We start from the raw sequence: 70745 nt of genomic DNA, 5'->3' as shown, positions 1-70745 counted from the left end.
ATTAGAAAAAGAAATCAAAAGTTGCCTGACCAAGAAATGAATCTTGCTCCAGCAAAGACACACCAAACAAACATATGACAAATAACGCACACGACTTCTTTTTCTACACCCTTCTTCATTTGTTTAATTATATGTTATTATTTAATATATTTAATGTATGTACAACAAAACTAACATATTCCTGAAATGAAACTGTTATTAAGCAAAGCATATCCTATATTCCACATTTTTATTTTTGCAACAGATATGTTGTTTTGACGACAACGGTCTCTCTTTTCCAGTCGTCTAATTGTTAGAATTTAATTTGACAATCTCTCTAGGAACCTTGCCGCTGTTATTTCATATTGGGACATGTGGTTGTAGTGCTATATGGCGTTTTTATTGCGTCAAATGTCTCCCACTTTTTTCTTTTGTCCCGAGAAGGAAATAAACCTCGTTGACAATATACGGAAATCTATTTTCTTCTCTCGCAGTGACGTCATCTTTTTCCTCACACCACGTAAGTAATATAATCGTTTTCTTGTTCATCTCTATCTTCGGATTCAGACCCTCGCGGCTGCACTTGGTTTACAGGTATACCCTGGTCGGGGCTAAGCGTTTTTTTGAAGATTCTGGTCTCCGAAAATCACCTAAATCTTGCAGTGCAGGCCTCACGAGTTGACCTTGAGCATTGAAATACGGCTGGAAAATAAACAAGAAAAAGAAATTAACTAAGAGGTAAGATATCAATAAACAAATGGGGGAAGTGTAACATGTTAGGCACTAATTGCTGCATTATGCATAACACAAAACAAAACAAGGGGTAGCTGTATTGTTATATCGAAGTAATAAAATTCCCCACCTTTAAGATGTAAAAAAAAAGTATGTATATTTGGGTCATTCTGTTTTGTTTGAGTACGCCAATATTCACGCCTTGAGCACCCCTCTATTAGATAACTTTCACGGATTCTCTTTCTTGTAAGTCAAGAGCGCTTGTTTCGAGAGAATGTATCACCGGAGAACCTGCTGTTAGAGAGATTCGTGCAACTGAATATTGACACCTGTATAAAGTTCAAATACCGACTGATAACGGTCTTAACACTTTGAGGAGGGAAGAGACCTTGATAAGCCTAAACTTTAATTCAGTTTGTATCCTTAATATTTTTTCCAGCCTGTAGACGTCGGTGGATTCAGTATGGGGCCGTCGGAATCAGATCTTGAAACACTGCCGACCGCTCACTTAAAACTTGCAGGTTGCTCAGACAGGTCACAACTCTGTATTTTGAGAAGATTAAAAATGTACACACGAGTCGCATGAACGACGACAAATAACCAATATACAGGTACGATATTTTCTAAAGCCTTGCTCGCGCTTTCATTGACAATTTGAGACAAAGAGACTGTTTTAAAATGCAAAATCGGAGCACAAACTCACGTGAATCGTGTTTGTTTATGTTGGACATCGCCTCGTTTCTTGGAGGATTGTGTGTTTTGGCGACTGGGGACGTCGACGTGGTAGAGCCAAACACCCATGGCGACACCAAACGAGCCAGATACGGGACCGAAGAGTACCGAAAAAGGTACGATTAGGTATATTTACCCACACCCGAATTTGGCCACAAATCCGGGAACACGAAATCAGCGACTTTGCTGCTACAAAATAACAGAACAATAGACACGGCTTTTGATTGACTAATTGTGGATTTGGATTCGGTTATCGGGTTCAATTAAACATGACACTGTTATTTCTTTTATGTGTGGCTGTTTTTAGGTACTATAGACCCTATTCATAAATGACTGCCAATTTAAAATTATTTTGTATACATTTAAATTAGCCCAACTAACTTCGCTTGAGAGTAAAATTCTTTTGAATTATCAACTCAAAAAAACGAGGTTAGTTGGGCTTATTTTAATACTTATATAATAAGTTTTGATTGGCAGCCATTTATGTATAGGGTCTATACTAATAGCAAATTCAACAAAACTAAGTACGAGAACACGGCGTAATTTTAGATGTAGCTTTTAAGGAGCCATTTCTATTTATTAATGAAAATTTTAAGTTGTTGAAGACTGAAATGAGTTGTCAGGGGTGTCCTGTAGAGGCGCTCGGGTGCCACAGGCGACGAAAGTTTGCCTTAAGGCAAACGTTTGCCATTCCGCTAATTCTCCACTTTCAAATCATCAGCATATTTACTGAAAAGCAGCAACAATACTCAGTTTAAATGGCGTTCAAATTTTCGCTCTGATATACACTATGAATTGTGTTTCCAAACGATAAGACTTCGTTTTGCTTTTAAACACGAAAGTAAATTATTCCTAGAGCGCAGTTTCATGGTTTAAACTATTTAATCAACAGGATTTTTTTTTTTTAGGGTGGATAACTTACCTAACAGGGGGTGGGAACATATTCCTGATACCCATAATTCTCTGGTTCATTGTTATAACCACTGATCAAGCTTCCAATTTGTAAATAAATAATCGGACGAATGAATCATGGCGGAAGTTGTTGCAAATAATGTTTGGTTCCTGGCAGTTACTCTTATTTTTCTTCCTCTTACAGGTAAGAATGGTGTTACTGCCTCTGTTGAGTCTGGATTGTAATCTCAAGTCTCGACCAATCTGTAGATTTCCTGGAGATGGATTCCTTTAAAGTTTAAGGTGGTTCGATACAATTTTTTCTGGACCATACCTAGCACTTTCAATTGGCGTTTTACCAACCTTCCCCTTCTCTGATCGATATGGAAAGTACACCAGTTTTTGAAAAAAGATTGAAGTTTGGTTGAATGTGTTTTTTAAGGTAATCGATATTTCCATGGAAACGATAAACTAAAAATATGAAAATCGGTAAAGCATGAATTTTCTACGAACCAGATCTGTTATAGAAAATCTGATGCCAATTTCTGAAATTACGATGTATGACAAGGCTAATATGCAAGAATAAAAAAATTCTGTATGTTTGATTTCGAATAAATCGCGAAAACATTTCAAGCCATGCTTTCTGTTTAATGAAATTAAATCGACTGAAGGAAGGAGAATATTGCAATGAAATTGCTCCAAAAGACGCCAAAATGTGTCTTGAAGTTTTGTTTTCAAGCCATGAAAGTTTTGTTGGTTTGTGTTTTCTTGATCTTGAGAATAAGGCTTTTTCTCAACGTCACTTCCATAATAAATTTAGAACAATTTTCAATTTTAAGCGCTTTTTCGAACATCTTAAAACGGCTCGATAGATTATTTTAAAACGTTACCCATGTATGCCTGATAATGTTAACAATTTTATTCCAGTTTCATTAGCATTGATACACTGGAACACTTTTAAATTTGTCGATGAAGTAGGCGCTCGAACCCACGAAAAAGTTGCGTCACAAAATCCTGATATTAAAAACGTTATGCTAAAATATTCAGATCTATGTGTGTAACATTCCTTCGTGATCTACACATTTCGTTGATGCAGATTTTAAAATATAATAATTCGTTTTAACAGTGATTGAGTTAATGTATTGGCAATATTACTTGTGCGCAAGTTTTAGCCTTTTTTCTCCTGAAAAATTACTGTTTTCCTCAATACGTTACTGTTCTTTGCCACTCGAGGTGGTGCTTTGGAATTCTTTGGAAACAGTCATTTCGCTGGCATGGAAAGAAGGGCCAAAGGTCCCTTTGATCCGTTTTTAAAAAAAAAAACATCCCGCAAATTTGTATTCAGGTAGTGTAGCGAAATGTATTGATCAAGGGAGAATGTTACACACACGCATCTGAATATTTTAGCAATTTTTTTTCCAAAAACTGATGTAATTTCCACATCGATCAGAGTAAGGGAAGGTTGGTAAAACACCAATTGAAAATGATAGGTATGGTCGAGTGAAAACTGTATCGAACCACCTTAAACTTAAGGAATAGTAAATATTCTGGCGGTAGTTGAAATATAACCTGTCTTAGTTAACTCGCAATCAAGTTCATATTGTCAGATTATGTTTTCGTCACTCATTAGAGGACGGACATGGCTATTACTGTAGGTATCATTTCCTGCAGCGTTATTTCCCCAGGTCTGTTGGGAATGTGTGAAACGTGTTGAACTGTAGGAGACCAACTTATCATCGCCAGTTATTGGGGTCTTGGTAAGTGTTGTAATGCGACTCTATAACCTTTCAAACTATAGAGATCTATTTATCATCCCTTGTTAATGGAGTCCTGGTAAATGTTATAAATGTCGTAACATGATTCTTTAATGTTAATAAAGACTCCATTCTTTTGCCTGTTGTCCTGTTGTCTAACCGGCCTTCAACCACGAGTCGTTTTTTGGTGGCAGGATGGCACTGAGAAAGGGCTTCTCGCCCTTTCCTCGTGTTATCAGCGACAAGCTGAACTCTCTTGAGAGATATGTTATATCTTGGTATGTTCTAAGTTCCAGTCTTTGTGGCGCTAGCCCGAGCCAATATTTTCGAAAAAATGTGGTTGTTCAAAGTTTTCCCGAAGAATTTAAATGATCGAAAGAGCTACACTTCGGCAAGTCGACGGATCGATGTTTGGCGGCAACGTTGGGTCAGATTTTGTTGTTGTGGCGTCATCGTTTGGTTTTCTCGCTGTTTTATTCCGGCAACAAACTCAAAAGAGTTCATGGCTAAAGGATCCAAGGTTTGGTTTTCTCAAAACATTTCTAAACGACCTTGATTTTGGTGCGTTGTCTCTTCAACATGAAGAGATCTCACGTGGCACTCCGTTTCCAGATCCAGCAACGATACCCTCAAGAGGTCAACCCCGGCCTCGCGTAGCTCGTAAGCTCTCCTAGAATTCATCATCACTAAATGTAGAAAATGCGTCTCCGATGACACCAAAACAAAGTGGTCAAAAGTAGCAAGCAGTGTCTCCCCAAACATTCAGGACGTTTGCTAAAATTCAGAAATCGACACCTCGGAAAAGGAGCTGCTGATAAAAAAAAAAAACAAAAAAAACGGGGAAGCAGCTAAATCAGCCAAGTCTTGTGTGAATAAAAAGAGAGAGAGAGAGAGAGAGAGTTTATCAACTGTTTCGTTCTGTAAATTGTAAATAAAAACATTCCCTTCACTTCAGGTTCATGGTTGAAACAAAACTGTCTGAAATGATTCTTATAATCTTATAATCTATTCTTGCGAATAGATCTTATTAAATTTTAGAAAAAGGAAGAGTCTCTGCTTAAACTCAAAATCTAAATGCAGACTTCTAGATTCAAGCTGGCAGTGTCCTAATACAAAGTTTCTTGAGCCATAGCCTTGTTGTTTCATCTTAAAGGTAATTTTTGGCCTTTGCTAGTAGAATGCAAGAGTTATTGTGACAACAGCAAGCAGAAACTGACAAAAGATGAGTCATCTTGGCAGTCCTGCTGATAAAAGATGTGACATCTTAACAACAGGAATACTGATTTCCTGTTGTAACAATGCAAACAAAGTGTTATCTTGCATATACGCAATTTCTCTATTATTGATTATTTTCTTGTTCTTCCTTTCTTTCCAAACCTCACAACCCCAAGAAGGCTTAGGCTCAAATAATTCAGTATACCATTTTTGCCTACATTTACATCATGCTAGATCTCACAGTGATCACTAATGTAGTAGGAAACACAGTTCAAGGATTAATAAAAAAAATTACTTCTATGAAACGGACATCTCCATTCTACTGGCATTTCAGTTTTTGCCTTTTCTATAAAGTTTTGCCACAAGTATAGATGCTTAAATTTTGTTCCATATTCAAGAAATCAATCTTTCCTCTTTATTGGCTCAGAGTATTTGTACCGTCATTATCGACCTCAGCCCGACAAACATAGCAACAGGTTTCAAAAGTTAACATTCTTTTCTTCTTATTTGCAAATGTTATTAGTAGACACGATTGATATGCATGGTGTTGTAATCTATTTCACTGCCATATAATTGTCATAAGATCTGAAGAACACCAGATGAAGGGGGATTATCTGAGAAGAGAAATATAAAGGACCAACTGATACGCATCATCCAAAATATGTACTAGAGGTGTGCTTTTGTTTCATGCACAAACAATAGTTCCTTTATGCAGTGGGACCCCTTGCGTGGCAGATGATAATGATCAAATGAATAAATCCTCTGAACTCATTTAAAAGTACTACATCTATACACTAGATAGACGGTACCATAGATGCCGATAAGTCTTAAAACAGGTCGAAGCGGATCATTTGGTCATGTAGAAACACACCCAAAGAACTGTATCATGCACCAGCTCTGATGGGCAGAATATTAAGCTGCGTAATTATTTCTTTTGCGCTTCATCAAGCTGTATGAGCTTTGTTTACATGTGTACCATGGCACTAGTGTGAAGAAGGTGTGCAATGCTGCACTTATTCCTAAAGGTCGGCCCACACGAGGGGACTAGTCCCTGCAACTAGTCCCCTTAAGAGTTCAAACGAAGGGACTGGTCACAGGGAATTTAGAAAACAGAACAGATGGGTTCCGAAGGTAACCCACCAAGTTTCAGCTTTGTTTATTTTTAGATGTGCAAGCAAGTTATAATTAGTTTTACCTCCAGTTGGTCAAAAAATTGACCTTGAGACTTTGTAGCTTAGGTCAAAGACTAACAATGGAAAGCCAATGATAATAATTAGTTATTATTACAGAAAAATATACCATAAAATTTGACAGTGAGTTTCTGAAAACAGCTCATACTATTTAATATGAAGAGAGACACACAGAGGGTTGGCATGGTTGCCACAAACAGAACTTTCCAAAATTCCCTGACTCTCAAGGCACTGACCTACACTGACCTATCCACGATAAAAATAAAATTTCCTTGACCAAATAGACACAAAATGTCTAGCCTGCCCTTTCAGCCTTTGAGCAGCAGTTTTTGCCCTCTTCATTAAGACATTGTTGAGATCTGAAATATTTCTTCCAGCTCAGTAGTGTAAGGACTTCAATTTCACTGACTTTTCTCTGACCTTGAAATTTCTTTCCCTGGCCATTTTCTAGATCTGTGGTAGCCCTGGTAGGGCAAGATTCACACTACACAGGAAATTAAAACCGAAGGGAAAATGCTCAAAGTTCAATAACTGTCCTTTTCAGTCGAAAGTTTTGCCTGTCTGCCTGACAAACAAAGATGAATGAACTCCCGCTTATTCATTTCAGAATGTGGCAAATTCCCTGCCTTATTTTATGAAAATGATAGCAGTTTTTTTTCAATTTCATCATAAAAAGGAGACGAATTTCGAGGGCCGCACTCTCCCTTCCCCCTATGAGTTTATGTTGAAGTCACACTCCGGGACGTTGTGTACAATGCAAGATCATGCTAGTTATGTTTATGTTGAGCTTCCATTCGGTTATATCGTTTTTAAACTCGTGGATACGCGAAGCGTAGAAACGTGTTTGTTGCGGGGACTCCGATATGCAGATATGTCACTCACTCACTCACTCACTCACTCACTCACTCACTCACACACTCACTCACTCACTCACACACTCACACACTCACACACTCACACACTCTTACACTCACTCAGGTCTAGACACTGCTCGTAATTAGTCGGCCCGACGCCATGTTGGAATAGTAACCGCGCCCGACGCCATATTGGAATAGTAACCGAGCCCGACGCCATACTGGAATAGTAACCGTGCAGTCACTGTGAGCCTACTACTCAATGCGTGCATCGTGCCAGCCCGAATATTGATGATTTTGTAGCTTTTACACGACTATTAATAATAGGTGTTTCGCTAAATCGAAGTGGAGTTGACTTCGAATGTTCGAATTAGTACTATGGCCAACTTGAAGGCTGAATTTCAGGAGCATTTGAGTCGTCCAGGCGTTCAAAATGACCAGGAGATGTGCATTTGTTTGCTGGAAAGTGGCCTGAAAAGCTAATGTGGTAAGCTTTGATGAGAATGTGTCTTATTACTCGACCTTAATGAGCTTATATGAGCGAAACGAACAACTTTTAATGAACGAAGCAGCTATTGAATAGAAGAGGGGGGAGAGTACTCTATGATTTGCTGGGTGGAGTGTCCTCCGTGACCCAAGAACCCTTAGCCTTTACCAGTCCTTGTTTTGCACCAATATGTTTCATCTCTAGATTACCTAATACACGAGTTTGGCCATAGGTCTCCTTTGATTTGTAACCAACTGCTCATTTTCCGATACCTATTATATTCTATTTTGACGCTAACAGACTTATTTTGGTTTTGTCCAGGGTCTTTTTATTCTGTTCGGCTAATGCTTTCCATTTGCCATAGTAAATTCGCGCCAATTCCTTAGCGCGAGAATTTGCATCTCTTTTCTTTTAAATTCGCATTTCTCTGTTCTCCCTTTCCCTTGCTGTCCTTGTCAGTCGTTTGCGTTTCTTTCTTTGATGCCGCATCCTGCGTTTTTCTTCGATTGTATTTTCACGAATTTGACGTGCAATTGTTACTTTTTCAAGCGCGCGCTTTTTGTCGGCGATCGCCTTCGGTACTCGATTTCCCTATTGCTAAGTGTGTGTCCGCGTTTCAATAATGTTGTGGAAAATTCTAATGGACAGCGGCCTATCTGAACGCGATAAAACGATAAAAATTAACCGGGAAGCTTTTTTTTTTTTTTTTAAAATTTAAAATACATTTTCCACGCGTTCCAATATCATCCGACCTGCCGCAGGCTTCTAAGATCGGATTTATTTAATTATTCCCTTACCAGTGGTATAATAATAGTACATCCATTGAGCCGATTACGTAAGAGGAAGTCATGTTTATTGACAAAGTTTGACAAGCGATCGATGACGTGTCATTGATGCGTAACATTCCTTCATCTGATAGGTCTGTTGGTGTTCTGGTTCACTTTTAGTTCAACAACATTTCTGTCACAAAGCGGCGAGATTATGACGCCTTGCGGTAAGCATAATGGAGCAACCTGGAGGGCTACCAAATAGTTCCAGATAAAAGCCCATACAAAGCCTTAGGAAAGTTTCCTAAGGCTTTGTATGGGACAACGGTAGGTACTTACAGTGCACGCGTTTTCCGTCCTGTCATCGGCTCCGGCGCAGCATTCAGCAATCTTAGACTTTAAATTAAGATGAAGACGGCCACAATTTTATCGTTTAAGCTGCTACTGCTGTTATTTTAAAATTCATCATCAAAGCATCAGCGCAGGCTAGTGTCCAGCGGTATTGTGCTTATATTACTAAATGAAAAACCGCGTCTCCTTTAGCATTTAAAGAAACCGGAAGTGCGCCCGATATATATTGGAAGTTACTCTATCAGCGCCTCCGCAATTTACACTACCAGTGCACTTACGTAAGATCTAGCAAAGCCACATGGAGTTAGTTTTTCTCTTTCTATTGCTCTTGTTTTTCTGTCCTTCTCTTATTTTGTCTTTGCTTGTACTTTTTTTACTTTGCATTTTGTGAAAAACAAAGAAAAACATCTAAAATGTAAGTGAATTTGCAAGTTATTGAGTTTTTATTTTCCGCGGTCAGGCTGACGTAAGTGACCGGAATTAAAATTTCACCTCCTGAGCAACGCGCGCGAGGGCGCGCATAAATCGGTTAATGGGCCCTTCAGGTAACATTTTCAAAAAAAAACAAAAATTAGGATAAAATATTAAAACGAGCGCGATGTATTGAGAAAAAGAGATTATTAATAAAAGTTAATAAGCCGTCCAGGAGTCACTGATACCGAAAATCGATCGATTCGCGGACTTTCAGTCTTTTAAATTGAAGTTGGGTTAGAAGGTATGCACCAAACTAAATCGCTGCGTTGATCGACACCGCACTAAGCTGTCTTTTTGTGAACTTTCCGCGCATCCACAACGACAAAATAAAGCTAGAATTGTTACTGCACATGCAGGCGTCCCAAGCTTACGTCTCTAGAGAAGAGAAAAATTAATTCTCGGACACGTACGTATTTACTCATGAAGGACCATGAAAGCGTCGCGTGTTGTGTGAGTTCAAGACGGAAAGAGCCCTGGTAACCGAGTTTGAACTGACGCGAGTTAGGTTAGGCAAGGAACCGTAAGGGACACGGCCGGCCCAACGACCGTTTTCTCTCGAATGCTTTGAAACGCTGTTTTAGGCTATCTGGTGTACTTTCAAAGCTCTGTAGGTTAATTTTAGGTTGCGCAAAAAAAAAAAAAAAAAATTATCTGTTCGGTTATTCTAGAGGAGCTTGAGTATTCTCGTACTTATTAGGGCTTTTTTGTCCATTTCCCGAAAACGTTAGGACTTATCGCCTTTCCGAAAATGATAGCTGACTTTTTTTCGGTAACCCAAAATGACATTTTGTCTTTTTTTTGGTGATTTCTACCGTTCTGTGCTTTCATTGCCGTCACTGTTATCCCAGTCCCTTTGTAAGAGCATACCAGCCTTGTGAGTGCCCGATCTCCAACAAACAGGAATCAGCGGTCTTCATGTTAGGTACCAGGTCCTCTCGGTTCTCCCGCCATGTTTGGCAGTTCGTTGGAACTTGCATCGAACTCGAGCTCTGTTTTAACAGGCCAAAATCCACTCTACCTTCGCTTCGTCATCGTGCACGGTTTCAAGGCAAAGTTTTCCGTTACCCAGAAGCTGAAGATAGCGATTACAGGCAACAACAACAACAAGAGGTGAGCAAGTTTTGCATAAATTGAACGAGTAGAGTTAAGTAACGTCAAAATACGTATACATTTCGTTTTGCCTTTGGTTGTGAATGTGTCATTATCAAGGAGAAGTTACATTGCTTGTGGCATCGACTTTGTTGATGTTTACCAGCCGTGCATAAAGAGCTTTATGATCTGTTATTATCTGTTCTCGATAACCGAGTAAGAGCATGCGACATTTGTTATTGGCTTATACGCACCTTATGATTCCTTCTGATGCATTCTCTTGTAAGGTTATGTTGCCTTCTGATGTGAATGCTAGTAAGCTAAAATGTAATGTGCCATCTTCAGCAGAGAAATTTCTCTTATGCTAATGTAAGTATTCTGAAGTTACTCAAGTGTCTACAGTTGTACCTACATGCAAGTTACAATATGCTACTCAACTGTACGTGGACATTGCACCCACTGGTGCTAATAGTAAGTTAAATGTTGTGAAATTTTCTTTCACAAAAAAAACACTACGATACTTTATAAAGAGGTATACATGTACCTCAAACTGTCATGAAAACTACACAGGACTTGAAAAAAAAAAAAAAAAGGAAGAGTAACTTGCCCAGGCAGGAAAATGTACTTGTCTTGGACGACACAGTATAATCAATCGATTATTTCATAACAATCAATAGAAATTAGTCAATGATATCAGAAATCAATAAAAGGATTCGTCATGAGTAATCGATTGTGATCAAATTTTCAATAAGCATTATCAATTTTGCTGATACTAGCTTATCTTTTAAGCAACATTTAATAAGAAAGATATAAAGTGAAATATGAAATCATGAATACAATTGCATAAAAACATAACATTGTATCTTGTAAACAGAATATTTTGTTGGCATACATGTATCGGGAACTATGTTTTGGGGGTCTTTGGTAGTGCCTTTGAAATCTACATAAAAAAGTTACAATCAAACATTGTGTTGAGGGACACAATTTTTCTACAGTTTATGTGAACTAACAAAGAGAGGCCAACTTTCAATTGATTCTCTAATGACTGATAAATTTGGTAAAATCAAATCAATAACTTGAAACTTCTCTAGCATGTGAGTATGAATTTCTTTCAGTTGATTGATAGCACTGATAACACTTACATTAATTTCAATTTATTGATTTATATCAATTTATGGATCAATTTCAATCGATTGCCTCACCCTGGGATGACCAGACAGCACTTTAGAGCCCTGTCACAGCTGTACATTTTACTTGGACGAAAGTGGGCTTTTACCAAATACATGTAGGTTTCATGTGTCATGCATCTGTTCATTCATCTGTAGCAGGGCAGGAAAAAAAATTGTAAGTCACTTGCCCAGTGGGCCAGTCAATTTCAGTTTTCACTTGCCCCCATTTAAATATTAGTTGCCAGTGTGGTGGCCAGTGAGGAAATCAGAGGACAAATGCGAATGAAGTACGCTCGAATTCCTAACTATAAATTCTTGCTTTCAACCTAATAATTAACTAATCTTTAGGTCTTAAGTTTTGAAATGGAATGACTGGAAATTATCATTTCTCAAGCTGGCATTTTTAGTCAGACTCACAAGACAACTGAGGCTACATTGTAATTTCACTTGCCTACCGGGCCACTAAACTTCTATTTTCACTTGTCCAAGAGCAAAATTTACTTGGCTGAGGAAATCAGACCTGGGTTTTTCCTGCCCTGAGTAGATCACAGATAACACCAAAATGTGGTAAAAACAAAGAATATTCACATAAGCCATTACCAGAGTGTGTCACAGAATCTGTGAATTTTTCAGGCATGTGTCACTGATGTTCTTACCACATTTCGATGTCTTCTGTGATCTATTTCTGAACAGATGCGTGACAACATAGAATCTATCTGCTTCGTAATACATAACAGAAACAAAAACAAACATTTATGACATCAGCTGTACCTTTGTCCACCAATAGAGCATAAGTGCACATAAGAAACAATCAAATTGTGTCTGTAAATAACTTGACTTATTATTTAAACATTGTTTGATAGGAGTTTGATTTATTGTGCATGAATATTAGAATGTAGAAGATAGTGAACATTGAATATTTACTGCCACACATTTTGAGTTTAGTTCTTCTACATCCTCTGACATTCAGTGCCTTCCAATCAGAGATGCAAAGTTTTTGTCACACAGTAGCTACAGATGTAGATGTAAGATCTGTTTGATTGTTAAATATTCAGGGCTCAAAATAATGGCCGGTCAACGGGCAATGTCTGGCCAGAATGGTGACTTGACTGGCCAAAAACTTCACTCGCCGGTCATGTTGACCAGTCATGTCATGTTGAGACGGTCACGTTGTTCATTCTTGAATAAACAATCAAATCCCCAACTGTAAATCTGAGAGTTTTTAATCTCTTTTTTATTATGACCTCTAATGAAAACATACACCAATGCATACATGTATCTGTTCAAATGGCTAAAGACCATTCGCTTGCTGTTTGTCATGCATTCAAGATCGATAGGAATGCCATTCGAGTGACTGGGGTTAAATCTGTTTGGAAAAATATTAAGCCAATTTTTAAACGGTCTAGCAGTGACTGGAACAAACAAACTATATTTGTGGGTTTAATTTGGCTCACATTACATGTACTTGATTTTTGCGTAAATATCCTGACTGGTCAGAAACGAGACGTGACCGAGCTAAAATTACTTTGGCCAGTCAACATGACTGGCTACAGTCCGATTTCAAAGGACACAGTATATATTGGAATGATAAGAAACAAAATAATAACTCCAGTGTAAAATTCGCTGATTGATATCATACACAGAATTTGCAGATTCATACTCAGACATAACTTATCTTATTTAACGAAATGTTTTATGTTACTTTTAGGATGAAGTGAAATTGAGAGTGGTCAATACATGCATACTCCTTGGCATTGATGCTTGATCAGGAAAAAATCAGCCACTGAGAAGTCTACAGTACTTTTGACTCTATAAGGGGTCCAAGGCCCATTTCTTGAAGGCCCTGGAAACTTTTCGGGCCCACAAAGCCATCTTTAATTGAGCTGTGTCTAAAAACTAAGAGCTGTATATGCCTGAAACTTCTTGTGTGAAGGAAACCGCTGTTCCTATTGAGAATAAGCTATTAAAACAGCTCTGTAAGCATAAGATTTCAGATTTTGGTATGGCTTTCTGGGTGCGAAAACTTTTTGGGACCTTCGAGAAATGGGCCCCTGGTGCATTACAGTCTAACATGGTGACCTTCAACACTTTGATATGCTCTGGCAGCTTTCTGGTATAAATTCAACCACTTTAAACATTTTTTAATGCTTTGAAGTATCACCTACACTGTACCTGTGTTAGTGAATTAGCATCAAATTTAAATATCTTAGATTGCTAGGTTGATACTTATTGTTCAATACAGCAGCTATAAGATTTCATCATAAAAAGAAAAGGCTATGTTTACATACATGTAGTACCAGAACAATAATTTATTAACTTATGATGTGTTATGGGAACTATTGTACTAGATAGGCCTTTCAATTTCAACAGGCCCCTATGAACTTTTTTTTACAGTACAGTTTTTTTTATCACAAAAAGAAAAAGTAAAATTTTGAATATTGTTTACAGTGAATGTTTTGTCAGGGGTCCAAAATGTTTACATACTGTTTGGATTCTGTACAGTTTTGGAAAAAGAAGGAAACTGTGACTTTGTAAACATAGCCTAAAAGATGTCAGAAGCCTTGTTTTATGTTATGCAATGTAGTATTCCTTTGGCATGAATGTTTTTATGAATGTCAATCTCTATCTTGTGGTAAATGTTTTTTCTCCCTTTTTCTGTTATTTCAAAAGAATAATTCACTCTATGAAAAACGTTGATCAATACTTCACACTTACATTACAGTAATTTTCATAATAAGGTAAAGGTAAAGTCTGCATATGAGCCACGTGGCCCAACAGGCTGGAGCTTATCCCGCTTTCTGTAGCAGGAAGCAACTAGGACTATATCTACTCCCCCTGGATGAGATGCCAGTCCATTGCAGGGTTATCCCACCATTAAATTGGCTGGTACCCACTTATACACCTGGGTGGAGAGGCACTGAGAGTAAAGTGTGTTGCCCAACAACACAACAGAATGTACCCGCCTAGGGCTTGAACCCGGATCGCTGGATCAGGAGTTGAGCGCACTACATGTAACTACGAGGCCATCGTGCCTCCCCCATTTTTCATAACAATTATTAAGGCTAATTTAATCCTACATTAATTACTTAGTGAGGAAAAACAGTTTATTCATTCATTTTGTGACGAAGTTATTATCATCATGTTACATTTGACTTTGTGGATTTAGTATATATTTAAGACAGGTATCCATTCGCAAACAATTTTCATTTAGTAATACACCTAAATTGCAAAATTTTTACTAGTTGTAGCTGACAACAGTATAGTTCTTAATCATTTTATTATTTATGAATTAAATAGAGCTGAATATGACATGGTTTCGCACAATCTTGAAAAGGTCTTGAATTTTGGTAGTCTTCTTGAAAAGTGCTTGAATTCGGTTAAAGGAGCTCAGTCATGGTAATTTAAAATATTTTGGCCATGCACAAAATTACATTTAAGTCATCTTGTTATGGATAGATAGAAAAGAAAACATGTTTTATTTGTTGCAATGTATACATTGTAAACCTTATTCATGGCATATAAAAACTATTTGAATTTTACTGAGCTTGTTCTGATTGCAATAAATTTCTGATTCTGTATAAATTTGCATATTTTCTACTATTATAATTGAGGTCAACAGATTTGATTACAATAAAACAGTACATTCCATGCATTTTTCTTCAAGTTATTATTTACAAGTCATTTATCGTACAGGGTTTCTGCCTCCCTTTTTCGATTTCTATGTTATTTACAGGCTCCCTTTTTCCATTTCCAGGTTATTTACAGGCTCCCTTTTTCAATTTACAGGTTATTTGGAGGCTCCCTTTTTCAATTTACAGGTTATTTACAGGCTCCCCTTTTCAATTTACATGTTATTTACAGGGTCCCTTTTTCGATTTCCATGTTATTTACAGGCTCTCTTTTTCCATTTACATGCTATTTACAGGCTCCCTTTTTCGATTTCCATGTTATTTACAGGCTGCCTTTTTTGATTTAAGTGTTATTTACAGGCTCCCTTTTTCGATTTACATGTTATTTACAGGCCCCCTTCTTCGATTTACATGTTATTTACAGGCTCCCTTCTTCGATTTACATGTTATTTACAGGTTCCCTTTTACGATTTACATGTTATTTACAGGCTCCCTTTTTTGATTTACATGTTATTTACAGGCTCCCTTTTTCGATTTACATGTTCTTTATGGGCTCCTTTTTTGATTTCCATGTTATTTACAGACTCCCTTTTTCGATTTACATGTTATTTACAGGCTCCCTTTTCGATTTACATGTTATTTACAGGCTCCCTTTTTTGATTTACACGTTATTTACAGGTTCCTGTTTTTATTTTCCATGTAATTTACAGCCTCCCTTTTTTTATTTACATGTTGTTTACAGCCTCACCTTTTTTTATTTACATGTTATTTACAGTATTATGGCAGCCTCCCTGTATTAAATTTACATGTTATTTACGGGGTTCCAGGTTGAATCACAAGAAATTTACAGGCTATTTACAGTATTTGCAGGAACAGTCTACATGTTATTTACATGATCTTAGCCCTTTGCTTTGAAACATTTACAGTGTTTTCTTCATCATTTACATGTTTCACTTAAAATATTTACATGTTTTTTACATGAAACCTCCAAAACATGTAAAAGGGGGAAAAATCATGTAAATTGTTCTTAACAGTCTCTTTTTGATTATTTTCATGTTAATTACATGTTATTTACATACTCTGTAAATTTTCAACTTTTCCAGTGCCCTGCACAGAATTATTAGCCTCACATCTGAACACAAACTGGCAAGCATTATCTATCGTTTTAATCCAAGTTCCTGATATTCCCATGTTTGTAATCAGTGTCATTTTCATACAACGAAAAAGTGTGCACTGGTGGATTGGTTTCAGCAGTGCATGTGAAGTTTATTACAATTCCTCTACAAACTTTGCTTGTTGTATTTGTGGTAAAGATGACATTTTCAGGTCCATCTGCAAGGAAATTAAACAAAACGATCAATTATGACCTCTCGCTATAAATAGTTACTTCAGAGAAAAATATGCTCTTATTGTCTCCTTACATTTATTCGCATGGCTAGCATATGAAGGACATCATGTGTGCAATGTAAAGTCATGTAGAACCTGACATCTACATTATTAACAACTTGTAGGTTAGTAGCTAGCTTAACCAAGGCTGGTAGTAGTCATTTATCTACACTTGTTGCAACAACCATGATGATTGTCACAAATTGTAATTCAACAAATGTTGCATAACTCATTAACCAGGCGTAAGGGCTACACTGGGAGAATATCGGTTTGAGGTCTTGGCATAACGGACCGAGCTGTACAGAAAAGACTAAGGGCCAATATCGACCACATACTGTCCAGAGAAACCTTCGCTATAATAAGAAATTAATCACACGACTGAAGATTCCACGATCACAGGCTTTAAAGATAAAAATTAAGTTCTAAGAACAAGAAAGAGTCTGTATAAAAAAGGTAATTAAGGTAAAGTCTGCATTTGTAATCCTGTGGCCTATCAAGTTGGTGCCTACAACAAGAAAAGAAAACGAAAAATAATATTTTCTATGTGTGCTTTCTATGTTAGGAAAACTCTAAGGTAAAGTACAGTTAATTCTGCATTCGAGTCTGGTGACCCATTAGGCTGGTGCTTATCAAAACCGCGTAGCGCCTCATTTTCAACATTCACATGTAATGTGGCTTCAGGAAATATTCGATTTATGCACCTACCAGAAAGATCTTCCAGTATTTCATACTTTTGGAAGTGGAAAATACATCCCGGAGTTCATGTCATTCTTAAGTATTTGTTTTTAATTGTTATGTATCATATTCTTTTCATTCTCCTATTTGTTATTTTCGTAAAAAAAACTTTCCTTATAATTCAAATAGCAATTTTAATTCGGCCATAATCTTTAAATAGTGGTTTTCTTTTGCAGTAAAGAAAACCCTTTAGGAAACTATTCAAACGCCCTAAGGGGGGGGGGGGGTCTCCCATGTAAAATGGACGGGGGTGCTCGTCGTAACTGTTAGGGGTTAAAAAGAGGATTTGCTACCTCTTAGGGTGTTAGGCGTCAAATGGTCCCACAGCGGGGACTTTCGCCGTACCGGTGACGTCAGTTAATGTGTTGCTTTCGAATGGGTACTCACTATGGGAGAAAAACATTTCAAGCCACGCCTATAAAACATGGTCTTTGTACCTCTCAGGGGTTCTATTCACAATTTCCGACGAGCAGCCCCAGATAACAGTTGAATCAGGGATGGCAGTTGCATTACAGTTCACTTCCACACTGTCACCTTCCATGACACTTTTATTCCTTAATTGAGGCTGGTGGATCTAGGTTAAGAATGAAAATCCATTAAAACTGACGGGTTTTTTTTTATTAGTCGGGCGAGCGACAATAGGTTTACCCTCGTATTTCCTGTTTCCAAGCTTTTGCGTTACGTGACAATAAATGGCGGCCCGAGAGGGCGTTCGCGTAGGTCAAAGGACGAGTTATCGCTCTAGTTCTTGCTAACTCAGCTGTTCTTGCACCAGAAGAAGTATCAATTTCAACGTGCCGGAACTCTGGAGTTATAACTTTTCGTTTCAATTGCAAAACTCAATGACAGATATTTGTCTTACTTTACGGCCGCCAACACTCTATAAAATTCTCCGGATAACGCGCGAATGAAAAACTGCAGAAGTCTAATCACTTGGCGAGGTTGTTCATCTATCAATCGTCTAGCATATCCCAGATTCTTGACTTTATTTATTAAATGGTTACGATTTTTAGTTTTGATGACGTGAATTAGGAGCAATAATGACAGTTTCAAGTTTGTACAAAAGATGAGAAAGAAATGGCATTCTACACGGTCAACACGGAATCGAAAATCATCGAGTTGCAGAGATTCTTTGGGCAAATATCTATCTTTGTATATGTATAGCTGTAATACATCATCTAATGTGTTCAGGAACGCGAGCCACATAGGTCATTGTGCTACTCTGTGTAGTGACATTGAAACAGATCCTCTTCATAGTATTAATCCTACTCTATCAATCATTAGGACCATATGTTCAATGTGATATTATGTACTTTGGTGATGATGCTGGAAAACAATTTGTTGCTGTGAGTTTGAGCGCTTTGATTTATAATAAGATTAAGGGAATACATAGCTGTAATGACCTGGTGCAAATTATGGAGATGGTAATCAATTATTGTATTCAACACTGTCACAATGTTCAGGGCAGGGGTATATCCAATACAGACAGAATTATCGTCAATTGGAGATCGCTATGTCTGAGAAAAATAATTTACCATCTTAATTAATTACAGTGAAAGCTGCACTGGTATTCTACATCACTGTGATTCAATAATTGAGGGATATCAGTACATTATGTCTAAAGACAGGGCTTTCGAATCAGTCTTGTTGCAAAACTGTTCTTCATTTATTCTGACAATAGAATGTATTGATGTCAGTATCTCTCATACTGATAATGGGAGTTTGAAGATATTTGATTCTCATGCAAGAGACGAATATGGTAGAAGCAAGCCCTCAGGTGCATGTGTACTGTTAGAAGTACCATCCATTGCGAACTTATTACAGGGTTTCCACGCTATTATAAACCCTCACTCGGTGACAATATTGTTATGAACTCCGAGAAGTGCAGACTGTAGTACACATGAAATAACCGCAGCGCACGAACAGGGTGAGAGAAAAAGACAGTGACCTCAATCTCCTCAAACACGTAAGTGACGTCACAACTCAAATTAACTTCACTACGATTACCGTGGCTTTCACTTTCATCTATCGGTCAGTTAAAATAAGCAATGCTTTCGTGATGATTACGGTTTAATGATATTTCTTTGGGACATGCATCTGTACATGCTATTTTTAGAATCGCTGCGCACCGCAAATGATCAACACTCGTAGCTAGTAGCACGTCTAGCTACAGCCCGACTTTCGATCTTAGATCGTCTTGTTTATTTACAAACCGGTTAGTCAGTTTCGATCAGTTGTTATAAAAATAAACCAGAGAATTATGGGTATCAGGAATATGTTCCTACCTCCTGCTGGGTGAGTTCTCCATCCTGTTGATTAAATAGATATTTCAAACCATGAAACTGCCCTCTAGGAAGGGTTTACTCTCGTATTTAAAAGCAAAACGAAGTCTTATTGCTTGGAACCACAATGCATAGTGTATATCAGAACAAAAATTTGAATGTCATTTAAACTGAGCTTGCTGTTTTTCAGTGAATATGGTGGTGCTTTGAAAGTGAAGAATTAGTGGAATGAAATATCAAAAATATGAAGTAGCCAACCCTAGAAGCATTTTAATGTATTTAACTGAAATTTCCTCATGCAACCAAGGCTGAAGTCGAAAAAAAATTATAAGGAGCCCAAAGGTTCCTAACCATGAAGTCCTGGGTGCTCGCCTGTGGCACCCGGACGCCTCTACAGCACAGCCCTGACAACTTATTTCAGTCTTAAACAACTTAAAATTTTCATTATTGAAAAGAAAATGTCTCCTTGAAAGCTAAATCTAATGTTACGACGGCTTCTTGTTCTTAGTTTTGTTGAATTCGCTATCAGAATAGACCCTACACATAAATGGCTGCGAACTGAAAATTATTGTGTAAGTATTAAAATTAGCCCAATTAACCTCGTTTTTGAGTTAATAATCCAAACGATTTTTATTCTCACGCGAAGTTATTCGGGCTAGTTTAAATGTATACAAAAGAATTTTAAATCGGCAGCCATTTATGAATAAGGTCTATAGTAACTCAAACCAGCCACGCATAAAAGAAATGACAGTGTCAGGTTTGATTACACCCGATTACTTAATCCAAATCCACAATTAAACAATCAAAAGCCGTGTCTATTGTCCTATTATTTTGTAGTAGCCAAGTCACTGATGTTCCCGGATTTGTGGCCAGATTCGGGTGTGGGTAAATATACCTAATCGTACCTTTTTTGGTACTCTTCGGTGCCATATCAGGCTCGTTCGGTGTCGTCAAGAGTATTTTGGCTCTGCCGTGTCGACGTCCCCAGTCGCCAAAAATCAAAATCCGAAAACGAGGAGTGCGGAGTGCGGAGTGCGGAGTGCGGAATGTGGAGTCTAAAAAGAAAAAAAAAAAGAAAAAAAAAGAAATTGAAAAAAATTAAATAAAGAATTTAAACGTGAATTAAAAGAATAATTAAATACATAAATGAACTAGAAATAGAAATTTGAGAAATAAAAATAATAATTATTAAAACATTCACGCCGCCTGAGGTGGACTGTTCATATCGCGTATATTTCCAGTCCAAATGCTATATTCAACTCGCGATTTTCATAATTAGCAGTTCACTTTTAGGAAAAAAAAAAGTAAAGAACAGTCCAGTTTTGACCATATCTAGAAAATGTGACAAATTACACCTTCGGTTTCCTTGGAAAGTCGTGTTGCCTCGAAACAAACTCAAGCTTTGCTTTCCAAAACTGCCTGTGTGAATTAACCCTTGAACCATTCAACAACTTGTCAACTGCGTGTCCTAAAGTTCTCGCAATTTGATTGATGAAATTCAAACAAAAACCTTGAAAGTCTTTTCAGCGCTGAAAAATAGTAAGATAAAAAAAAAGTGGATTGAGAAATAAAGAAACAAATAAATACACAGGTAAAGCTGCACTTTGAGAAAACAAAATAATTCTAACAAAAAAATATTTTCCCAAAAAAGCCATTAACTGGCAGCGCCACTTGTCTCGCCAATTCCACGTGCAACTGCGGCCATGTATTTTTTCTGTTGGAATTTAATATCTTCTCCGATCAAAAATTACTGATTTCAATTTGGAAATAGTACACACTACTTGAAGGCTTTTAACGCAAAACAAAGAAAAAGATTCCTCAGAAAAAGATGCTATCCGCGCCGTGAAAATGATTTGGGTCTGAAAATAATTGAAACACTGGGAACTAGGAATAAGTTAAGCTTCTTCCAGGCCGGCGTTCAGTTAATTGGGGCTCAGCGCGAAAAACGGCGAACGAAAAAATACAGGAGAAGCGCTTTCTCTCGCCGCGTTTCTCCCATATGATTTCCCGCTGTTTTTTTGCGCTGCGCCCCAACTAAGGCCCTCTTTACACGAACCCAGGTTGCTTTTTACCCCAGGTTCCCCCAGGTTGAATCACCGCGGGGGGTAACCCTTTTGCAGTCAGTTTTTTATAAGCGTTTACATGAAATCAGTAGTCTAGGCGGGTCAGCCCCCCTTGCCGGGTATGTCGAAACTCGGGTTGACCCGGCGAGAAGGGTTGAAATTTCTGCAGTTCTTACATGTAAACAGTGGGCCAAAAGCCAACCCGGGTTGGTACTTTCAGTCAAATAACCATGTTGTTTCGGGTTTTTTTTTTTTTTTTTTTTTTTTTTGGTTTCTACATCAGGACCTCCCACCATATATTCCGTTATACTTTCTAGGATTTTTTTGTGTAAAGTGTATATTTTTAGCACTCTATGCGGTGATTCAACCTGGGGTAAAAAGCAATCCGGGGTCGTGTAAAGAGGGCCTAACTGAACGCCTGGAAGAGGCTTAACTTATTCCTAGTTTCCCCGGTTTCGATTATTTTCAAACACAAATCATTTTCACGGCGTGAATGACATCTTTTACGAATTTTTTTTTCTTTGCTTTGCGTTAAAAGCCTTTATGTAGTGTGTACTAACCTTACTTTATTTCCAAATTGAAATCAGTAATTTTCGATCGGAGAAGATATTCAATTCCAACAGAAAAAACATACATGGCCGCAGTTGCACGTGGAATTGGCGAGACAAGTGGCGCTGCCAGTTAAAATGGCTTTTTTGGGAAAATATTTTATTGTTAGAATTTGTTTTCTCGAAATGCAGCTTTACCTGTGCATTTATTTGTTTCTTTATTTCTCAATCCACATTTTTCTTTTATCTCACTATTTTTCAGCGCTGAAAAAGTTTTCAAGGTTTTTGTAATTTAAATTCCATCAATCAAATTGCGAGAACTTTAGGACGCGCAGTTGACAAGTTGTTGAATGGTTCAAGGGTTAATTCACACGGGTAGTTTATTTTTGGAAAGCAAAGCTTGAGTTTGTTTCGAGGCAACACGACTGTCCAAAGAACCGGAGGTGTAATTTCTCACATTTTCTAGATATGGTCAAAACTGGACTGTTCTTTACTTTTTTTTTCCTAAAAGTGAACTGCTAATTATGAAAATCGCGAGTTGAATATAGCATATGGACTGAATGAAATATACGTGATATGAACAGTCCACCTCAGGCGGTGCGAATTTTTAAATAACTATTATTTTTATTTCTTAAATTTCTATTTCTAGCTTATTTACGTATTTTTAAATACGTAAATAAAAGAATTTAAAAGTGAATTAAAGGGATAATTAAAATCATTCCTTTAATTCACTTTTAAATCCTTTTATTTCTATTTTTTTCTAAATTTCTTTTTTTATTTATTTCTTTTTTTTATTTTTTATTTTTTTTAGACTCCGCACTCCGCACTCCGCACTCCGCACTCCGCGTTTTCGGAACAGCCCAGAAAAGAGGCAATGTCCAACATTAACAAACACGATCCACGTGAGTTTCGGTTCCGCTTTCACATTTTAAAACAGTCTCTTTGTCTCAAATTACAAATGAAGGCCTTCAGCAAGGCTTTAGAAAATATCGTACCAATATATCTGGTTATTTGTCGTCGTTCATCCTTCTCATGTGAACATTTTCTCAATATACAGATTATAACCTGCCTTAGCCTCCTGCAAATTTTAAGTCAGCGGTCGGCAGAGATTCAAGTTTTAAGTGAGAGTTTTAAGCACCGTTATCAGTCAGTATTTGTATTTTTTACAGGTATCTTAATATTCATTTGCACGAATCTCTCAAACAGCAGGTTGTCCGGTGGTATATTCCCTCGAAACAAGCGCTTTGAGGGTTCACACGGGTCCTGGAAAACCTGGAAAACCCTGGAAAAGGGCTACTGGTGCTGGAAAGTTCCGGAAATCTGTTAAACTCAAGGTAAAAAAAAAAAAAAATGCAGCGAATTAACATTGAGATCTTGGAAGTGAAAGGGTTAATTTGAATTTGAGAGTCCTGAAAAAATCAATCTGTGTCCTGGAAAAGTCCTGAAAATTTGTTTCTGAAAAAGGGTACAAACCCTGGCTCTTGACTTACAAGAAGAAGAATATCCTTGAAAATTTCGCCCAACTTTTTTGCGAAGCATCCAATAGAGCGGTGTTCAAAAAAAGCAAGGTGTGAATACTGACGTACCCAAACAAAGCATTGACCCAAAGTATGGAGAGTATTAATATACATGAAAATGTTTTTTTACATCTTAAAGGTGGGAAATTTTATTACTTCAGTATAACAATACAGCGACCCCTTGTTTCTAGAAAATAGATATCCGTGTATCGATAGATACACGGATATCTATTTTCCGTGTATCGTCCACGAGGTTTATTTCCTTCTCAGGCCTAAAGAAATAAAAAAAAATAAAAAAATAAAAAAAAAACGAAACGCCACCTTGTGACTTTTTCTTGAGGCCAGTATGGAGACATTCAACGCGATAAAAACGCCATATAGCACTACAATTACACTTGCCAATATGACAGAAAAACGGCAGGGTTTCTATGGAGATTGTCAAATTAAACTCTAACAATTAGACGACTGGAAAAGGTTTATACGTGACCGTTATCGCCAAGACAACGTATCTGATGCAAAAGCAAAAATGTGGAATAAAGGATATGCTTTCCTTATAACAGGATTATTTTAGGAATATATTGTTTGTATTGTACATACGTAAAGCGGCTAGATGTAATAATAATAATAATGATAACGTTAATAATAATAATAATTATTATTAAGATCATTATCATTATTATTATATAAATTTTAACATGTCATTAAATAAATAAAGAAAGTTGCAAAAAAAGAGGTTGTGAATCTTATTTGTCATATTTTTGTTAGGTGTGTCTTTGCTGGGGCAAGGTTCATTGCTTGGTCAGGCACCTTTTGATTTCTATTTCTAATTCCTGGATATGAAGTCCTATGGAATGGGCGTTTTTATTAAAAGAGTTCATTAACTCTCTTTTATCGCTAATTTATGACAATCGGTATTGACAAAAAATTAATATTTTGCCGACACTGAACAGAGAACTGGGTGCAAGCGTAGTACGCGAAGCCTCACGGTTAGTGCGTTTGTCAAAAGAGACGGTTGCGAAACTTGTGACATTCTATCTTGGGCCCGGCTGACCAATGCGCTTATGCCTCAACCTTTGAGTGTGTTTAATTGTGTAGTGAAGGCAACATTAGTCTACACTAGACGAGAGCTCTACGACAGTACTCTCAAAACAAAGCATTGACATCACAAAATGTCGGGGAAACTGAAATATGCAAAGCTAGAGCAGCGCACAGGAAAGATAACAGAGATAAGTAAAAAAAAAATGCATGAATATCCTGTTACTTATTAGATGTTGGCAAACTTAAGAGAGCAATGTTGCACGCCTTGGTTTCCAATGTGATCCGGTCTTCGTTTTTCTTTTCATTTTTAGTGCAATACTTGCACAATAGGTTATTGGCTAGTCGGAAAGTGATATCTTTTCCAATATCAACCGAAAAAGATGTTGCTTAATCAATGAATCAATCAATTTATAATTCAGTTGTAATTCGCTTTTCCCTTATGGGGGAATAAAAATGGTAAAAATGGAATACATAACAGTAGGAATTCGCCGACGGTTCATACCAACAGGGACTAAGGTCTACCTTAATTATACTAAGGAACAGAGTTGAAGCCATAATAAACGTTCAGTATCTCAGATTTTTTGTCTTCTCATGCAATAATCGAAATTTACTTAAAAACTAGGAAAACACATTTAGGACGGACTATGAACCACAAATTTTAATCAACGTAAAACTGACTCAAAGAAAAACTTCAAAAACACAACAATAAAGCTTTCTGTTTAAATTAACAGCTATTCTTACTGCTTAGTATAGTTACTTTACTCTGCTAAAATACAGCAAAAATCTAGTACATAGCTGTATTTATATTTATGATTTACACCATGCCATGGGAAATACAGCCAATCTGCACCAAACAGGAAAGCCGTTGAATACTCAACAATGTTACACTCGACCTTACCATTGGGGGCTGTATTAATTGGGTTGGCCACTGTATTTTCCACGGCTTGGTATAAAATAATTATGCAACAATTTATCGTGGGATACGATGGAATATCCCACTTGTCACGTGTATTTTCTTGGTGTGCAAACTCGCTTAAAGGCTTGTGTATAAACAGAGAAATTGACACGTGGGATTTTCCATGGTACACCACACGACAACATTGCATAACCAGTGCATGTTTTACTGAATAAAAGTTTGAAAAAAATTATGCCATGGGTGTGATTTCACTCACATCCTCCGCCTGTATACTAGTCAGGGCTTGAACCACAACACCATTCAGACAAGAATGCTCGCTTTGTGGCACTAGCAGAAGTGATTGGTGCGGCTTCCTCACGGGCCTCCCGGAATATTACTTTCTCGAAATATTACTTTCGCGAGCTCAATAAAATAATTCCATCCAAGTTTTTTTTTTTTTTTTTTCTACTGAGGAAATTTTGGGTAAGTCTAAAAAAACGGTTTCAAACTAAATGCATATCTTCTAAAAAATCTAGATTCCAAAGCTAAAATGTATCATCACAACACTAATTCTGATGATTTATGGGAGTAACTGTTATAATGTCTATACAGTCAGTCAGTCCTGTCTTCTACACTATTATTAGAAAAGGACCGTCAGTTCTCTTACACGACCAAATCTTCAACGTTTGCGTACAACTGCTTGTCATACATTTCCATGTCGATCAACCTCTGCGGAGAAGAAAATATGACAAGAGTAATCGGTCATTTGATACGTTTGTCCGTGTTACCTTACGGCACCTAATTTACGTGTATGAAAGAAAAGTATCTGATTTTTTCTTATTTGCTAAGCTCTAGCTAACAACAACAGATGTGTCGAGTAAAAAGGTCAATAATCAAAACAGTCACTTGGTTTGCAAGTGGGTTTTGAAACTTTTACCCTGCAAGTATCCAATAGCTCGTCACGGTAATTGTTTCTTATTTTGCATCTTGCATAATATAATACACTTGAAAGAGAGGTACTTTTGGGCAATGTTGTAGTTGTTACCCAAAATTGCCTCGCATCCCCGTTGAATTGCAGTATATTCCAGTGGTGGATCCAGCCCTTGAGCTAAGGGCGGGGAGGGAGGGTGGTTTTGTTTTGCTTGTCCTGCCAGCTTTTCTTTCCTCTGTGATTTTTTCCTCTTTTATCCAAAACAGGGGGGGCGAGCCCCCCCTGGATCCAGCACTGTTAATTCCACAAACAAAAATTACCTCGAAAAGAACTATCACCAAGTCTTACTATGAGTTCTGTTCAATCTTTTCACTTGATTTCTTAAGCGCGTTGTAAAAAAAAAAAAAACAAACCCAAACGGCAGCCGTCTGGGCTAGTTCATTATAACTCCTGATAAACATTCCCAGTGTTGTTTTAGAACTGAAATTAATTTTGGCAATAGAAAATCAATCCCCCAGTAGCTCACCTTGTGTTGGTTTTCCATTTCTTTGAGTTCAATCCTCAGTTCAGTAAATGTTGGTCTTTCATCTGGGTTTTCTTGCCAGCATTTCGTCATTATTCCATATCTAAAATTGAATAAATTAAGAAGTCATGATGTTACATCCGTTAGGAGGCGTGGTTGCCTAATGCTGATTATTAGTGGTCTGTGTTCGAGCCATGGCTACGGCCCTTAAGGCTTTTGTATTGTTGAAATTTTGGACCAAAGAGAAAAATGCCGGGTGGATAAACTTAAATGGATTGGCATCTCTTTCAGGGGAACGGGGAAGAGGCAAAGAGGGAAGAGGGCGGGGGGCTGGGGTGCTGACGTTTTAGTTAGGCTTCTTGGTAAACTAGATAATTCAGATTAATAATTTCTTGATTTTAGTATTTATTTAGCATCTCATGTCATCTTGTCTCCTTGCCGGTAGGCGTCTAAGGACTAATTCAAGCAACTACTGCAACTAATTTCATGTTCAACGATAATGTTGACACAAAAGGAAAAAGAAGAGCTGGTTACAATTTTTCATCCACGTGTTGTGGCTTCGACATTCTGTGTCCTTGCTGAAGCCATTGTACAATTTTTCTGCCATCCATCCGTGGATATGGTGAGCCACCTGGAAGGGAACATTTTTCAGAAGACGTCAAGACCTCGATTTCTTCCAAAATAAACTCAAAATATTAATTGTAATTCTTTTTTCAGCAATTTAGGTAGAATGGTTGCTATTGAAAATATCATTAAGTATCCTCTTCTAATGAGAGGCCATTCGGGGGACAACAAAACACACATTAGAAAAGAATATTGAAAACAGAATATAACAAGTTATGAATGCTATTTGAGAGGAAGCATACCAGTTAGTTATCTTACAAACTTGGTCGAGGAGTTGAACTCGGTTCTATGTTAAAGAAACTCCATCTAACGTCAGAAAGGAACTTTAACCCGGACGCTCTAGCTTCTAAGCGGAGAACCCCAACATAGCTACTCCACCAAATTGACAGTAACCTCCTTTATTACATATATTTCTGCGCCATTCAACAACATGCGAAGTTCAAACCCTAACTAAAGATAGTGTTTTTGGCTGCAGAAAGTCATAACTACGACGACCACCAACGAACTTTGGAAAAAAAGAAACAAACAATATGGATCGAAATCTACCACTCACATCCCACAGATATGACTTTTGAAAACATTGAAGTTAGCTTGTGTGCCCTGAAAGGGCCGCTAAAATGACTGTCGATAGCGAAGCACGTGACCTTCGATTGAGCAGATATCACGTGTTATGGAAAGGCGCAGTAAACAAACTACGAAGGTGCAAGCCGCTACCTGGCTTACCTATCGTGAAAATCTCGTAAAGGAGAACTCCATAACTCCACCTGTTAGACAAATAAGTGTTTAAATAATAGTTATGATATGGTGAAAAAGACCTTGTTACTTAAAAACAAAAAGCATTGGAAGTTCTTCGGCTTGTTTCCTGGATGCTATTATACTACTGCCCTTCTAAGGGATGATGTTGTAGATAGTAGTAGTAGTGCATGTGTATGACAAGATTTTGAAGTTCTTTCTCTTATGTCTTAGGCACAAAAATCCTTGTTTACATGGAAGTAATAACAACAAACAATCCTTGGAGGACAAAATCTTTGACGAATTCACCACTACCACTCTGGCCTTAGTTGTTCTAAGGCAGGATAACGCTATCGACCGGATAAATTGCTATCCAGTGGTTATGTGTTGACAAACCAAACCACGCTATCTCCTGGATAGTCATTTATCCGTTGGATATAGTGTTATCCACCTTTCAAACAACCCGGGACATGTCCAATCAGTTAACATTAATTGGTGCAGTGTATCTTTTCTGTTTTATCATGGATGAGCAAGAGAAGTTGTCATTGTTATTATAAGTCAAGTATGTAAAGTAATATGGTAATCCTGGAGTAAACCATCGTATGGAAAACATTTATGTAGAACGTTGAACCACGGTACATGTACTAACACATCGCTTTTTCTTGAGTATGTCCCATAAAGCAGTGCTTCCATTGCAGTCCACTTAACAGGGAGACGCCCCTAGAGAAAGAACAGAACTTTTTAGCAGACAAAGCAGTCGAGAAGGTCTGTACTTTGGCTTGATATATGAGTTTGTTGTTACATACCCCATCACTCGGTATAATTATAAAGTTTTGCAAGCCACCCGGCGGAATAGTCCCTGTGATTAGTCTCTTAAAGAGTTTACACGGAGGAAGAGGTTGCAGTGACTGGTCCCTTGTTTTTTGTACATGAGGGCACTGATTGCAAAGGGACACTTAGCTCAAAATCTTGGGAGAAAGGTAATCTCTTCCACTCTTTTGCTCTCCAAAAGCGAAACTGAAATTGTTAAAATGGGTGTATCAATGAGATATATGCCAGGGCAATAAAAAATGTAAATTAACCCCCACAGCGACTTAATGACGCTGACATTTCGAGCGTTAGCCCCTCTTCAGAGCAAAGCGTACTTTGAAAAATAATTCAAATAAATACTGATCTGCGGTTGGATTATTTTAATTTTGTCTCAGATAGTTGTCCCGCGAACAGTTCACACGAAGGGTTTTGAAGAGACAAATCTCTGGCACTTTTTATCCTGTCTCTTGCCTTTGTTTTTCGTTCGTAAATATTGTCGTCTTGAACATCTCTGGCCATTCCAAAGTCTGTGACTTTACATGTTTCAACACATTACGAGCTGCCAGATCTCGGTGGATAATCTGAAACAGAAGGTTATTGGTGATATTTCGATACGTGGGAGACAAAACAAATAAGTCAAATGTCGCGAACCACTAGCATTCAAACATTTCGACGTGAATTAAAATCCATGTACATGTTTATTTAATCGACAAGTTATATTGCAATTAAAAAGTTTATAAGGTCTTGAGCGAACTGCCTTCCTTAATCTTTTAACATCATAGACGTTAAAAAAAAGAAAGAAATCGAGTGCATCCGTACAATCTATGAAGATCAGTGACAGTGCAAAATTGGATACAAGGTGGAACTTTTTTCCATCCTAGAAAATTCTCGCTATGCGAGACGACCAGTGTAACTTGAGTTCAACTCCCATTAAACAGCCACCCTCTGGTAAATGGCCGCTTAGAGGGGGCTGGCCGCTTAATAGAGCTAAAAAGAAAAGAAAAACCCTCATCAAGACTTCGATTACTGGCAACCTAATAAAGGTGGCCGTTTAATAGCTGGCCGCTTAATGGGGGTTCGACTGTACATGTCATGTGAATAAAAACTGGCTATCATCATTACAGTTCTTTATGGGCAAATATTCACACCTTATTCAATTCCTTCTACGAAAAATTCACAAGCCGATTTTAAGTTTCCTTACAGACCAACGCTACAACATCGCAGCATTGCATAGTGGAAACCGTTAGAGTGAGACGCTTCCAGCAATAAAGTGCAAATCCGCAATAGACCAATAAGGGCGCAAAACATAAAGGCCCAATAAATGAGTACATTACATACTCGTTTGGATGACAAATAAGACATTCCATCAGCGATTTGCCAAGCAAACTTCATCAGCTGCTGTGACGTCAGACTTGTTTTTGGTTTGATATCCGGGTCTTTGTAATAAGTGTCATTCAGTCCACGGCTCTTTCTCAGATATCCCAGTAGGTCTCCAAATGGAACATATTCTATCAGCACTAACAACGGCTCTGAGAAGAAAACGAGAGAGGAGAAAGAAACACTGGTGATGTTAAACAATAATAGGGATCGTGTCTGGACAAAGATATATATATAAAGCCAAAGCAGTGGTCAAATTGATTTTCACCGGTACACTGAAGCTGTAATGAAGAATTATTCTATTTTGAAGTGATTCTAAGTGCAACGCATGCATAAATTCATCTAGTTGACTCAACAACAAGAAAGGTAAGGGTATTGAATAGAGTCGAGAGAGATTTAAAAACACTGAGAAGCGTTTCTTTAAGGGTTTTATCGTAAAGTTTACCAGATTCAGTGACGCATCCCAGAAGTTTGATGACATGAGGATGAAGCTTGAGCTGTTTCATTATGTCAAGTTCTGATAGCAAGTCTCTCTTGTCTGTCTCGGGCGCATTCTCTGCAATATAATCCCAAATGAGCTTTTTAAAACTCAATACTTATGATTTATACATTGATGTTTCGCAGCTACTAACTTGAATATGCCAAATTTTCGGGGTCAAACCCTCATTACATCAACAACAATTAAGAACAATTGTTTTCCTTTAATCGATTTGGAAAACAAAGTTAAAAATAATTGACATCAGTATGAAATTAGCGATATCACGATTTCACACTAACCATGTTACTTTGACGGAATACTAGCTCGGAATCATTAGCATAATGAGTATTTTAAAGTCTGCCAAGACTCCAAGCTAGAAATGGACCATTAGAATAGGATAACATATTCGGCACTGTTTTACCACTATTTTTAAAGCATTTCACACCTCTTAACTTTTTGATAGCCACTAGTGTCTTCCCAGGCCGTCCTCGGAGATCTACTGCTGTTCCCTTGGCAACCTGACCAAACGCACCTTTACCAATTATCTTCTCTAGAGTCACATGTTGTCTCGGAACCTCCCAGGAGCGTGTCGACGGATGAAGAGGTGCGTATTGGCTGCTTTGGGAAGCGTTTGATGAAGCATTATTCCCTGTATCTTCTGATACGTTTTGTAATCGAGAAGCCTGATTCAGTGACGTGTATTGGCTTTGAAAGGAAACTTCAGAATTTCGAATCCTGGCGGGATCTTCGTCCGGTCCAATGTTATCCATTTCTATTTGAGTCTAATGCGCGAAAAATTATTAACACACAGTTGACGTTTACAAATTACTTTTTCTGAAAGCGAGACGTAAGCTGACCAGAGTCAACTGCATAACTAATTCAGACCAGAGGGGTGATGAAAACTTTAGAGGCGCCTTCAAACTTTGAGTGCTTGTACCTTTAAAAGCGCTAAAGCAATGAAGTTCAAATTTGACGACTTGCCTAAAATTTATCTGGAAAGAAATAAGTGTCGTATTTCATTGGTCAAGGATCTTGATCTTTCATGGCAACCGTATTGTCACAGGCATGTTTCTTTGTCGTACTTAAAATCATTAACCCTCTTGATGTTCTAAGCCTTCTTTGTTGGTTTTTAACTATTTGTAACAATATACTTAATGCAATGCACGATGGCTCAAAGATGACGTCTGTTCAGAAATAATAAAGTCCTATGACGTTATCTCTGTATGTTATGGACTTCAAAGGAAATATGTTTAAACGTACTACAAATCCTTTCCATAGCCATGGTTTTATTACTCTCTGCATGACAGGTTGATGGCCTTAAATTTTCCGCCCTCCCCTCCAACCCTCCACCATCAAAGGGTCAATTGCAGTCAAGTAAAAGGCTACTCGTGTAATACTTTATATTGACTACTTGAAATTTCTGTTACGTAAAGACTTACATGCATTTTGCCCCTTTCCTCATTAGATGCCGCTCCATTTACCCTAAAAAATAACTAAGAAATTAGTTTTCTCATGTAGAAAATCCGCATTCAAATACAGATCCAGTGTAGCTCAGTTTGTAGTGTATGACCCTTCAAAATACATTGTCATGAATTCGTCCCAGATCCCAACATAAGGTCTTTAAGTGTGAGAATTCAATTAACATGTTGTTAAATGAAAGGCTTCATTACTCCAAAAGTACTATCAACTTTTAAATGGGCTTGTAGTTTTGTGCTACTCCTGCGAGTCTATCGCCAGGTTACCTCCCAACATTTTTTTCGTCAATATCCATTTATAGTCCTGGGTGGAGAGGGGCACTATAGGAGTAATGAGTCTTGCCCAAGAACACAGCACAACGACCCTGCCAGCGCTCCAACACAGACCACTCGACCCGGGTCCAGCACACTAGACACCAAGCCACCACAACTCCATTGAAATGGCACATTTCAAATGGCGAAATTATTAGGCGGAATCAGCGTTAAGACCCAAGTGATAAAATAAACGAATGCAAATGTCGCAGTGCTGCTCTAACATGCTTACCTATCCCTTGTTGCAGTCCCTAAAAGGGGGAAAAATGAATTTATTAACATTACCATCAAGTTGGGGGGGGGGGGGGGAGAAAGGATGGAGAAATTGATAAGACTTTTCGTTACCCCTTTCTAGGAAGTAACCCACAAAAGTTCAACTGATGCCAGAGGTCTCTGAATATGGCATTATGGGCCACGTTGGGTGTCAGTGTTGCAAGGAATGCTGGTGAAGGATTTATAAGGCGTTAAAATCTTAAAAGCAAGAAAGAAAACCACAAAACTTCCGATAAAAGGCATTAACGTTCCGTCTCAGTTGTCTGGTTCAGTTATTTAACTGTTTTAGCATTTAACTCCAACACCATAGAAGATTAAAGTCGGAGGTTTAGCAGAACCAGGTAACGAATTAACAAGTGAAGTAGTCTGGAAGTCACTGCTAAGACTTACTCAGAATATTTAGAATATTGTTTACCTTTCTTGTGAAGCCATAAGATGTAGACAACAAGAGCAATGACTATGACAACAAGGATACCGATCACAACTCCCAATACGGTGCAGCTGCAAGTACAATCCCCACACGCTTGAACTGTCAATAGTACAATAACAATGTCATCAGAACTCTTTTAAAACAGACTTATTTCGCGTGCTAAGCATGACAGATATGTCTGTCTGTCTGTCTGTCTGTCTGGCCGACCGACCGACCGACCGACTGACTGACTGACTGACTGACTGGCTGGCTTCCCGTACCTGCTTTCCATCATTCCATCTGTTTGTCTGTTAGTGGTTGTTTTAAATGAGCAAGGTCAACCAAGGCATTTAATGGTAAAAAGTCACGAAACTTGATCCGTACCGCGCGACGTTGGTGTATGTTTCTGTTTGGTTTCTGTTTTATTCATATATTTTCATTTTTCCGCATGTTTTAAATATAAAATGTTGTACCCTCGAAAAAACAGGTGTAATATTACACCCCTACCCCCCCCCCCTTCCTCCCATAACGGCCACATTCATCTGTCCCCTGGGGGACCGTTTTAAAAAGGTTTGACTGAATATGCTCAGAGTACAAAATTCGAAAACATATTGTAAACATTAAAAAAAGTAATTTAATTTATAAATGTAAACTGTGAGGAAATAAAGCATTCTATGCTATGTTATGTTATGTTATGTTGTGTTGTGTTGTGTTGTGTTGTGTTGTGTTGTGTTGTGTTGTGTTGTGTTGTGTTGTGTTGTGTTGTGTGTGTTGTGTTGCGTTGTGTTGTGTTATGTTATGTTACAAAATGGATGAAGCCAATTTAGTATTTGAGAGAGGGCACCAGTCCACCGAATACAAAATCAAAATATACAATGGTTTGCTTACTGTCGGATGAGCTGGTAGGTGTTGTGGCGTGTATCCCTGTGTCTCGTGTGCCTGTTATGGCACTGACATTAAAATCCCTAAACCTTTCATTCTTGACAGCTTCTTGAAGTATAGAAAGAACCTCGCTTTCTCTTACAGTGGAAGCGAACTTCAGGGCCAGATCAACAATCACACTTCCACACCTTGGAAGAAGAACAACGATAATTTAAGTTCAAACTAAATTGGTGGTTAAAATGAACTGAACCTTCCTTCACTTCAAAAATTTGTGTTTGAAAGAATGAAATGGAGCCAGTTTCCTTTAAAAATGATGTGCATTCATTAGAGTTCGTTTTCTGTCGAGAGTTCCACTGCACGTAATTGAACGGATGGAGTTGTTACACCATTCGATTTTTAGTTTGTGTCTCTAAATGATGGGGAATAAGAGAAAATAAGTTTGTGCGGAGAATGCAGATTAATTTTGATTGTTCAAATAAAACAATCAAAACCGGTGAAATCTCCGCAACGTCAAGGAAAAAATATTTTCTGAGTATTCATCGCGCTCCCTAAACCACTGGTACCCTCACCCCGTTAATATTTATTTTAGTTAAAAGGCGATGATCTAGTCTCTTGTTTTAGTTTATTTTTCTTCTTCAAAGCATTCCAATTTTCTCTATCCCTTCTTTTGGTGTTTGTATTCTCTGTGCCTTTGTTTTGCCTATCCCTTTATCTGACCATTATTTATAATGTAGAAGCTTTAATAACACAGGCTTTTAGCATTTGCGTTAATTAATTGAATTAACACTAAACAAAACGTCAATACAAAGTGTAGGCTCGATTTCCGCCGCTCTCTCTCGTGACAGTACCTGATATTTTTCTGTTGCACACTTTCATAGCCCAGTTTACCAGCAAAGATCTCCTCGATCTGAAAATTAACAATTTGAATAAATCGTTGTTTTCATTACTGCACATTTTCAAATGAGCTAATTCATAGTAATTGCTTAAACAAATAATTGAATTACATGTGACGTTAAAAGCTGCTAGACTCTGATACCGATAACAGGTAATGTATATGAAGTTTACCGTAACAAAACACAACATCGACAACATCATTACCTTTTCATATTTCAAGCGTCAGGTTCACTGCGCAGTATTTTAACTATTCCTAAATTCGACCATGAATGGAATATTTAGTGCGAGTTGAACCCAATGATTGCAACGGACCCACGACCCTTCATGGCTGTACTTAAATGGTCCTTTTTTGTATTTGTATTTGTATTTTTTGTTATTTCTCCACTCAATGACATGAATACAATATTGTTAACAAACAAGTGCAGTGAAAATGGCCCTTTCCAAGCAAACAGTCCTTAACCAGCCAACTCATCTCAAATATGAAACATGTTTAATCTTTCACAATGATATCTATTACTAGACAAGCAAAATCCATCTGTCTGTCTGTCTGTCTGTCTCTCGGCCCCCCTAATAACATTTACCTATGTGTCCATCTGTAGAATCGCCTTTCTAACTCCTGCCCAGTCTATCCGCCAATTCACCTCCTTACTCACCATGTATTTGAAAGTTCACACTGGCGACACAACGACATAAACATAACGACATAAGAACCCTATGCCGCATGTTTGCATGTGAACATCCTGACATAACATAATAGCAACATAACGACATAAAGGGAAAAAAACTGATCGTTTTCTTATGTCTTTATGCCGAGGCTCACATTACCGAGATAAGCGATTAAGTCGCTACGTCATTATGTTGTTATCTGGTTTTATGTCATGTCGTCAGGGTGAAGCAGGCCTTAGCAGTCATGATTAAACCTGTCTATTTTCCAAGAGTGACTGCATGAGACAGGTTTGGTTGTACAAGTGTGTTACACAAACGAGTTCGTTACCATTTTGCTGAGTTTCTCCCATAGTTGATTGTATTCCCCATCAGTACACTCTTCACCCGTGATAACCAGAGTCACGTTGATTACATCACTTGCTATGACTAATAATAAAACAAGAATTCAGTGAACCAGAGAAATGAAAAATATCCACAGCACTGTACCTTCCATACACAAATTAATAATACATGTACAAAGTTTTAGACCGCCAAGTCATTTTAAGCAAATTTAGCTGTGTCAGATGATTTAACATTCATTTATGAATTGTGCTGCTGCTGTATTACAAGGGCTAAGAGTCTATTCTTACTGTCATATTAATATCTGCCAGAAGAAGAAGATACAATTGAAAGAGGTCTGGACAAAAAGCTAATTTATCACTCCAGCTTACAATTTAGATGTCAACACATGCATGCACTAAACAGATAACAACAAATTGGGCCTTTTCAAGACCTTAAAAAGAAATTACAACAACAACAACAAAAATTAACTTGGATGTTTGGCTCCACACCTTGCCATTAATTTAATTTAGCTGGGTTGTAAGTTAAAACGCGGTTACATATTTTAAACGTAACACACCAACTTAAAAGCCTCTGGTCCTTGTGTGTCATATTGGCTGAAATATTCACATTGTGAGAAGCAAACTTTAATTGCACGGGCCAAGTACACTCAGCAAAACAAGCAAAAGAGAGCTATTGGGGAGGACATGACGACAAGTACATGAATACTACTACTAATACTACTACTACCACTGCTACTGCTACTGCTACTGCTACTGCTACTGCTACCGCTACTGCTACCGCTACCGCTACCGCTACTGCTACTGCTACTGCTACTGCTACTGCTACTGCTACTGCTACTGCTACTGCTACTGCTACTGCTACTGCTACTGCTACTGCTACTGCTACTGCTACTGCTACTGCTACTGCTACTGCTACTGCTACTGCTACTGCTACTGCTACTGCTACTGCTACTATTACTACTACTACTACTACTAATAATAATAATAACAGTCGTATCTATAACAAAATTCTAGATCGTGATTGATTCTCCGCGCGCCTATTTGTCACGTAATCAGCGCGCGATCAAGTGGGTGTTCAATTACAGGTGTGCAATTTGACCTTTTTGTAATTGGATACCTGTAATTAGATGCCCGCGTTATTCGCACGTCAACTACGCGCGCTTTGATGACCTCATTCGCAATGTTTCCTACAGTTTTCAAAACTTATGAAAAGCGCTACAGACGTGTTCGCTCAAAAGAAAATCTGAAAAGACACTTTTATTTCTCAAAATTTGTTACAGATACGATTAATTAGTAATTGGACCTCGGGTCGTACAACTCAGGGAGAAATCGTGCTCGTAATTTTAATTTTGAAATTACTCGCGTGATTTCTCCCTGAATTGTACGACCCGAGGTCCAATTACTATTACTACTACTAACAAAAATGTCTTTATTCATTTGATAAAAATACATATCAAAAGTTACAAAGTACTGGTAAAATTAGCTTCATGAAGTACACTTTGGTCACCTAGTATAACCATACTTGCGACTGGCCACGTTCTATATTAATACACTTAAACTATTTTGATAGTGATAGTATTTTGATAATGATAGTAGAGAAGAGTTGCTTGATTTTTCCCCTTGGCACAATTATTTTTTATTTCAGCAGTTTATGCTGCGCAGGAATTTTTTTTTGTGGGGGTTGGGGGGGGGGGGGGGAGGCAAGAAATTGCCCACCTTACTCCAAAATATTAATGGGCTGATCCTTATATACAAATGCACTCGGGAGATTAGTAATATGTGCATTACAGAAAATACTGCGGATGGAGTGGCTGGCTGCAATGGTTGATTGTGGCCTTTTAAATAAACAGCACTATGTAAGGAGAACGGTGTGCTGGACTCAGGCACCTTCACTCAATTTCCTTTTTTGCCTCAACTGACCAAACCACTTGTATGAGAGGGAAGGCGATGGGAAACAAAACATCTTATGGGAATAGCCATGGTTCTTGTGTACCCCCATGAGACCAAAACATTCACAAACACCGTGTCAATTATTGTAGGGAGCAAACATTCACTGTACTTACCAGGTAGCAAAATAAGGGTTAGGGAGCTGTTGGGGGGAACATGACAATACAAGTGGGCTGCCTAGCATGACTATACATGTACATGTACGTGCAATAGACAAAATTCCCTGCAGCAACTACTGATGTACATGTAATGTAATGGGTTAATTATCAAAAGAAAATGACAGCAATTACAGAATGAACTAGTCATTATATTGTACATCTACTTAAAGGATTACATTTTTTAGAAAATTAGTGATCAATACAAATGCAAATCCATTTGGCTACTACTAATCTGTCTTTACTTATTACTTACACAGACTGCTATTTGCTGTATCACTGCCGAGAAAATTCTCTACTCTACAGCTATAGTTTGTATCCTTAAGAACTTCAGGAATAATCAGTGTGCTCTCATGACACGCACTTTGCTGTGGATCACATGGAATCCAAGTATAAGTCGGCTTGGGATTTCCTTTTGCTGGACAGTCAAGAGACACTCTTTGTTGTGCCGCAACTTCACATTCTCTTTTGTGTCTACTAGTAACAATCTTTGCTGGATCTGTAGATTTAAAGTGTGGGAAAAAAGAAAAGTACACTGTATTTATGACACTGCATTGAGTTTATGAGAATTCCAATTGACACAAAAATATCCATCAGTATCCTGCCAAGGTACCTTTGGGTTAAATTATGCGTCAGTAAGGGAAAAAATGACTTTATGAGGAAATAATCTATTGTTTATTTATGTCTGCATGTATGTGGCATACAAAATGCACAGATCAGTGGACAGAACGGACAGAACGGTGCTCACGAGATTCAAGATTCAACAGTCTGTTTATTTGCCTTTCTACCTAATATATCAATCATTTATAAATATTTCAATGTATGGCGAGGTGACCTCTAGAAACCACCACGCTTATAGTTGAGGCCACCTCGCACATAGCAATATGATTAGATAGATAGTGCTACAGTGTCCGGCTTTGCCAGTTCAGTAGTTATTTTACTAAAAACTCTAGCAGTTTTTTTTTTTAATTGAAAAAACTTGACAAAGAAGTGATTGTAACAGGAGGGGAATTTCAGATCTTGGGACCTTGGTAAAGAATTTTGAATTTTTTCAGATTAGTCCGGCATTGATGCACGTGTTAATTATAGGCTGTTCTGGTGCTATAGCCATGAATTTGACTGTTTGTAAAACACCAGTTAAAAAACGATGGAGGCAACAACTTGTATGAAAATAGCAGTGCATGTAAATGTAGGTTTGATCTCTACCTTGTTATCAAACGTGGAATAATATTGGCGAGGGAAGAGAGAAAATTAAAGTTGGAAAATGTGTTAATACACTCTTATAAGAGAGGCATCTTAACTTTATTTTCAAGCCCAAGATAGTGGCTTCCATTGGCCTATATGTAGAAACAAACGATTTAATAACAAACAATTTCAGAAACAAACAATATTTCAATTTTTGTGCACTAGGTTGAAGCTTTGAGACTTTTAAAGTAGCTTGAGTGGCAGTGATGGGAGACTAAGAAAAAAAAGTGTAAAGTGGATTTTCATTTACTCAAGAAAGAGTTCTCAGCCTTGGGAATAGGATAGTATGGTTATATTCCCTTCAAAATGGTTTCTTTCAAAACAGTGTATTTGGATATAGATTGTATATTTCCCACTTATAAATTGATGTAGCCAAAACGTTCAGATGTATGCTACATTGTTTTTGGATGTAAATCTAAGCTTGGATGTTTCCATGTTGTTCAAATAGTGACAATTAAAATTGCAAAAAAGAAATGAACATGTGACACATTTATATGAGTTTTCCATTACTATACTAGCAATAAATGTAAGTTTAGCACTCTTTTTCTGTAGTCTCCAAATGAATGTAAAGCTTTGTGTCAAACTCATAGAAAATGTAGCTAAGAAAAATTTCCCAACTCTGACAGTTCTTAGGTGTAGCATCGATATTTTCAATTTAATATCATGGGTGACAAATTACTCCTTAATTTTGGCGCGAAATTTCAGCGTTAATTCATAATTTCACATGTGAAATTACAAAATTGCTATGGCAACTTCCCTTGTATCTCGATCAGTGCCAAGATGGCGTCGAGATTTAAGACCGTGACCATTGAAGAATTCACGGAATTAAAAAAAGCGGATTAAAACTTAAATACGCGAAAGAGTACAATTAACTGGGTGAGGGTTTTTGAGAAGTGGCGTGACGAAAATAGCCTTGAGAGAAACCTGGAGATGATTGTTCCTGAACAGTTGGATGAAGTACTGGAGCGGTTTTACGCCCTCGTGTGTAAACAAGACGGAACCGATTACGAACCTGGATCTCTAACACTGATTATCGGAAAACGGTGGTCAGAAAGCTGAAGGCCAAGGGAGTTTCAAAATGCGAAATAACAACAATAACTGTTCATCGACAAGAACAAAGCGTTGAAGCCTACGACTGCCCGAACGAAGACGAGCTGCGACAACTGTCTAACATCATTGATGGCAAAGAAATCCACTTCAACCAGACAACCAGTTGAGTTCCCCTTCAGCTGCTAATTCAGTTCACTGTAGCGGTGAGCAGTGGCCACGTCTACAATTTCCACAACTCATGGTAATGTGGTGATAAATGAATGATGAAAATTTACAAGTGAAGACCAAGTCACCTCAGTAGGCTGTTTGCACCTTCGCGACAATTTTGTGCTTTCTTTAGATGGCAAAGAGCTTTAGCTGCACAATTAGGGCTTAAAACTTCAATTTAATGGGCATTTGTGGCTGCATGGTATTGCTGATATTCGGCTAGAATTGTGATGTGGGCAGTGTTGTAGTTTGGAGAGGGTACTTCACTGCTCCATCAATTTCAAATACATACATGTATACCTGGGATGTAACAAACATTCCACATTTTGCTTAGTCAGATTTATAGCCGATGCTGTAGTCGGCTTGAAATGTAATGGATTCTCGATGTAGAACATTCTTGTATAGTCATTTTGAAACAATGTGTACCTTTAGAGAGCTACAGATCAGCTCTTCACCTGGGTCTTGATAATTATGTTTATGTTTGTATTAACCTCAAGACTTGGATTTCATACTGACTCTTAATTAAATTAATTGTACGAAATCATGATTCAAAGATAAGACTGTGTGTGAATGATAATGACAAAATCACATGTGAATTTAGTCTTGCTAACCTAAAAATGCATGCAGAAGAGTTTTTTCCTCTTGTTCGAACTATCAAAAGCTAGCTCTAGGAAAGCATTGTACCAAGACTATCTGTGACCTGAAATTTCCATGGTTAATTTATTGTATATACACACACTGAGATTTATATCAGGGGTTTCAAAATGTTTTGAAGTAGCTAGGCGCCTGTAATGCTCTTTTGTTCGCATTCAAGCCGCATCGAAGACAGTATAAGCTTGCTTTTTCCGTTTTCACGCACACGTGTTTTATAACAACAAGACCTATCCCATAATACTTGTTACAGGCAGCCACAGGTAGCCCACCAGACACTACAACCCCTCTTTTCCTTGGATTAAAGTACTGATTAACTGGTTAACAAATTTCAACATGACTGGAATAACTCTGTTTAAACGTTTCGACCTGAAAAACTCTCAACAAGTTTACTGTTCAGTGTCCCGTTTCTTGCTGTTCAAGTTTCAACACAGTTCATAAGCATACTAAGTAACTCAAAGTGTTCTCCTTGAGGTCAATAGAGTTCATAATCATTTAAATACTCTGGTGTCCTCCTTTCCCTAGTTGGCCTCAGGGGACCTATCCCATAATACTTGTTACAGGCAGCCACAGGCAGCCCAGCAGACACTACAGCGTCTGCAGTTGGAAGAGTAAGGCAAGGCCCCTCATCCTAGGGGTCTGGGGTCATGCCCTCCTTCCCCTAGAATATTTTGAAATCTAAACTGTAGAAGCTAGCAAATGCCATAAGGAGTTGCCAGCTTAGGATTATCATCTTAAATTGGCAAAAATCAAGTGATAAAATCATCACATTGGTTAAAGGTTTCAATTTTCACATTATTTTATTTAATTGGTATGCAAATTTTCTATCTTTTTAAAATAAAAATTATTCTTTTTTATTATTAAATAAATTTCAAAAAGGCCAGGATAGTTTCATTTGAAATCCTTGAAACAACACAGTCACATTTCGAAATAAAAATAGTTGTGCTCACGAGCTCAAATTTTTGCTAGTCATTAGCAGTATTATTTTAGATTCCAATGCACATGCTAATTAAATTCAAGACTTTCCATTATGTCTTTTAATATCAGTATTTTTGTGGGCCGTGATCTCCCGTCTTGTCTGTCAACAAAGTAATCATATAGTAGAATAAACCGAGTAACAAAGTGTGACAATTTATAAAGTGATTACTTGTGTGTATTGCCTGAATTTTTCACCTTATTGCGAGGCATGACTTTTTGAAGCCAAAAGAAAAAAGATCAATTTCTAGCGATTGTTTAATTGCCAGATACTAGAAGCAACATGGAAATGAAGTTAGCCCGGCCACTTATTTAAAACTGCAAGATGGCCACTAAAACACAATAATGCGAAGGGCACAAAATACAGCGAACGCTTTAAGAATGGCTGACTGTTAGGATCGAGAAACGCCGGTCAACGTCCCATTTGACAAATCGCTCATATTTTGCCCAAAGATACCCTTAGGTGACCTATTTCTAAAAATCATATTTAAAGGTTCCAGCGAATTTTTATTTTTCAGAAATTCGCGAAAATTTGAAAGCGCGGTCAAAGTGCGGTTTTTCGTGTAATAAAATGACCGAAATAAGGTGCGAGGACGAAGCGCTGCTTAAGTCTTAAAATAAACTCAATTGACTTCAAACTTCACACAAATGTGGAACAACCACTCTAATTTACTCCTCGCTTTAAACTAATCTCAGATATGTTGATATAGTGGTTTTCCGAACCATTTTAAAAACAGCTATGAAGCGTGTGAAAAATAACGACAAAATATAGGTCATGTTTAACAGCATAAAAATGCATCTGGTACCTCACTTTCCGATTATTTTACTTTACAGCCTTAAAATATCATTATTAAAGATATACCATGCCAAGTTTCACGCTCGAACTCGCAGTATTTCCCTTTGTGAAACGCGAAAATCTATGTCAATGTGTTGGGCGCAAATAACACAATAATTATGCACGAACCAGAGACAAATCAATGGCGAAAGTAAAAGGTTATCATTAATTAGAATCCCGTCAATTCACTGCTGTCAGTAGAAACATAATGTCCACTGCATAAAAACTGTTTTCAGACGTTTTCGAACCATCGCGCGTTAACTTTGTTTAATTTCGTGTCCGCCGTCATGTCTAGTTTGTCATCGCGTGTATTTCCTCAATGTCAACAACACGTGAATGGTTGTCATAACAAACGCAAGAGATTTCCTGGAAACTTAATGTTTTCGATTCACCAAAACGCTTTAAGTTCGTTAAGACACAATAATGGGTCAACTTGGAATGCTGTTTAGCATCAAGGACGTTAAAGGACTGTAAATTAATCGAGTTGAAATATCTTGAAGCAAATCAAAATCGCGCCCTTAATTAATACGATTAATTTAACCCGAAAATGTTACAGAAAACATACCTAAAAGCCGTCGATTCCCCTCGATACCACTCCGCATTGCCTTAAAGAGCCCAAGCTTTCTGCTGTAAGAATCAGGGGCCTCATGAATCTGTATTTATTATATCGGCAACCATGCTGCGTGGCTGATATTCGAGACTCAGTAAAAGTTGTCACACAACCGTACGAACAGCCCAGTTACGCTTTCGCTGCTCTTGCACAAATGTTCAACATTTCGCAAGTTACATAAACCGACTACAAGTTTAAAGTAGTGACAGTAGATTGAAATGCGCTTTTTAAAGCTGTCCTATCGAGGAACAATTATTTATTGTTTTTGAATGGCTCTTAATTGTAGCTACAGTCGGGGAGGGGGGGAGAGGGTATTTCCGGAAATGTCGGATATCTGTATGCCGTGGAAGATTAAGTGGTCTCCTGCTCTTAACGCCAACACTGAAACACTAGATGATTCTCGAAGTATCACAGGGGTCACTAAGCTAAATAATTTTGAGTGTAGCTCCGCTGAATCAATTAACCGTTGGCGCGCATATTGCATTGACCGTGGAAAGATCAATTTTTAGCGATTGTTTCACTGCCCTGATGCTAGAAACAACATGGAAATGAAGTTAGCCCGGCCACTTATTTAAAACTGCAAAATGGCCACTAAAACACAATAATGCGAAGGGCACAAAATACAGCGAACGTTTTAAACTTTCTCTTTAAACAAGCTTACTTCCTATTGCATAAAAAAAAAAAAAAAAATTATTGCTGCAAAATTGAGCGTGAAGTTACTCTGCTGCCTTAAAGATTTATTGATAAGATGCACTGCTGAGCGACAGACAGTAGGCGACAGAACTCTGGTAGTCACTGGCTTGTTTTGAAGATACTGTTATATATCTACACATTTACCTATGAAGTGTCTTCTTGTACTTACAAGTGACATTGACATAAAGTAAACGGCTCACTCGATTTCCAACTCCATTGTACGCCGTGCAGCGGTATATTCCTGTGTCAGTTCTGCTGATGTTCTTAATAACCCAAGGGTTCCCAAAGAACACTTGCCCACCATCATTACCACTTTCCATGGTCCAAGTAACGTTGGGATCGGGTTTTCCACTTGTGTTGCAAAATAAAGTTACATTTGATCCTTCACTGTTAGTCTGATTGCCACTATCACTGGTTATACTGGGTTCAACTGCAAAGAATGTAGCAAAGAGTCAACGTATACATGTATCGCACATGCACTCATAGACGTACAAGCTGGGGGGGGGGGGGTGGCGAGGGAGGCTACAGGCCCCCTAGCTGCGGAAATTATGTAATTTTTTTCGGTCAAAACGCCCATGATTCGGGCAACGACACATTAGAAAAGAATGCTATTGGTGTAATTTTCAAAGGTCGTATATATATAAAGTTTCTAGTTAGTTACTTTTTATGAATCTCAGGGTGATAAGACGCCTGACCAGGAGTCTTTAGACTGTCAAGTGGTTTCTTCAGAGAGTTAGCACTTTATTAAAGTAGTATCGTGTAAAGTGTAAAATTTATATTTGCTGCTGATCTGAAGTATCGTTGGCGCGCCAAAGACCCCACTGCACGGTAGTCAGTTTCAGGCTCCGGAAAGAACGAGCCCTCTGTTTTGTTTTTTTAGGTTTCAAGGCTTGTAAGCTACTTTGTACAACTTTGGCCTTGCCAAAAAGGAGTAAGACTGAAATGACATGAGGGACCTTGAGTTTGCTGTTAGCTATAAAAAAATCAAAGCGAACGAAGACCAAGACTTTTGTTCTTGCGGTGGCTCTGAAACGGCCCGGAGTTTGTAATGTCTTAACAAAGGGGTGTTTGAATTTTTATGATATTAAATTTTTCTTATTAGGTGTTCCTCTTTTATGTCCATGTTGTCCTTCACCGTATTTACGCTGCTTCTGAATTCAAAGAAGGCCATGCTTGCAGTGTACGCTGCAAGTTTCCTGTGGCCAAAACTAGACTGAGACGTCTTGTTATGCCTCATGTTGTTCTTTTAACGTCTCAAGTATATCGAGAAGCTCGTCTCGAATAGATCAGACTCCAGGTTCTGTAACACGTCCAAATGGTCCATCTTGAAACACAAATGTCTCTGTTGCTGATCTGCCGATCGCTGTACGGACGCCATGAAAGGAAAAACTTTTTCTTTTAATAACTTTTAGATTTTACTAGATTGAGACTGATGATAGAAGTCATTGAGTAGGCAAGCTTTCAATACAACTATTTTGGGGATTATAGCAGTTTTCTTAGATGTGAGAACTGTAAAAGGTTTTGTTTTTCATGCAATCTGAGTGGGTTTGCATCCCGATTTCAACACTCACACATTAGGGCATTGCATAATTTTTTCGGGCAAGAAGATCACTGCCAAGTCCGAATGTGCCTGTACGCTTATGCATGCGCTTGTGGCACTGTCTGTAGTAAAAGCGTATTAATTGAACATTTGTTTAACAAATAAAGAAGCCTCGACTGTGCTCTGTTCTATTGTAGAGCACGCAGGAAGCGGTAGAGCACGATAGAAGTGTAGGGGAAAACACGAGACGTAGTCGAGTGTTTTTCCCTACTTCTTGAGTGCTCTACCGCTTCCTAAGTGTTTTACAACAGAGCAGAGCACAGTCGAGGCTTCTTTATTTGTTTTATGATAAAGGATCCGAAAATTTTCCCACGCATTTGGCTGAATTTTCAAACCAAACTTTATTTTCCAAACGAGCAAAAGTGGCGTCAGCCGTGAACTGTTCTCTGATAAACCACGCTAAAATAAGCCAGTCACAATCCTTGTTAGAACTGTTCAAATAATTTGATTGGCTAACGAAGCGACAGCTGTCAATCACAAGCTGGACTTCAGCTAAGCTTTCTGTTTCGTGTTTGAGCGGCTTTCGAGAGAAGAACGATGCCTTCGAAGTTCGCTTTAAGTTAAATTTTAAATGCGGATCTGAAGGTAGGTGAAAGTTTATAGTCTAGAGGAATCCGGCCGTATTGTGGCCCATGAAAACGTGCACTTTTCCAGTGGAAATTACGAAACGCGGAGCTCAAAGCTTGCGTATGAAAATGCAAAATGCCGAGTTGAATTTGAACGGAGCTACAGTTATTTACGGCTTGTAGACGCATGCAGCAAGATTGCCGAAACTAGCGTAAAGGTTAGAAAGACTAAACGGCTCCCACTGGTTCTACTCCGAGCACAGAAGAAAATATCAGAGCAAGCTTTGCACTGACCACTCGTCGGTTCACTTCGCTGAGATGACCGGAGAACGAGCGTTACTACACTACATGTAAGTGTTGTTTGAGCAATTGAGAATTTTTACAAAAATAAAGCTTCGCATCGTAAACAGAGACAGTTCAGTTGTTGTTTTCTGTCGTTGTTGTACTTCTTAAGTATAATTTCTGCCTTCGTAACAAATATGTCTTTAATCGAAGCACTGTTCAGGTTGAGAATTTGTTTATTTCGCCACGTGTTTTGTCGGCGGGAATCTAGCAAAACTTGTTATTTTAGTACAGTTTTAACACTACTGTTGGTAACAATGGTCTCTGTGAGCCATATTTACTACAGACAAATAGCTCGTTTCCATTGCGTTTGTCTGAATCACAGGGGGTGTTTAATTTGGGTCAAATTTGTCAAAATTCCGAAGCAAAAATTTGAAAGCCAACTTACCGTCATCAACCCGTGCTCTGTTCTCTGATAAAGTACGCTCTTTCAGCCAATCAGAGCACGCGTTATATGATATGGAACCTTTATTATAACTCCATTTAAGGTGGCTCAAAACAGTTTCCAACACTTAGATTTTGATGGGTCGTTATAACCACTCTTTATCACTTGATGCTACAATCATGGTATCACAAAACTGCCCAATCATTTGTGAACACGTTGTTATCATTTTTGGGACACAATAGGTTACCATAGCAACATTATGACCTCCTAAAAACACCGTTAATTACAGCTTTAGGGGCTTATAATTCAAAGACAGCGTAGTGAATTTTTTTCATATTATTAACTTTTGATAAGCATACTAAGAGGCAACTTTTGGCAAAGTTTTAAAAAATTCTGATGGTAGGGTTCAGAGCCACTTTAAATTTTCGAAAATTAAGGGTGGCTCTGAACACATCCTAGGTAACAGTCTTTTAAATATGTGGATATATGCAGTTTTGCTAAGTTATCAATACATTGTTGCTGTTACCGCAGCAGGGCATATACTACAAAGTTCAGTAGGATGACACCAAAATTTAAGAATGAAATTCAGCAGGCTGAAGTCGGAAAACAATATGAAGATACACAGCTCATAAATCAAGTTTAAATAGCATGGATTTCTGCCAAGTGATAGTATGAGACAGGATAATCCATTTTAGTCAATTTTAACATAGTTTGTGTATTGTACATTAAAATTTTGTGTCCTTTACGGTGTTGAGCTCAAGTACTTACGTTCACTTGTAGCCCTAAAGTAAGGACTGAAGTTAACTCTCCTTCCATAAATAATGCGAGTCTATTCGTAGCTTCTGTTCAAAATGTAGTCGTTAAAGATTAGTAAATCGAGCTGTAGGTCAACTTGCAACTCCATTGAGTCCATTAAATGACACCATTTCTTAATAGATCCACCAATAAGAAACACTGCCATCAAAGCAATTCAGTTTGTGAGTAAATCGTGTCACCTCCACTTGAACAAGCTCGACAACGTCACAAAACTCGGAACTCATTTGAGCCTGCTGTGCTAACTACCCAGCGCTTCAGTACGTAGATATACTTTGACCTCACGCAATCCAATGGACAAGTAGTACAGTGTGGTGAGGGCTGGCCTAGCCTGCGGGACTATGGGGCCGGAGTTCGAATCCTAGAGGTGACAATCGCAAAGAAGTTCTTGCGGTATTAACTTCTAATCGCAAAGACGTTTTTGTGTCTTGCAGGATCCAAGCGCAAGTGAACCGCAAGAAGCCACAAGAAGTTGCCGGCTTACGGACGCAAAAAGAAGTTCTTGTGCACGCATTATTTTTGGGCTGTACTGTAAAACAGAGTAGACGGCAGATGTTCGAAACCCGGGGGAGACTCCTGTATGAAAAGGTTCGGGGTGCTTTTCATCTCAGGTACAAATCAAAGATTCTGGTGTCACTTAGGGTGTTGATGACAAAAAAGTCAACATTTTCAGCTGTCAAAGTATCCTTTAGGGTTCAATCGAAGAAATAATAAGGAAAGAAATGCTCTCATTTCATTTCTGTTTTTAGGCTTGATATCCGCTGGTCTCTGGATTACATTAGCTGGGTCTAAAAGTGCGCGTGGGATCCTCTCTTAAACAGAGGCTAGTAATCGCACCCACTCCGTTTTCAGTGGTATCTTTTAGGGGTCTAACCTTTTCATATGAGAGTTCCCCCCTCCCCCCGGCCGGGTTTCTAAATGTCTAACAGTAAGTGAAGGAGTACAGGAGTGATGGAGTGAAATCGTGCCACCACTACAAGTTGGAAAATAATATTTTCCAAGTTAAAAAATGACTGATTTTGAAGAAATTTTCTCGGGTTATTTCGCTGGAAAGTGATCGGTTTTGCACTGATTTGACGAACGTTTTTAACTAAAAAAGACGGCAATTTTGCCAATTTTTTTCGGAAAATGATGACTGTTAGCCTATGCATTAACAACAACATCAGAAACACTGACTACTTGTAAGTGTTGCCTTTGCAACTTTACAGGAAAATTTGAGCAACTCGTTTGGACTACTGTACGTGTTAGTATTTGCTTGACACAAGGTTGTTTTAACAGAGATCATCATTTGCTCTTTAACAACAATACGCTCAAGAAACGCGCCAATGGCAAAGCTCTTTACATCCTGGCCACAGTAGGTACCCAGTTTTTAGCAACATTAATCTAAGAATGCCTGGTAGTTTTGGGATGTTGTTTAATCGTTGCAGTGACGAAGTTTCACGACAAATTTTCAAAGTTATTAACGGTAAGGAAACAGCCCAGCAGCCAAGATAAGTTTGAAGTATGTTGTACTGACTTGTATTTGGTATGATTGCTAGTGAATTTCGCGGTATTTTGAGTGTTTTTGTCAATTTCATGGGATTTCGCCAATTTACATGAAATTCGCGGTTTTGCGACTGCGCGAAATATCAGAAGCGCTCTTTCTGTGATGGAACGACTCGTGTTTACTAAAAATGCACTGAAAGTTGAACTGTAATTTTTTGGAGGGGATTAAATAGGTAAAGCTCACACCCGATACAGGCCAATGTTTAACAACAACAACAACAACAACAAAACACTTGAGATCCAAACATAAACCCATGACAAAACAAGCCTTGGGAATCCCAATGTACCTGTTTAGTGTCGAGTTGCAGTACCTACATGTACACAAAAACACAATGTGATTACTGTTTTCTTTACAAGCGGCACGTTCCCTTTTGATAACATGAGCTGCTGCCGGGGGCATACATGTATACTCATGCTGATCCAAGAGTCCTATGAAACATGTACCTGTGTACTTGAAATTACATGCATGCTTTTATTTTAGAGACTAATGTGAAGGTAATTTCGTTCAGAGCAAAGTATTGATGGTGATGCATGTAGAGTTGTTTCAACGGATGACCTCCGACCAATTTTTTACCAACTTATTTTACATTAAATTACAATGGCTTTAACTCTAATTTAAAAGCTTAATGACCTGTCGCATGATCACCTGTCACTTTTGAGGTGAGACAGTAATAAATAGAAATTTCTTATCTATGGCAACTGGTTATCGGATCAAATTTGAAACTAGCTATAAAAAAGGTTAAAGCTTTGTGAGCAAATGTTAAATTTTGAGAAATAAATCATGAATCATGAATTTGTAATGTAACGTGTAACGCCTAACTGGTATGAAGATATAATAAAGCCAAGACTTCTCTCCTTTACAAACGTTTACCATGAATTTTACCCATTCCTATGAATCAGTAGAATAAAATGACAACACAAAAGTTTATACATCATTCTCACTTTAATTCTGACAAACTATGATACAAAGCATTCGCCCAGTTTACATACTGGAGAAATGTAACGCTTACAAAATCTAGACATTGGTGATGAAAATTGAGTGAACATGCAAATTCTTACAATGTAAATACATCCAATACTAAAGATATCAGTATCAAAGCAAATTCATAAGGTCTTCTGCGCTGTCTGAAAAGATCAGGGCAATTTATATTTATTTTTGAGCGAGATATTAACATTCTTGTAAATCGGAAACACTCTTGTAAGCTGCTTAAGGTAATTCCTCTGAAATAAAAGTGACAATAGATTTTTGTTCAAACTTTGTTCACTGAATATTTCAATTTTGAAATAAAAAGGAGGGTTCCCATGCTCATTAAGGTGCAGTAAGGCATTGAAGATGCCCCATTTTAGCATTATTTAATGCTTATTATAAAAACGCATTCCCAGTAATTGTAAAATCTTTTTGAGCCCAGACTCATAAGAACACGCGTTAAACTACAGTCAATACATTGTGTCGGACACAAATAAACATTTTAAGTTTGATTCAGACAGAAAGCTAAATCCTTGATTAAAAATTTGAACCAAATTTCTTGACGTGGTTACCGACTGCAAAATAGAAAAGACCACAGTGTATCTACTATTTTTCTTATCTATTCAATTTTCAGCAATAGCAATTAGATCAGTCTTTTCTCACTTAAAGCTTATGATTAGTTGATTACAATCACTGGGGAAAAAATTGGGGTGCCCGTGCTCGTTGGTGAGCTAGAGCCATTTTTCAACTGACAGAGCTCAATATAGATTCCCTCGTTTTAACGCAAGCAAGTGTAAATCAGCTTCCAGGATCATCAGATGTAAACAATCGGGCGGTTTCTGTCGGCAGGAGTGTTTCTGATAACTGTAGGAAGTTTTAGACGTTCAAAAAAAGCTTGAAAAGTTAATCCGTAAATCCCAGAGTGCAGGAGATGAAGATATGTTGTCGAAAGCGAATGCGAAGATCGAGTTATTCTGAGCAGTGCATTCTGAAGCATTAGTATTTTCTTCCACCGAAAGACCGTTTGTTTGGACTATTTTAAAGCACTTTCTGTCTTCGCCACAAAAGTCGGAAAAACTCCCCCATCAAGTTGTGGCATCACGATACTAAAATGCCTTTTTGAGGCTGTGACAATCATTTTTCCCGTAAAGAAATGTGTGTTTTTAACGGAATACGTAATACAGTGGTGAAGTTCACTTTTGCCCTAGGTTTGAGACGATGAATGAATCGGTAAACACGCGCATCGCCGGATGTAAATTGACGACTTCCGCTCGAATAATTTTTTCTCTTTTCTTTAATTCATCAGCGATATAATAAACAATTTAACCTCAACCGTTCGGTCGTTACGGGAAAATCTCAAACCTCGGCCTACCGTATTGACCTCGCTATCGCTCGGTCAATACGACGAGGCCTCAGTTTGAGATTTCCCCGTAACGACCTCACTCTCGGTTAAATAGTAGTTAATAATATAATTACGTACAGTAGCGTATCTCTGACGCTCAGACAGGTCTTGATGATTTGCTAGGTACTACGTTGAAGAATTCCTGTTGGCGTTTTCATGTAGAGTCTTATAACATGGTGGATTGGAGTGAGGGGTGCCCTCTCTTCCAAAGTATAGAATAGAATAATATATAGGTTTAGGCCACCCTAAAAGCGTAGCTTCTGGGCCAGGTTGTTCAAAGCCCGATTAAGCCAACCCAGAAAAAGATAGAATTTTGATTTGAGTTTTGTAACTTTGTGTTGAGGTTTTCTGTATATTTTTTGGCCTTCTGTTTTGAATTTTAAAAACCACCATGTACACAAACTGGCATAGCAACGAAAAACATTTGTATAGAAGAAAAAGTTATAATTCAGCTGACTTTTAGTCCTGGGTTAGCGTTAACCGACTTCCGAACAATCATGCCCTGTTGTCAACAAGTTAACCTGACATGAGCCCGCGAACCAATCAAAAACAAGCACTTGGTGAGCGGTCAACTTCAAAAAAACACGTAATCTCGATAAGATGTAAACTTGAGCCCGCGATATGGTCACGTGATACTGGTCAACGGATACCTTGTTTTGGCAGGAGTCAATTAATCATAACATGGATGTCCAATATCAAAGAAGTACACAGTAAACCAAGGCTGCATCTTTCTGTTAACACATTATTTGGAGTATGGCCGCCATCTTGCGCGACTTCGCCGTCGTGGTCGTCGTTCGTACGCGCCCACAAGCAATGCCGCTAGCCATGATAACCATGAGAGGATCCATTCATGGGTTACCTTTTCTTTCCTATATGAGTATGGGGCTCCGCTTGGCGGCCCTTCGGGCCGCCGGAGCTCCGCTACGAAGTCTGACATCAGAATAAATACGAGTGCAGGCGAAGCAGCGACGGATGAAGTGTTCAGAATAGGGATGGGTGGGGAGAATTATTGCTCTAAACAGGACGGAGGACATGCCATCTTGCCTTTCCCTTAGATCCATTACTAATTGCGAGATTGTTTACCCCTGAATAACATCTCATAAAACGAGTGGATAAATCACAACGGGTTCCTGCGTGGGAACTTGGTTTTCGAGCATTCATTTAGTTGTGGCGAGCACTGCTACCTCATGAGTAAAATTTACACGCTGGGAAAAGCGTAACTGTAAACAAAGCTTACAGTGCAATAAACGAGAAACAGTGGCAACCAGAAAATATTAATATAATCACAGCACGAATCAAATAATTTCAGTTTGTTCGTAAGTTGACCAGTCCTGCTGGAGCGGTACCAATGCTAGTAGTTAGAAAAGACGATTTTGATTGGTTAGTACCTAGGGTTTTTTTTTTCTTTTTGCTCGATTGTGGCGCTATTCAAATCAACGAAATTTGAACGTAATTTGCAGCTGATCAAAACTTTCTATTCTAACGGCTAACAATAACGCTGTTCTCACATGACTGGTTCGATCACTAGCAAACGCAGACTATTTTCTTCACCACTTCTGCTGTTAAGATGCCTTGGTCGTTGTAATGTATAACCTGGCGGTTACATTTTTAAGAGCGACTCTCTATAAGGACCGAGTGAGATTGAAAAAATGTGGCACAAGGTTAGAAAAATGGACCCCTTGCTATTTCGTCCAGAGATGGTATCCTAAGAATCGTGACATAAGTTTTAGGTTCTAGAGTTTTGTGAGAAAATTACGAAAAACCGTCAACGACCAGCGAAGCCGAAAAATCACAGAATTGAGGTCAAATTTCATGATCAGATAGTCAAACTCGCGTGAAGGCGCATAGCAAATTATGGTTTTCCTTAGTTTATAATTTTATTTAGGAGGTATTGCTAAGCTGCTTTGATGATATTTTAGACTCACAATTGTAATTCCGAATTCCTGGAGACCAAGCGAAGAGAACCGAAATTTCTAGACTTTGAAAATCAAAAATTCCATACCGTTTTCAAACATCTCAAAACATACTTGGTATTATGTAGAATTCTTTCAAAATTCAATTCTAGAAGGTACAGGAGCTGTTTTTGAACGTGATATAACTTTTTTCCTGGCGAGCGGCCCCGTGCAAGTTGACCCAATTTGACCTTTCGAAGAGATTTTGTTTAGTGAAATGTAAACAATTGGACTAGCCTTAGCTCGCTTTCTGAGCAAACCATTGAAAAACCCTGCCATTTCCCATTAAAACTACCCAGTAACCCTGAGATAATACTTCGATGACAGCTTACCTTCCAAATGGGTGTTTGAAGGCAAATAATTTTGATGTTCTCCGTTAATTCTTCCATTGCTATCTTGTTGCCACACGTTATAATTTAGGGTTCCAGGCTAAGCTTGTGCAGCATCAATCCATATGTTGCAATACCTTCCTCTGAGTGAGCAACTTCTTGATATTCATTTAGTGTCTTGTATAATAAAAAAAATTCCTAAGCGCAAGACGTAAATCTCGGTCTAGTGAGCGTAACGCAATCTTTCCTTCTTCACTTCCAGACCAGGTGATTATTTTTTTTTTTCCTGACGGGGGAGGGGGAAAGAAGTTTTCCTATGTAAACAATTTCTTTTTCTTGTTGATGTTACACGCAATACATTTAGCGGTTCATTACATGGCCACTGCAACAATTTAATTAAGATTTTCCATCGTGATATAAACATACACAAGATTTTTTCATGTCTTTTGTTCCAAATATTTAATACAGTAATTCACTCAACTGCTTTCGCTCAAAATGCGTTTTCATTTCAAGTTAAGACGGGACAACTTCCCGTTTTTTTTTTTTCCTTAGCGCATTCAGCTATTGCTCAGCTCAGTGGGTAGTGGAAAATAGCTAAGAGTTCGTAACCACACCCTATTCACTCCCCCTAGTCCTCTACCCCGCCCTTGTGCTAACTTTGAATTTAAAGTGAGTGAAAACAAAATGTATTTGGGGTAAAGGAGGGCCCATTCCATTTTTTTTTTAAATTAAAGGGGGGAATGGAGGGGGGGGGGGAAGGGGACTGGAAGATTTTGAAAACAAAATTGCGTGGGTGCAAGCCGGAAAACAAATTTCCTGAAGAGCGCAAACTTATATAAATCCCCTGCAGCATATTAGTGAGATGGATTCTGAGAAGGAAGGGAACTGAATCTTGGACTTAAGTGCTTCGAGGGTCTTGACTGTATTGGCCACCAACTAGCCGCTGAAACGAGCAATTTCTCTCCATCTTCCAATTTTTCAACCGATGACGCAGAGCAAATGACTCAATTTCGGCGGAAGTAAACACATGCGTCCTAATTACTAGTCTCCTCCGCAGCCGTTATTAGGTTCGCCACGCAACGCTTCTCCCCTACTAACAGCCGTTATTGGGGGAGAAGCGTTGTGTGATGATCCTAATAACGGCTGCAAACGAGACTACCTAATTACTCGGGATGCCGAATTGTAAATAATGTTTTATTTTTTGGAGTTTTTTCGCGTAATAAGGTTTGCCGAATTTAAGAAAAAGTTAGGAGCCTCCCATGTGCTAGCTTCGCTTATCGGGCGAGCGATCGAAAAGTTCGATTTTAAAAGATAACAGCTCGAACGCCGTGAGAATTCTATATCTAGAAATTTGTTAGAGGTAAACAAACCATTTGCCACAGATCTATTTGTGTTTGGTAGTTATCTGTTTCAAACTTAGATCTCTCTCGATGGCAACTCTCAAAACGACAGTTTTACGTGCTCTTTGCTTGTACGAAAAGAAACCTGTCTGAACCCAAAAAGAAATCATTTTCAGTTTCCAAGGGGATAGTTTTCGAGAATCATATAAAAGCGTGCATCTACTTTTGAATTAAAAGGTATCTTGTTCAACATCATTCCTAAAAAGTTAGATGTGCCACGAAGGGGACCTATTTGCGTGTTCACCTGGCATGGGCAAATTGGTAAATACAATAATACAAATGACAAAACCCGCTTTGCGGCCAGTAATTAGCCCTTTTTCAGTTATATATTACTATTCCCTTCTATCTAGCTTTAGAAAATCATTAACAATGGACCTGCTTCGGCGTTTGACTTTTGGAGCTGAAACTAGATAGGATTTCTAGTTTGGTGTACAGTCATTAGAAAATGGGAAAAGTAAATATGTTGCGTGACGTATGCACCGATTCAAAGTATTGCATACAAAGAGCTCTCCTTCGAAATAGGCTTGTGATTACAAATAAAAAAGTTGCAAAAAACGAAAACATTGTATGCTAGTAAGGAAGAAAACGAAGAAATGAGCAAGAGCAAGACAAAAATAGCCACGCTGATGTATTTGCGGCACGTGATCACTTAGATGTAAAGATTGCGTGACATCGATCTGGGTCTATTTTTCAGTTCAATTGGTTCCTTCACTTCTTGTCTCTTTTCATTAGAAATATTCAATACAAAACTCAGTAGATAGCCAGAGGATCCTTTATATGCAAAACATGGATCCAGGTCCTGCAAAAGTATTGCACAAGCCAGAGAAAGGTGACACTTAGAAAATGCCGGAGCCGTATAATATGGCCGGTGCAAGACAGCAAGACACAGGAAAATTAGCGAAGAACATCAAAATTATTTGCCTTCAAACACCCATTTGGAAGGTAAGCTGTCATCGAAGTATTATCTTAGGTTTACTAGGTAGTTTTAATGGGAAATGGCAGGGTTTTTCAGTGGTTTGCTCAGAAAGCGAGCTAAGGCTAGTCCAATTGTTTACATTTCCTGATTAAACAAAATCTCTTCGAAAGGTCAAATTGGGTCAACTTGCACGGGGCCGCTCGCCTCAGAAATAACTTTTGCCAAGAAAAAAGTTACATCACGTTCAAAAACAGCTCTTGCACTTGCTACAATTGAATTTTGAAAGAATTCTACATAATACCAAGTATGTTTTGAGATGTTTGAAAACGGTATGGAATTTTTGATTTCCAAAGTCTAGAAATTTCGGTTCTCTTCGCTTGGTCTCCAGGAATTCGGAATTACAATTGTGAGTCTGAAATATCATCAAAGCAGCTTAGCGATACCTCCTAAATAAAATTATAAGCTAAGGAAAACCATAATTTGCTATACGCCTTCACACTAGTTCGATTATCTGATCACGAAATTTGACCTCAATTCTGTGATTTTTCGGCTTCACGGGTTGTCGACGGTTTTTCCTAATTTTCTCAAAACTGTAAGAACTCTAGAATCTAAAACTTATATCACGATTCTTAGCATACCATAGGACGGAAAATATCAAGGAGTCCATTTTTCCGACCTTGTGCCGCTCGTCACGCGGTGGTTAGAGAGAGTTTCTCTTAATTGCTCTCTTGATTATTAAGTGATTGATAACGTTGAAATAGTAGTCGCACGAGTCACTCGAGTATTGTTACTCGCGTGACTATCTCAAGTTTAAACCTGAGCCTCTCGTCAACCAAAAAAGCAAATAAATCCTTAACCTCCAGGTTTGAGCGGCCAAACAAAACACACTCAAGAAAGATACTTAAGATGCACGTAAAACAATGTTTTCATCCCTTCCTGTCAGTGATTATAAGATGACTATAAACAAGAAAAGATCAAGGTAATTAAGTATCTCGATCTTCTCTTGATATAACCTAACTGGCGTTTAAGCCCATTGTTGGTTATTTACACCTCATATCGAATCCAGAATCATGATCTGATAAAGGTTAGTTAAAAACGTGTTAATTAGAAGGGAGAGGGTTCTTGAACAGCAACCCAAACAGCAATGTAAGGACCGAGACGAAACTTGGAATGCAGCTCGAAACGCAATGGCTACTCTGGTCATTACGTACATATCTTTTTGGCCTTTTATCAAACGATATGTTAGAAATTTTTTTCCATTGCCTGGTCCCAAGCCCAGGATGCGCAGTGCCAGCGACCCTACCACGCAAGAAAAGAATATGCTGCAGAAACCTTAGCCAATGAACTTTTGCGGCCTTATGCGCCACTTAGGCACAAAGAGGATCATGTATGTATGTATGTGTGTATAATACAAACTGTTATTTTTTTCTCAAGCATGTGAGCGGGCCGGAATCCTAAATCCTCGAATTTGATTGGCTAATCATACGCACGTGATACGGCCCACGGGCCGGATTTTTTTCCCGCTGCCTAAATTTCGCTCCTAAAAGTTAGCGGTAATCGTCAATCTTTTGCCTTTTTACTCATCCATCGACGATTAGTCAACGCAAGTTGATCTCTGTTCACTTTAAAATGGCAAAGAAAGTCACTGTAAGTAAATTCAATTGAGTGTTTTGAAGTTCTGTATTTAAATAAAGTCTACGAGTCCTCAGCTTCTACGTTCGCTATGAATGATCAACTGAAAGGATTGAAGTGTAAATGGAGGAACGCCTAGCAAATGATCAAGGGTTAGGTTTATTGGCTCAGTTGAGTTGCGGACAGAAATGTGTGAACGCAGGCTAAGCGTGTTGCTAGCAGAAAAAGATCATATGTAAATTTCCTTCTGCTTTGAAAACAAGCCTTTTGAAAGTGCTTCTTTGTTTACAATTTTTTATGATTGCGGCGTGATCGAAGGAAGTTTTGCGCGGACTGAAATGTCCTTGAGTGATTTTTCCTTCTTGTAAGATACAATCGGTGGCTGGTTAAAGATATGTGCAAGTCTAGGCTGCCGTTGAATGATCTGCCGGTGTTACATGAGAATCTTTTTAATATTCGGTGTGGCGGCTGGGTTATAAGTGGTAACAAAATGTAAAATTTCTTTTGCCTTCTTTGTATTGTTACGAAGAGCTTCTGTTCTGTCTGAGAACTGAACTTCAGTCAAGATTTTATGAACGAGCGCCGTGGGATAGCCTCTGTTACAGAGTCTTTGCTCAAAATCTCGTTTGTATTTATTAAAATTCTTTTTGCCTGGGTTGGTTCTTAAAAGACGTAATGCTTCTCCTTTGATAAAACCCTTTTTAGTATTGAACGTGTGGCAGGATGAGAAGTGTGTATACTGAAAAGTTTCAGTGGGATTGAAGTGGGTTTGTGAATTGACAGTTTTGAGAGTTGAAAGGCGAGGTCCTTTGAATACCTCTGTGTCGAGAAAAACAGCGCTTTGGGATGACATTTCACGAGTAAATTTGATCGTAGGCTGGAACGAGTTAGCGAAGTTAACAAAAATGAAAACCTCTTCCATTGGAATGTTCCACAAAGAAAATATGTCATCGATTAACCTCTTCCAAACAAAGGGTTTCAGTAGGCTAGCCGCTACCAGTCGTTTTTCAAGGTCTGCCATGAAAATAACGGAGAAAGCGACCGCCATTTTAGTTCCCATCGCAATGCCGTGAGTTTGAACGAAGTGTTTGTCATTAAACGTAAAGGGGTTTTCTTCAAGTATGAGCCGCATTAATTCCCGTAAATCGCTTGTCGGGATAGGTAATTTCCGCTCATAGTGATCTTCGTAATAGCAGCAAACAATGTCAATTCCTTCTTCTAAGTTTGTTTAATTGTTTGTAGCTTGGCACTGTAATGGCGCGTAATCCTGTGTTTCTCTCGGCGTAAAATTTGAGTCACTTTCAGTCGAGTTTACCTCTCTGATCGTTGCTGTATTTAGAAAAATTTCTGTGGAATACAGTTAACGAGTTTCCTCGCTTTCTCCTATTCAAATTACGGTAGAAAAGTGACGAAGTGATTTTAAAAGCAACGACTGACAGAAATTGTTATAGTAGTAAAACTTCAAACTTCGCACGAAATTTCACACCGCGAAAACAATTTTGGAGAACTTAACTGGTGAAATAAATGCAACTAACACAAAATAGTTCGGGAAAAAAATCTGTTTTTCAATACATCTTTCTTTTTCTACTGTCTGAGTTATCGCTCGTTACCGAGATATTTTACAAATCGTTAGTAGACGGCGCGCAAGACGATTCAATGACAAGAGTTGCGTAAACAAACCCATTTGTAATCTGTAAAACCAATTTACTGCAGGAAAAAAAAATAAACATGTTATTTGCCGGCTTAGGGTCGGTCCGTATGGTAAGAAACTGTCACAGTTTTTCACCACACGGACCTCCCAGCCGGCAAATGACATATATTTATTATATGGCTCTGTCTCACAAGGACTGGGAACTAACAAATTTACGAATTTGACTGGCTGAAATCGATATTCAAAGCAGTTTGGATTTTCCCATTTAGACCGGCATCAAGACCGGTAATGTTTTGCAGTAAAAAGTTGCAAACTTCAATGCAAAATGATTGACTATTTCCTTCTAACAATATTTATTTATGGAAGTGCCAAAAAGCCTGATGAGAAAAAAAAAGTAATGAGGACGAGCAAACTTTGGAAGAGTTAAATTCAGCTCAACACCGTTCACAAGCAAAATGTCAGTTAGTACAAACCAGTTACATTAAACGAATTAAGAGTCCCTGTCCATAAAAATGGAAAATAACTCGGCAAGGGTCGAAAATTCAATTTCGCTCATATTTTCATGGGAGATAGTCCAGGGCATGACAGAAACTACTGGATAGTTTTTTTGGCAAAATATCCTTTTATTTCAAAGAAATATGCAAATTATCAAATTCCGTTAAAATCGTCATTTGACGCACCATTTTATCAAGCAAGTTTAATAGCCTCGCATGCAAAGCCACATCATTCTTCCGTCTTTAAAACACTCAAATATTTTTGTGCAATGCTTAAATGTGTACCGGGTTGATTTTAGGGAATGTTGCGCTGTCTTTTTGGGTGCAAAATAATTAAATTTCGAAGACATGTATTTCATTCACTCAAAAGTACTTCGTGAATATAATTAATTTTCACCGTGTGCGAAACCTTCAAATGGATTAAGCTTGTAGTGGTTGAATTGAAGAAGGATGCTCTATAGATTCCTGTAAAAATTTCTTTGGGCAAATGATTGTGAGCGACGCGAGAGTTTTTCAAAGTACGTCAAAAATGCAAATATTTGACCATCCGTCGTCAAGTTTCAATTTACGGCTTAGACGTATATTTTAGCATGCGCCACATGACTTGACCTATAATAAGTTGAAATAGACACAAAGCTGATAATTTCGAAATGTTCTAACCTACTTTGCTGTTGAAAGGCAGGTCCAAAGCCGATTTGACGTGTTTCTCTCACCATTCGTCGCACATAAAGCAGAAGTTTGCTTTTGTTTACATAATGTCCGATGTACATCGCCAACTGTCAACTTATTTAATGGTCGACTACCATGAATCTGTAACCCTCTTTCGACACATATGATCACCACTGCATCTCAGTCAAAAACGGCTAAGTCATTTGTAAATAGTTGCTTGCTTTGCACTACACCAAAATATTACGTTTGACCATCATGGTTTGATGGCTTGAATGCTTGCTTGCAGCCGTTCCTTGTTCGTCACGCAATGCTGTCATCCCATTTTAGGGGGTAGAGGCGGGGGTAGAGGTAGGACAATTTCTATCCTAATACGTAAGGCTCCGTAAGGCTTGGAACCACTTGGAGCACACAATCGTGTCGAGTAGGAAGAGATTAAATTAAGAAATGAAAAGAATGAATAGTTTACCATTGCCCCTGTTGTTATCTTTTACTCGACCACCGCTACCTACGTGCCCTGCGTAATACTGTAACGCTAAACTCATACGTAGGTCTTTTCGCGCTGTGCAATTTTTTTTGGTTTACATGTAATACAGTGGGCTTAACCCTCGGGGAAATGGGTGGTGACCGCTTAATGAGGCTAGAGGTTGGTGTACCTTGAATATCTAATTTTTCACTATCGGGTTATAAATTTCTTGGTGAACATGGAGTCAATTCAAGACAATCAAGATAGACGTGTGTTTGAATTATCACTCGTCTTGCACCTTCAATTTCAGACTCTTATCTGCCGTCGCCCTTTCCAAAACAAAGCTTTTAAATCTTGGGTGGCCGCTTAATAGTGGTAAAGACAATAATGAAACCCTTATCGGAACGACCAAATGGTGGCCGCGGAGGTAACCGGTCAATAGGTGTTTTATTTACAATATTTTACTGACAATAATTTTGGACTGTATTGACAACAGTCCTCTATTTTCTGTTACAAACATACCAATGCCTCGCCACTAAGCAAACAAAATACGCCAAATAAAATGGCATGGCCAGGCCTATTTTGCTCACGTAATTATGTACTAATCAAATTTAGTCTGTTTTTCTCACCAATTAGACACGTTGTGATTTCCTATTTTATTTCAGCTAGTTCTTGCTTCACTGATCTATTATTTGTTTACGGCAATTTTTTTTAAAATTCTAGGGAATACAGGCACTAGCTTTATCAGCTGTTGTCTGAAATATCGGAACGTACAACAAACGTGATTTGGGCCGAGGCCACGTACACTACAGAATACGATTATATAAATATACGTATATTACATACATGAACAAACAAATGAACAATGATTAAATTTTTTCACTTTTCCTGAGAGTGCTCTATACAAATTAGATCAAAATGGGCAGCATACGCCGTGACAGCATTGCATGACGAACAAATAACGGCTGTAACATTGTGCTGCGCCGACACGCTTATCAGCAATGGTCAGCAATCGATCAAATGTAATATTTTGGCGCAGTGCAAAGCAAGCAACTATCTGCAAATGACTCAGCCGTTTTTGACTTAGATGCAGTGATGTTCATATGCGCAGAGAGATGGTCACAGATTCATGGTATTCGACCAATAATAGGTTGACAGTTGGCGATGTACATCGGACGTTAACCTTCTGTAAACAAAAGCAAACTTCCTGCTTTATGTGCGACGAATGGTGAGAGATCGACTAGAAACACGTCAAATCGACTTTGGACCTGCCTTTTACAACAAATAAGGATAGAACATTTCGAAATTATCAGCTCTGTTTCTATTTCAACTTATTATAGGTCAAATCATGTGGCGCATGCTAAAATATACGTCTAAGTCGTAAATTGAAACTTGACGACGGATGGTCAAATATTTGCATTTTTGACGTACTTTGAAAAGCTCTCGCGTCGCTCACAATCATTTGCCCAAAAAATTTTTTACAGGAATCTGTAGACCATCCTTCTGTGATTCAACAACCAGAAGCTTAACCCATTTGAAGGTTTCGCACATGGTGAAAATTAATTATATTCACGAAGTACTTTTAAGTGAATGAAATACATATCTTCGAAATTTAATTATTTTGCATCCAAACAGACAGCGCAATATTCCCTTAAATCAACCCGGTACACATTTAAACATTGCACAAAAGTGAGTGTTTTAAAGACGGAAGAATGATGTGGTTTTGCATGCGAGGCTATCAAACTTGCTTGATAAAATGGTGCGTCAAATGACGATTTTAACGGAATTTGATAATTTGCATATTTCTTTGAAATAAAAGGATATTTTGCCAAAAAAACTATTCAGTAGTTTTTGTCATGCCCTAGACTATCTACCATGAAAATATGAGCGAAATCGACTTTTCGACCCTTGCTGTGAAATTAAGAATTTGTCTGATTTTTACAGGCAGGCACTCTTAAATTGTTCTTGTTTGCCATATAATAACCGAGCTTAGTCCGTCTGTATGGGAGAATCTTGATCTCGGTCGTGTGTGTACAGACCTCACTGCGTTCGGTCTGTACTCACGGCTCGGTCAAGATTCTCCCATGCAGACCTCCTACCCTGTTAATAAGAGCTAAATGTAAACACTGTAAATAGTGCGTATAATAAAGAATAATTAATAATAATTGAGTTGAGTTGAGTTGAAACGAAGAGCGATGTTCTCCGATAGTGAGTCGGAGCAGGGTTTGTCAATGGAGAATTTGTCACCCGACTTTACTTTTGAAAGTGAGCTGTGAAAATCGCAGAAACATTTTAAATAAGATCATGAAAAAATAGAATATTTTAATTGATTAACATTAGTTGTTTTGTTTTCTCAGCTTTCCAGGTCAGTTAATTTTCTATAGTAATGTCATAGTTCCTGTAAAAGTTGAGTGCAATTAAGATTAGGCAGCCACTCAGTATATTACCAGAGTATCACCAGTTTAAATAATCAGTTCTGTCATTCGTTACTTGTTAATTAAAAAAGAAGCGTGATCGGAGGCCGTGTGAGCAAGGTTTGTTCTCAAACTGAATCAAGTTTCATGAAGATTTTTAAGGTGGTATCTCTGACCTCTTTCTTTCTAGCAATGGTTTACGGAAAGGAACGCTGACGTTTAACGAACAAACGGTCAAATTAGTAAAAGAAATAGTGCAATTATTATTGAAATGTTTAAAAATCTAACGAAACTTACAACATTTTCTGACACGAAAACAGCATAATCGCGTTTATGTACTGTCTATATACCCCATGGGCAAATTACAACGATTAGTCTTTGACTGCTCATAAACCGCTCTCCTTCAGTTTATTTCTAATCAAAATCCAATTGATTGAATTTGAAACAAAGCGTCGAAGCGTTACCTTTTTATGGTAAAATTTTAATCTTCACTGAGAAAAGGTTTCTAAATGTGGCTTCTTTTCTACATGATTCTAAAATCAAGAAAACCGTAAATTACATGTAATTCAGTTCCAGGTTCTGATCATTTAAAAGCGGAACAACCAAAATATACCATTCAGTTGATCCATGCCAGGAGTCAAAAGGGCAGTAAGTTAAAAGTTAATGACTTGCCAAAGACTGTCGCTTTATAGAGTGTCTTTCTATAAAATAGCAATGTTCCTTATTGTCTCTTTCTGCTCTACGCTGATGGAAATATTCTCCAAATTGATACCACTTATAATCTGAGACAAAAATTCCTCGAATCTTGCCTCGACGGCCGCCAATGACAATTCCATACAGTATATAGAAAATTACGACTGCATACATGAAGACCGGAAGTCCTAGAATCTAAGGCTGGGAAATCCTTTGTCTCCAGAGTCCTTCGTTTCTCGTGCCAAGGCCCTGCCGGCTAAGAAATATTTTAAAAGGGCTATGGGGACGAGAATGGACCTCCCTTTCGACAACCAAGACAAAACGGCTTGCATTTTATGACTCGGGCTTTCCTATGGAAGCCAGGGTAATAACGTGAAAGATAGAGCGGAACATGCGTTACAGTCTCGTACTGTTACTACACGAAGTACATTTCCCTTTTATGCGGGTAAGAATAAAATGGACCCGACGGAATTTAGACGATTTAAAGTATATCGTTTACATCTTGGATTAGAAAACAAAGTCATTATATTCTTGATTTCTTAAAAGTCATAACACTCAGGTAAACTCTGAAATAACAGCTTAAAAATTATGGCCTTGAGAGGCGTGGAGATTATTAGTAGATAGAGGATCAAGAACTCAGGGAACAAATGCAGAGGGAATATTTGGGCAACTTAATAGGTAGGAGCAGTGTGACAATAGCTAAATTAAGACATAGAATTCACATATCCAGGGAAAGGGTTGCTTAAGTCCTTCAATAAATAAATCCAAAGAGTTCAAGAGAAAGGCTGAGGAGAAAATTTACAGGACTGAGATAGAACAGTTACTGGCCTAATTTCTGCTTGCATATGAATGTTATGTGCTCCAATGGCTATTCCATAAAATGAAAAAAACAAACAAACAAAAAAAAACAGATGTCTACCTAGCTGGCAAGAACCATCGGAATATCTTCAGGAACATAAGCATATATTTAAAGAATTCTTCATATACTAAGGGACAAATCTAAAGAATTCTTTAGCGAGTCAGGAAGTAAATCCACTCTTCTATTGCGGGTTATGGCCCGCAATAGAAGAGTGGTGCGGATACTAAATGCTACAGTGATTATCACTGTAATTCTACAGGAAGCAATATCTCTGTAACTCATAAAGGATCATATCTTAATCTAGAAATGGTGACTTGCCGAGAGAAAAGGGATAGGTGGGAGGGGGTGGGGGGAACCACAGGCCAAAGCAAGGGACAATAGGACATTTACTACTACGTTTAATTCTTTTCATATCAATGCAGTACTACCAATAGCGGTATGCATGCGGAACTAACAAATTAGTGTCCCTGTAGTTCTGGGATCCTTTTTTTTCGCGCTTTAATTTCGCCACTTAAAGTTGCGAACAGATTTAATATAGTCCCTCATGTCTTCTTTCTTTCACCCGCGTAATATTTCTGACACTCATTTCCAAATACACATGATATTGTTTAACACTGTTTGAAACCTACACTGAAAAGTAAATTCTTCTTCATAGGTTAATACAATGTACATTACAATGCTTACCTGTTACAATGACGCGAATTCTGTAACTCCATTGGTTTAAATTCGTTGTAAGTTCGCATTGGTAAACCGCTTCTTCTGTTTGAGTGACTTTGTTTATTATCAAGGTGGCCTGTTCACTTCTGCTGATGTCAAAACGTGTTTTGTAGTCATTTCTGTCAAATATTACAGTATTACCACCAGACATCGTTCCAATACTATTGACGCTGCCATCATTCAGTCTTATAGAAAATGTAGTTGATATCAGTAAACCAGATGACAGAGAATAACTCCACTTCAGAGGCACCTGGGAACTTCCTCTCAACACTGACATGTTAACTGTTCTGCTGACACTTGACGTCGTCTGAGTCCACTGAGGAGGAGGTGCTGTCCATGTTACTGAAGTCGCTAAAAAATAAGATATTACTTAGAAATTTATTTCGTCTACTCAATCTTCAAAACGACATCTTAAAAGCTAAGCTCACAAATGGCACTCTCAATCAGTGATTATTCTCCGGAATAACAGTCAGAACGAATCATATGCATCACTTCACCTCAGAACATTGGTATGAGCATCTTTGCAAATTCTTTGGCCAACATTAAAATGCCATGACTCGCTTAGTTTACTGAACGATCGAATAATTTCCGAAAGAAAACAACATGACATGATCTGGGGTAAGCTCGACAGAGGACTTGAAATGAGGAATTTGTTTGGATTGAACTGCAACAAACAATACTTTAGATAAGTTTATTCTAACTCGAGTACCGCAGTTTAATTTTATTGCAAAGATAAGAACAAGAGTTTAGTAAAAGTTAAAAGAAAAATCACGAAAGGCGGGAAATGTCATCATCGATTCGAAAAAACGTAAATGTAGTTTCTTTTCTCATGAATTGTAACGAGTGAAGTGCGAGTGATCTATTTGCCATTGATATAAATCTACTAGCGTTCTATAACAAATACCGTTCTCTTATTGGCGACGCTACTCACTCTTTATTCTGTTGTAGATAGTGAGTAGTCTGGAGTTGTGCGGTTGTTTAAAAAAAGTAGCGGCCGACTTGTAGATTTATATGTACTAAAACAATTAGATTATTGGCTCTCGATTGCCATACGTGATAATTGACTCGGGATGCGCCCTGGTCAACTATCGGCGTAGTGTGGACGGAAAACGTATGATGCGTTTTTAGAGTGAAGCCTTCGTTTTCAATTCCTCCAGCGTAGTGGGCGTGTGAACGGAAAATATATGATGCATTTTCAGAGTGAAAAGTGATGCACTAGGCTTCAAGCAACAACTTTGAGCAAAAGGTTTCGCTCTGGCTTCGGGTTACATTAGTTCAAAACGTACCAGCGATCTAATCGCGTGAATACTGCCGTATCCCCAAGATCTTATATAAAACATTCATGCACCAAAGCAATACCATTCCCAACAATTATACGCTCAATAAGGTTAAAGTTCATGTGGACCACAATAATACAAAAGTAGGATTTTTGGTGTTTTAGAAGTTCTTTTGCCTAGAAATTTGTACAAATTGTGCACTAAATAATGTGCTATCAGCAAACTTTAGATCATACACCTAGATAAATAACAATTGCTATGCGCATTAAATAGAATGGATGTATTTATCGCTGAACGAACTGAAATAATTCAGCGAAAGAAAACTCATATGACTTTTCACAACTTTGTAGGCTGAGACTACAATCAACAAGTGCATATTACAAATTAACTAGCTTTGTTGGGAACGCCATTCGTCTGCTGAATTTTTCCAGGCTTTAACCTGGCTGTACTCACTATGCAGCTGAAGTTATTCAAGCTACTCTCAACCCTCTTTCATTTATTCCTAACACGGCTGCAATCGTGTATTCAGTTAAATAGGGTACGCTTATCATTGTAATACGATTTTACATCTCTGCGATTTGCATCGAAGATTTACGTCGAAGTTGAAGAAAGAGAAATAACCGCGCCAAGTCCAAGTTCTCTTAGTGTCCTTATTTCCAGTTGTAGCAGATCTGACGGCGGGTCCTTTGGAACTCGTGACAAGTTCCTCTCCCGAAACAAGCGAGTTTCTCCGAGCTAATTCCTGAGTCGAGTTAATTTCACAGAGTCAAGTACACAAGTTTCCAGCCAGTTAGGTCAGTTTTCCCTCATTTAGAGTTCAGAGCGGAAAAACGTGCTCGATCGTTTCAGTTCATTGTAGGTTGTTACGTTAAAATAAGCGTTGGTTTTCGCGTAATAAGTCGAGGTATCTCTGTGGAAGTAAAGAACTCAGGATAACGTTTTCACATGGTCCTTCGAAGCCGGATGAAAAGCGAAACTTCGTAAAAGGGAGCCATCGAGCGAAGCACAATGCTAGGAACTCGGTGTGTCATCACATTCTGACATTTTTGTTGTGAGAACACAGCTGGAGAAAAAATACCGGATTTTTATAAAGTTAATCTTTGCAAAGAGTCGTCGTGATTTCGCTGAACCTTGTAAAGTAAAAGGGAGTTTTCAGTGGACATAAGGAACATGTACGACGCGTGATAAACGAAGCATACGGGTTGGCGGGAAATTAGAATAATCAAAACCCGAACGCCAAAGTCGAATCAAACATCACAAATCTACTTTCGAGAAGAAGATGGAAGTAATCACTTCAATAATAAAACTATTTTAATTCAAATCAAACAAAACATTCAAAAAGAGATTGCAGAGTCTTCTTAATTTATGGATGCTTAATTTATGGATACTTGACCACCCGGAACAAGCTGTAATACCGTCTATACAAAGAGCCCCTTCTCAAAAGTCGACATATCGGCACATGGAGTCAGCAATTCATAGGTGAGCACCCAAATTGGAACTACTATCATTCGATGGTAAATTCAAGGAATGGTCGATGTTTTGGGACAGTCTCGATTCAATAATTCATTCAGATCAATCGCTCACTCCCGTCCGCAAGTTCTCCTATCTGCCAGCGTCACTCCAGGGCTCTGCTGCAGCCACGATCAATGGATTGAACTTGGCTACTGCAAATGACAATGCAGCTGTGACACTGCAACTGCAACTGCAACTGCAACTGCTGTTGTTAAAGGAAAGGTATGGAGATACACATAAAATTATTAATGCTCATATGGATGTGCTGGGTAATCTCCCCACTGTTATCAATGGTTGTGATTTGCAGGCAACGAGGCGTCTTTACACGAAGTACAAGCAAATGTACGAGAATTGAGTGAGTGCATTAGGCCATAAAGCAGACGAATACGGAGGACTCTTTCTTCTCTTGATGTTGCACAAAATACCAGAGGATATCAAATTAAGGTCAGATTAAGCATCTGTAATAAAATCTCCAAGGAAATAAAATGGAACCCCGAGGCAGTGTTGAAAGAGCTTAAAGAAGAATTACTGCAGGAAACAGGATGCGTTGTGATTATTCAGCAGTCTTACAGATCAAAACCTGCCACCTATGAGGAGTGGAAGGGCAAGGGACACTCCAGTACTTCAGCACTCATGGCTGGATCAGAGGGAAATTTGAAACCTACATGTGTCATGACTTTGGTCAGTATCACCCATCCTAGTGTAAAATCTGCAATTCAGCCTGGCACTGAAACGTGGAAGCACGAAAGTGTAGTCGGTGACAAGAGGGAAACATCATCTGTTAATATGAATGATAGCATTCTTCTGCAGACGACGAAAGCGACCTTATACAATCTGCCAATCTTATGCCATCACAAAATGACCGCGAGAATCCTTCTTGATGGAGGAGGCCTAGATCACTCGTCTGTTTTACATTCTGAATCAGTGACATTCGAGCCATTTGGTTCAAACACTGGAAATTACAAACACTGCTAAGTAGGTAGTCTATTTATTGGCTCAGAGGATACTGAGGACACAGTACCTTCTGCTATCTGCAGTGTACCTGTTACTAGTTCTTCGCTTCAGGGTCTGCGTTCTTAACAAGCCGTGAGAACTTTTCCCCATCCTGCTGGTTTGGCTAGAGCTGATGATTGTGAAGGAGAAACACAACTTGACATACTGGTTGGTGCAGACCAATACTGGGATCTTGTCTTGTTACTCACACCAAGCTGGGTTGGGTCTTTTCTGGTCAAGTGCCTTCCTCAAGCACCACCATTAATCTGACAAGTACATATC

At 38.3% G+C, this 70745-nt stretch overlaps 2 protein-coding genes, 1 long non-coding RNA gene and 1 pseudogene across 5 annotated transcripts in view; 1 reads left to right on the top strand and 3 right to left on the bottom strand.

Moving 5' to 3' along the window:
- The first annotated feature begins 10061 nt into the window (after positions 1 to 10061).
- Positions 10062 to 15653, top strand: LOC145492531 (uncharacterized). Its single transcript, XR_014050000.1, has 2 exons — positions 10062 to 10536; positions 13393 to 15653. It is a non-coding gene; the product is annotated as an uncharacterized LOC145492531 (long non-coding RNA).
- Positions 15654 to 24580: 8927 nt separating this feature from the next.
- LOC145492519 (tyrosine-protein kinase receptor Tie-1-like) lies at positions 24581 to 29286 on the bottom strand. The gene is made up of 5 exons (XM_081471986.1): positions 29237 to 29286; positions 28579 to 28619; positions 27766 to 27862; positions 27235 to 27334; positions 24581 to 26506 (listed from the first exon to the last, which is right to left on the bottom strand). The coding sequence occupies exons 1-5, from the start codon at positions 29278 to 29280 to the stop codon at positions 26441 to 26443; spliced, it is 348 nt and encodes a 115-aa protein (XP_081328112.1). The 5' UTR covers positions 29281 to 29286; the 3' UTR covers positions 24581 to 26440.
- A 477-nt stretch (positions 29287 to 29763) lies between these two features.
- Positions 29764 to 45298, bottom strand: LOC145492324 (uncharacterized; annotated as a pseudogene). Its single transcript, XR_014049980.1, has 12 exons — positions 45042 to 45298; positions 38863 to 39105; positions 36492 to 36589; positions 35452 to 35510; positions 34610 to 34791; positions 33728 to 33841; positions 33272 to 33290; positions 32692 to 32734; positions 31698 to 32034; positions 31220 to 31330; positions 30736 to 30926; positions 29764 to 29978 (listed from the first exon to the last, which is right to left on the bottom strand). The product of XR_014049980.1 is annotated as an uncharacterized LOC145492324 (transcript).
- A 21236-nt stretch (positions 45299 to 66534) lies between these two features.
- LOC145492492 (uncharacterized) overlaps positions 66535 to 70745 on the bottom strand; it is a 21900-nt gene continuing 17689 nt past the window's right edge. For both annotated transcript variants that reach the window (XM_081471949.1, XM_081471948.1), the window contains exon 2: positions 66535 to 67032. In XM_081471949.1, the coding sequence (XP_081328075.1) occupies positions 66614 to 67032 (419 nt within the window). In that variant the 3' untranslated portion in view covers positions 66535 to 66613. The remainder of the gene's footprint in view (positions 67033 to 70745) is intronic.

Source organism: Orbicella franksi, chromosome 7 (genome assembly GCF_964199315.1).
Source record: "Orbicella franksi chromosome 7, jaOrbFran1.1, whole genome shotgun sequence".
Classification (NCBI taxonomy): domain Eukaryota; kingdom Metazoa; phylum Cnidaria; class Anthozoa; order Scleractinia; family Merulinidae; genus Orbicella; species Orbicella franksi.
Note: the sequence above shows the minus strand (reverse complement) of the source record. Positions and strands in the feature narration are given on the sequence as shown.

What these genes read in the sequence shown, in the direction of transcription:
- LOC145492519 (XM_081471986.1), bottom strand. Translation starts at nt 29,280, where the DNA reads ATGGAAGCACTGCTTTATGGGACATACTCAAGAAAAAGCGATGT. An exon ending in TACTCAAGAAAAAGCGATGT is followed by an intron (nt 28,620 to 29,236) that starts GTTAGTACATGT and finishes TTTGTCTAACAG; the next exon opens with GTGGAGTTATGGAGTTCTCC. An exon ending in TTACGAGATTTTCACGATAG is followed by an intron (nt 27,863 to 28,578) that starts GTAAGCCAGGTA and finishes GTTCCCTTCCAG; the next exon opens with GTGGCTCACCATATCCACGG.